Below are 71,601 nucleotides of genomic sequence, written 5' to 3'. Positions count from 1 at the left end.
CTGATGGAAAATTAGGATGGGCCTTGGAATGCAATCTCTGGCTATTTCTGACCTATCTTATTCTACATTTCTTATTTTCAAACAAATCATAATTCAAAAAACTATTTTATATTTTTGTGCCTCTCTCATTCTTTGCAACTATCTTTTTCTCTATATACGTATACTTTGCTCTCATCCTCATTTATTATAGCACTGTTGTCTTATGTGTATTTTCCTCTCATCTATAGCTTCATCACATCATCATTCTACTAAGCATCCTTTTTTTAATTTGCCACTAGTAGAATTCCACAGAACTTCCTCTGCACTCTGGAACATACTGTAATTCCTTCTACTCTGTTCTAAGCAGCTTCCACTTTCTCTTCCATGTTCATTTTCTATTTATTCTATTGGCAGGTTAATTACTTTCTAACACTTTTTCAATATAGTTTGGTTTTTAAAAGCAATGAATGAAAATTAAATTACAAAACAAACATATAGAGGAAGAATGAATAGATTGAGAGGAAGGACAAGATCAAGAAAGTTGTGGTTGGTTGAGGTGGCAGAGATACTGAAAAAGAGAGGGATAAGAACAATAGATATAGCAGAATATGGATAAGATGGAAGCAATGATATCTAGTTAGACTACTAGAGAGATGTGGAGAGATATAGTATACAAAATGGTATATATGTAAATATACTTAGCTGTATTTCTTTTGCTTTTTCTCATGCCTTCAATTTAAGTGCTTATTATTTTTAACTCTTTTATGCTTTTTCATAGTGTATGGTTTATCTCATAAAGAAATAGCTTCCTGCATATCTATGGATGCACACAAATCACTGTAGAACAGTGGTTCTCAACCTTTTTAATGCCGTGACCCCCAACTGGTCGTAAGTCGAGGACTACTCAACTGGTGCAGCACCATTTGCAGAATGGGACTTTTGGCCGGCTCAGCAGGGCAGAGACAGCCTGGACAATTCCTATTGGCTTTTGAAAGCCAATAGAATTAGACTCTATTCAAGAGTAATACATCCATGCTTTGAGAGACTGACAGTTCTGTTTTGAATCTTCATACTTAAATGGATTATCCCAATTCAGTAAATAGAATGTCTTGCAGAGATGCCATTAAAAAATGTGACCATTAGCCAGTTGCATTGTACATTTCAAGTTCTTCTGGACATCACCAGAGATAGGCAGAGGGCAGCTCTTAATTTATTATAGATAATTGAATTATTTGCAGGTTATTTTTCTTTTTCTTAACAATAACAGTAAAACCATACTGAAGAACAAGACATAGCGCAGAGGTGCTTGGAGCTCTTTTCAGTCTTGGAACCTGAAAGAAAATATCTCCTGGTGGAAATTATTAAGATCTTGTAATAAAAAACAAAATATAAAAAAGTACATTCCATAAAGCTGAAGTCTGATTATGAGACTCACCATGCAGCATTTCATAATGATTGCATGAACTGGAGTAAAGAAAATATTGAAACCTCTTAACCAGCCAAATCTTCTGTTTCTTATGAATATCCAGCATATAATATTAGACGCTGGTATCAGTGATTCTAAAACATCTGAAATAATAATAACAACAATAATTATTATTATTTCAGATGCTTTAGACTAATTATTATTATTATTGCCATAAGATGCTTTAGAATTATTATTATTATTATTATTATTATTATTATTATTATTGATCATCGCACAGTCAGCCAGATGTTCAGACTGGATTTGGCATTTTGTCTACCTATCGAGTCCTTACCCAGGACCTGGGATAGGCAGATGTGGATGTTTGATGGTATTACAGATATCGTCGCAGGATGGAAGCAGTTCCTAATAAGGCCGCCTTTTGCAATTGACTAATAGCGAATTTGTCAATGCCAATGGTGTTCAAGTGGTGCTCCAGTTGTTTTGGGATTGCACCCAAGGAGCCTATGACTATTGGTACTACCCTTGCTTGCTTTTGCCACAGTCTTTCTATTTCTATTTGTAGGTCTTTGTATTTTGTTATCTTCTCCAGTTCTTTCTCTTCTATTCTGCTATCTCCAGGCACTGCCACGTCCACTATCCAGACTTTTTTGTCTTTCTTATCGACAATTGTTAAGTCTGGGGTGTTATGTTGCAGGTGCTTGTCTGTTTGAATTCTGAAGTCCCAGAGCAGTTTAATTTTATCATTTTCTATGACTTTCTCTATTTTATGATCCCACCAGTTTTTGCTTACAGGCAAATGATATTTTTTGCAGATCTTCCAATGCACCATTGTTGCTACTTTGTCATGCCGCTGCTTGTAATCAGTCTGTGCAATCTTCTTGCAACAGCTTACCAAGTGGTCCACTGTTTCTTCAGCTTCTTTGCATAGGCGGCACTTACTGTCTTTTGCTGTCTTCTCAATTTTGACTTTGTATGCATTTGTCCTTAAGGCTTGGTCTTGTGCAGCCAGAATTAGTCCCTCGGTCTCTTTCTTAAATTTTCCTGCTCTTAGCCATTGCCAGGTTTTATTATTATCTGCTTTCCCAGCTATTTTTTTCATGTATTGGCCATGTAGTGCTTTGTCTTCCCATGCCTCTATTCTGTTCTTCATTTGGTCTTTCTTGTAGGCCAGTTTGGTCTCTCCAGTAGTTAGTAAGCCTTCCTGATATACTAATTTCAGTGCATCTTCATCATTGTTCTTCAGATATTCTTCCAAAGCCATTTTTTCTTCTTCAATCATCTGATGTACTTGTAGCATTCCACGCCCACCTATTTGCCTTGGTAGATAAAGTCTATCAATGTCACTGCGTGGATGAAGGGCATGATTCATTGTCATTATTTTTCTGGTCTGCCTATCCATTGCTTTTAGTTCTGCTTGAGTCCAGTCCACTATTCCAGCTGTGTACCTAATGACTGGGATTGCCCAGGTGTTGATTGCCTTTATGGTATTTCCTCCATTGAGTTTGGACTTTAAGATCTTTTTCACTCTCTTGATGTATTCACCTCTAATCTTTTTCTTGACTTCAGTGTGCTTGATGTTGTCAGCTTGAAGGATACCCAAGTATTTGTAGTATCTTCCTCATCCAGACTCTTAATGTTATTTTCGTGGGGCATCTTGATTCCTTCAGTTTTCACTATTTTTTCTTGTTTGATAGTAAGTGTGGCACATTTGTCCAAGCCAAACTCCATTACAATATCTTGGCTATATATACGGACAGTGTTGAGCAGCGATTCTATTTCAGATGATGTTTTTCCATACAGCTTCAGATCATCCATGTAAAGGAGGTGGGATAGTCTGGCAGATGTTTTTGATGTTTGATAGCCATGTCCTGAGTTATTCAGTATTGTTGACAGAGGAAACAGTGCAATGACAAATAGTAATGGTGATAATGAATCTCCTTGAAATATTCCTCTCTTGATATTAACCTCTCCCAGCTTCTCACCATTGATCTGCAACTGTGTCTTCCATTGTGCCATCGATCTTTGCACAAATTTTCTGATGTTTCTACTGACTCCTGTTATTTCTAGGCACTTTATTATCCAATCATGTGGCAGAGAGTCAAATGCCTTTTTGTAGTCAATCCATGCCACATTCAGGTTGGTCTTCCTTCTCTTACAGTTTTCCAAGATCATTTTGTCTATTAGGAGTTGATCTTTTGTTCCTCTGCTATTGGGGCGGTTTCCTTTCTGCTCAGGTGGAAAGAGATTGTTTTCAACTAGATGCTGTTGTACTGCATCAGTTACCACACCAGTTAGTAATTTGAAAGTTGTTGGTAAACAGGTAATTGGCCTGTAGTTGCCTGGTGTTGCCCCTTTTGCTGGATTTTTTATTATTAGGTAGGTTGTTAGCCACTTTTCAATTTCTCCTCCTTGTAGTATGTTGTTGAACTGCTTGGAAATGAGTGGGTGTATAGCAGTTAGATGTTTCAACCAAAACCCATGCAGTTCATCGTCACCTGGTGCTGACCAATTTTTGATTTTCCTTGCTCTTTTTTCTATCATTTTTGTTGTTATTACTAGTTCTTTCATTTCAACTTCTGTTTTATTTGCATCCACCTCTTTTAACCAAGCCGCATCCTTGTTGTATTTCTTTGGGTTATTCCATATCTGCTTCCAGAACTGCACTGTTTCTTCCTTGTCAGGTACTGACTGATTCCTTGCAGTTTCTCCATTGATGGATTGGTAGAAACGTTTCTGATTGGATTGAAATTTGAGGTTCTGCCTATAGTTTGCAATTCAAGCTTCGTATCTACTGATTTTCCTGGTTATAGCTGTTATTTGTTGCTTTATTATTTCCAGTGCTTCCTTGTTCTTCCTTGTTTCTAAGTGGTATTTCTTGATTAGGTATTCTTTGGTCTTCTTGTTCTTCAGCTTCTTTTCTTTCATCTGTTCGAGCTTGCTTGCATGTGATCTTAACTTGCTGATCTTATTTTCTAGTCTAACCTTCCATTTTTGTGGTGCACTGTTTGTTTGTTTTTCTTTTTTGTTGATTTTGCATCCCAGGTATTCTGTTATAACTGCAGCTGTGCTGTACATTAGTTGGTTTGTTTCTTGCCGTGAATTGGTGCTTATACTTGATATTGCAGTATTTGCATCTTTTAATGCTTGTGCTAGCTGTTTCTGTGGAACAAGCTTCAATGCAGGTAGCCTTATTCTGTTGTTTTTGTGCTGTTCTAGATGCTCAGTTATTCTTTGTTTCAATTCTTTTATTTCTTTAGTTAGAGGGTTTTGTTCTTCCTGAGGTAGAGGTGCCTGGTTTCCAAATGAGAACAGTTGTATATCTCTGCTAGATTCCTTCACTGCCAACTCTCCCTGGTTTGCCTCTACATTCTGAATTACTTCTGGTAAGGCTTTGATTTCTTTGCCCTGGGTAAATCTTTGCAGTTCGTCCAATTCTGTTTCTGTGAATACTTTATTTCGTGTTATAAATTGGCGTTGATCTGCTAGTCTCTGTTTTGTTATTTCTGATTCTGGATGTTGTTCTTTCCAGAACTGGTGCATTCGTTTTAGATATCCTCTTCTTGTTGGACTTGATCTGTAGTAACAGATCATTATTTCTTTGTTTTCTATCACTGTGTATCTGCGATGGGTAAACACCTTTTCTTCCAGTAGTTCTGCAGCTGCTGGCCCTGGTTGCTCAGCCAACAGTCCTGAGTCCTGTAGCCCATTTTTCACCAGATATCCAGGAACTCCAATATCTAGCGCGGACCTTGTTAACCCGGGCGACGTCCGAGCCGGTATGGCATTCTGCAATTTATGTCTCACCATATTTTTTATGGGAGAGACACTCTTTGTCTGACTCCTCTGATGAGATCTGTCCAGTATGGTTGAACCTCTGGCATAGCTCTCATCTTCCTCAGAGTACACAAGCCCCACAACCACGTCAAGGTAGTGCCTCACTGGGGGATTATTATTATTATTATTATTATTATTATTGCCATAAGAACAACAGTAAAATTTTAATGAACATTTGGGAAATTCCATTGTAAGGCACTAATTCCATTCCAGACTCCTTTGCTTTTGTTGTTCTGTTCTTCCTTTTTGCTCACTCCCCCTCTCCAGTGCAATGATAATTGTAAACCCCCCCCCCACACACTTTGCAGTTCAATCTTTTTAGCTATTTTGGAAGAAGAGGCCTTTGAGAACTGTTGGTGTCTCCATGGCAGCAGGCCAATAATATACCAGATGACAAATTAAGTGGGTGAACAGTTGAAGTGGATTAAGTGCCTGCCTTTGTATAACCCACCGTGATCCTGTTTCATCCCATCAAAATGAAACCAAGCGTGCAGCAGAAAAAAGTACATATATTTTAGACCTCCTGTTACTAAATTATTCAGTTATTTAAACCAAACATTTCTGTGCTTGTAGGACTTTACATTTGGGACCACCAGGTTTCTGTCACATAGAAACTCCTGAGCATACCATTCAAATGCTTTTCAGAAGTTATTTGGCTATAATTCTCAGTTGCCATTCTGTTTGGCTTGTATTCCACTCTGTCTTTCCTTTTATAAATCTCTGTCTATAACCAATTTATTTGGAGACCAGCCCATTTTGCTAAGTGAAGCATAATGATATTTCTAATGCAAAATATACTAGGCTGCAGTTTTTGAGTCCCATCTAACTACTTCACTGGTGTCTCTTAAAACTTGGGCTTGTTGAGTGAATCAAAATTGGAATATCTGCTTGATGATCTGCAATAATCACATCCTAAAATCAAGGTAATGAGTTTGCATTTGTTATATGAGAAAATTATAGCTCATTGGAGATTCTGAAGGAAATGGACATTTATGAGATTATACAGCTGCATCAGTCTAGGACAAGGCCCATAGTTCAGTCCAGAACATCTGGTTTCTATGCAAAGACTCTCATTTTCAATCCCTGACATCTCCAACAAAGATTAAGAAATAATATTATTTGAAAACTTGGAATGAAGAAATACCAAATTTACTTTTGATCTTAAGAAAAGTATCAGCTCACTAAACTTGGAAAGGAGAGCTACTAAAGAGGAAATGGTTGAAAGAGATTTTAAGTTTTGCGATGTTTGCAATGTTCTTGGAGAACAGAAAAAAAGACAAAAAAACACCCTCTTGTCATCTGATTGTTTAGTTTTAGTTAATATAAAACATTTATAAGCTTTAGTTGACAATAAATACAAAATATATTTGGCATTTATATATTATTCCTTGTTATATTTTTTTCCCTTCACTTTGATCTATTAAGCTTATCTTGTATGCTGTCCAGAGTCAAGCAGATTTCAATAAATCTGGATTAAAAACTGTAAAAATAAAATCTTTAATTCTAAGTAAAATCACCCTAGCCTTTTCTTAGCTAGAAGGTGGAATGCCATCAGCATATTCTCCCAGAATTTTTTGTTCCTATTCTAGATCTTTAATTTGTCCAGTGGCTCCTTATTTACATTAGATCAATTGTGCCCAACCTTTCCAGTTTTTTGGACTGGCGGGGGGAGGGAGAAGAAATGTTTCTGTGTGAGTGGCAGGCCCATACACTTGGGTGCTCAGCTCCATTTGCCTGAGCGGCGGGCACATTCGCGCATATGTGAAGCTCCATTTGTGTAAGCAGCGGGTGCACCTGCTACTCACACAAATGAGCGTCAGACGCATGTGAGAGTGTTCTCCACTTGCGCAAATACGGCTGTGTGCCCAAGCATGCGGGCCTGCTGCTTTCACAGCCCAGTTCCAATCAGGCCATCGCCCAGTACCAGGCCCCACCGTGGGGGTTGGGTTAGATTGATCTTTATGAGATCTTAAACCACTTGGGTTGCTTTCTTATGGCTGAGAATATAATCTGAACCAGGAGCAACTGCCAGTTTCAATTAGTATCTAAGAAACCTTAGCATACAACAATTAACCTTGGTTATATTTTCTGGTGATAACAGGAAAAGGTGTTTCAGTGCTAGGCTTAATTCTACAAACATCACTGAGCCTTATTAAGAAATCATATGGAGATAGATTAATGACATACAGATTGCCAGTCTGAGTGTCTTATTTATTTATTTTAACTATTGATAGCCCAGCCACTATTCAGAAGATCTTGCAGAGTATTGCCATTTATGAAGCAATTTTAGCTGCTATGTTAACCCTGGGAAGTGACTGTCAGTTTTGTCAATTTTCTGTATTCTTCTGTTCTTTTTCCACATCAGTTTGCCTTTTGCCTTTGGTTTTTATTTGTTATTAATACCATTTGAGCTGGCCTTCATAACGCTGTTCTTTTAAATTATTTTGTACATCATTTGTGCCATCTGTTAAATTACAGTTGTTAAAACTGACCAAGTTTTCCCCATTTAAACATATACTTGAGAAGCTAAACACAAAAACAGAATGCACAGCACCAGAAAGAAAGCTTAAAATGAAAGCCAATTCATGAACAATTCTCTATTTTAGAGTGATGATGGCTGGCTGCTTGCTTTTACTAAGTGTTACCTTTCTCAGATCTTATGAATGGAAAAGAGACATATATTTCCTCTTTCAGGCTAACAAGCTAATCTCTCCCTGCTAAAATGTAATCTCTCTCAACTTAGAACTATGGGTATACAGGGCTGCGCCTGTAGCTGGAATACAGAACAAAGAGAAATCACAATAATCAATGAGATAAATTTGACCTGACAATTCTAGGCTGTTAAAAGTTTTCTATATCTCTTTACTGTCATCCAGTGGATCTAATAGCTCCACCTCTGGGGAGATTACCTCTTTGGGGATCTGATGCTGGTATAGAATTTTATTTCTGTTAGAAGGCCTAGCAATTTCGTCTCAACATACTCATCTAACAACTGGAAGGCTCACCACACACAGAGAGAATAATAAGTGTATGTACACCATGCAAACAATTTTATTGAGGATATTCAATTTATTAAATTAAAGTTGCTTAGAACTAGATAAAGAGGTATAATGTAAACCAGTGGTGGTGAAGCTTTTAGAGACTGAGTGCCCAAACCGCAACCCCAAAACCCATTTATCGCTGCATGCCGGGTGGGCGTGTGGCTGACTGGGTGGGCGTGACCTCAGTGGGTATGACCACCTTGATGGTGTTTGTGGGGAGGGACGCTTGTGGGGGTTGGGCAGGGTTGGGGGAGATCCAGGGGGTCTCTGGCAGGTGGGGCAGTGGACCAGAGGCTCGTTCTGTGGAGTGAGGTGAGGAGAGGCAGGGCGGGTGTGCCAATTGTCGCGGGGCAAGGCAAGGCAAGGCAAACCAAGGCAGGGGCTGGAGCAGCTACCCACACACTATGGCACGCCTGTGACATGCGTGCCATAGGTTCGCCACCACTGATGTAGACAATAGAAACATTTACATAATATGCAACACCAAGTCTGGCATTTCCCAAAAGTACGCCATTGGTTTACCCAAAGGTAACATGGCAAATGACAGCCAATGATGGCTTCTTGGATACCTACCATATTCTAGCCATATACCAGTAGACACATCCTGGTTATTTCACATTTCTATTAAAAAACCAAATTAAAATAAATGGGATTGGAGGCACTGAAAATAAGCTGAAAAAACCCCAAACTTTTCTTATACCTTTTATGTGTATCTCTTTCACTCTTACAACCCTGAGAACAAAATGGAGCACAAATTGTCCTATTTGGTAGCTACACTGGGCTCTCATCGATTGGGAAATCAGAAGGAGGAATTAATTCATCAGTCTGGATTACATGACATGTAAAACTGTGTTAGGTAAGTAAACTGATGACAAGCCAGGAATAGAAGTTGTGGCTAAGATGATCCTCCATGCTCTGGAGGTCACACTCACACAAGCTGGGTTAGGCTACAGGTCTTATAGTTATCCATTGGCAGATTGGTAATAGATTGAGTAGACACACAAAATTATATATACTATATTCCATGTGTGATTGTACTAGTTTCCCAACATGCAATAACATTCAAGGAGCCCCATAATACACCCAGACACACACACTATCCACACTTCTTAGAAAATGAGCATAAACTACATCTTTCATAATTTTGGGAAAAGTGGGCAATACTTTTGGCCTTGACACTAAACTGAGCATCCAAACAGTGATAGAAGTGATGACATGTGACAATCTAGTTGGGAGATGGCTGTTGCTCCCAAGTAGAGAAACAAATTTAATCTAACAGCCCATCTGTGCTTTGGTGGAAATCAGGAGTACCTAAGATAAAAACCTTTGCCTGAACTCATACTCTTCAGTGGCATGTATGTTCAGCTGTACATATTCTGCCTTTAATCTGGACCTTGCTCTAATAATGTGTATATTTTGAGCTCTACCAGATTCATGCCAATATATTACAATTCTGGAACACTTTGCCTCAATTCTGAATGGACTTTAGCCATATCTTTACTGTATCAGCATCCTGTGTTAATTTCAAAACTTTAGATTTGGCTTCAGATTTTACCTTGCTATCTTTACAGAATCTCTACAGGATACGCATGCAGGCTATTCCTAGAGTTGACAGTTTCGATGAGATATAACATCTGTGTAGAGTAGAAGAAGACAAAATCTTCCTCACTATGGATAACTACAATGTATTTGCAGTAATTATTTCTATATTTATATACAGTGCACATATAAGTGACCCAGAGGTTAAGGCAGGGTGTCAAACTTGCAACGTCACGTGATGTCTCATTACTTTTTTTCCATTGCCGGCAATGGGGTGGGCATGGTTTTGCCATGATGCATCTGGCCCACGGCACCCCTGGGTTAAGGCATCAGGCTGGAAACCAGGAGATTAGGAGCTCTAGTCCTGCCTCTGGCATGAAACCAAATGGGTGATCTTGGGCCAATCACCCCTTTTCAACCCTAGGAAACAGGCAATAACAAACTGAAAATCTTGCCAAGAATAATCCAGGCAGTTGCCAGGAATCAACACTAATTCAAAAGCATTTAAAAAAAACCCCATAAATGCATAATTCTATGTATACTACCAAAATGTGTATTCCCTTATTTCCCCCTTTTTCATAGAAAGCAAGACATCACCTTTTTTGGAAAATTCTGAAAAAAGTATTTGATGGAAGTATTGTCCTTTTCTTGAATTCAGTTCTGGGTGGCTTTTCTCTGCATCAGTATAAATCTGAAGTTGTATTTCCTTTTAGCTTGGTCAAAACACAAACCAACAGTAACTTAGTTGTTAACTCCAGGCAACACACTATATATTGACAGTTATGATGTCTGCCTTCGGCTGGTAGTGAAATATCTTTTCCTCTTGTAATGGATAATACGAAACAACAATCTTCACAGCACTTGTGCGCTGATCTTCTTGCTTGCTCTAAGCTATTTAATAAAAAGCAATGGAGAAAAACACAGACCTTAAAAAATAGATGAGTAGGGGTTTTAAAAGAATGCCTTTTAAAAATAGTGTGTAATTAAACTAATGATTATAAAAATAATCTTACACATATTTCATTCACATGTGCTACTAAAGTTTAAATTTATATGAAATATAGCCACAGCCATAATGCATATAAATATTTTAAGTGCAATATATTAGTATAGTAGTTGTTACTGAAATACTATCTTTCTAGAGAAGTTCAAGATAGATACCTGAGAGTCTCCCTTCATTTTATCTCCCAATAATCCTTTGAGATTGGTTGAACTGAGAGAGAGTACTCAGTCTCCCAATGAGTTTCCATGGCTCAATAAAGAGATGAACCTGGATTCCCTAGTCTTAGTCCAACAATCAGACCGCATGCAAACAAATAGTACTTACAACATATAAAATCATGTATGTGAGATGGGGAGCTAGATAGATAGAATAAATGAATACAGAAATAAATGTTAAAATGTTAAAATATATTTTTTTAAAAAATAGCAACTAGAAGAAACTAAACAACTTAAGTTTAATAGCAAACGTTGAAATGGCTCAGTCAAATAAAAATATATTCAGTGCCAGTTTATACATGAATTGTTACTTCTGTCCACAAGAATGTCATTACAATTCCTAATCAAAATGAAATATCCAACTTCCAAAATAACTCTCAATGAATTGATACATTAGATCCATAACTTCATAGGAGGGAGAGAGAGAGAGAGAGAGAGAGAGAGAGAGAGAGAGAGACTGATTAAATCATTGTAATTTCTGAGTAACATTCTAAGATACCCAGTTATTGGATTAGGTAGCAGGTGATGAGAAAGACCTCTGCACAAAATCCTAGACAGCTGATACCAGGCAGAACTATCAATGCTGAATTAATAAGTACACTAAGTTAGCATAAAACATTTTAATTGTTCAGATATTTACCTTGTTAATAATTTTTTCTGCCAATTCTGATTGGTAGATTTTTCAAAATAAAGGAAGGGTGTAGAACTAGAAACTCAAATGGCATTTTCCAAAAAAAGATTTGCAGCAAAACACTCAGTTGTTCTTCTAATCTCTTCTTAAACATGAGACTCAGAGTCAAGGGCTACTCAGGGCTCATTTTGAAATGGTTTAAGTTATTTTGTATATTTGAGGGGGAACCTGTTTAAGTAAAATAGTTTATCAAAGAACAGATAGAAGTCTTTATCCTCAGGAACGTATTATTTTTGTTGTGATCATTTGTATTATTTCTAATATATTTTTAAGTGCTACATAAATGTTGATTTATTTTATAATAAAATTAGATGCTTTACAGCAGAAAAGAACATAAAGTTAAATTAGTAACTTAATTAATAAGCCTGAACTGGATTTTTCAGTCTGCATTTATTATGACATTTATCTGTCTGGTAGCTAAATAGTGGTGGAGTAATCCTGCTATCAAAGCAATACAAAACTAATTGGACAATTAACTTAGCAAAATAGAGGATGTTTTCTATAAAAAACAAATATACACAAGCACACTGAATATTTTATTTGGACAAGTGTGATTAGCAACAGAAGGAATTTGTCTTCGGTACAGAAGCACAAGTATTTGTGAATAAACTTTTTTAGAAGCGCTAATACATGGGGTTGCAATGGGTTAGACACGACTTCGCAACTAACAACAAAAAACCACATGAACAGTATCTGACATACATTTCAATACTGTAAGTGCTTACATCCTAAAATTTTAGATCATTTTAATGCTGGCCAGGGAATTCTGGGAGTTGAATTCTATATCTGAAAGCTGCTAAGGTTGAGGAACACTGCTTTACAGAATGATCCTTTGCATGACATGCTTATTCAAGAAATAAATCCTACTGAACTCAATGGGGCTTACTATTAAATAAAAGGATGTATGATAGCAGCCAAAGTCATAAACATAAACAATGCCCAAGAATGTATATATTCTATCACACCAGATGTCTCCAAACTTGGCAACTTTAAGACTTGTGGACTTCAACTCCCTGAATTCCTCAGCCAGACATGCTGTCTGGGGCATTCTGGGAGTTGAATTCCACAAGTCTTAAAGTTGTCAAGTTTGGAGAGCCCTGTATTATACTGTCATTGGTCTGATTCACAGGATACGGGGTGATTTTTCGTTTAAGATTAAAGCAAGACGGATGGAAGAAATTCAGCACAGCATTTAATTCATATTCAGCCTAAACCGATGTAGTACCAAAAGAAGCAGTATCTGTTAGACTGTGCAAAACCTTTGAAAGATGTATTTCACATAGAACTTGAGTACAAACTAAGAATATTCCTTTTTGAATTATTGAAGCAGGTGTGTCCTTTGCAAAGCTAACAGGGCTCCCCATGAGCTATCAGACTTCAATGCTGTCTCAATAGTAAATCCTAACCCTCCAGCCACACAGCTTCTTATTCAGTACTTAGCTTGACTCAGTAGAAAATTCTCTGAAACAACAGGGGTAGATCAGAATCTCTACCCAATCGGGTTCAATCCTTTATTTGTTTACACCTAATGGACAGAAGTCCCTTCTTTTGCTTCTTCTATCCCATGCTATTCTACTCCATCACAGAATAACATGAGATAGAAGCATTCAGATAATTTTCTAGCCAGAGGTTTGGCAGCCAGTGTGCCATGAAGAAATGCAGGCCATAGGTTGTTTTCTAACATTAGACCATTAAAGTGATGGACCATTTTTGATACTTCAAGTACCTATCTGGCTGGCTATTGTGACAAAGCTGCAAAAGGTCTTCCTTCAAGGAAGGAGAGGTAGATATTATGGGGCTGGAGGCTAAAACATATGAAGAATGGTTGCAGGAATTGGATTTGTTTAGTCTAGTGAAAAGAAGGACTAGGGAAGACATGATTACAGTGTTCCAATATTTGAGGGGCTGCCACAAAGGGGGGGGGGTGTCAACCTATTTTCCAAAGCACCAAAAGACAAGACAAAAAACAATGGATGGAAACTAATCAAGAAAAAAAAAACTAGAACTAAGGAGAAATTTCCTAAAAGCAGGGCTTTTCAACCTTCTCACCGATTGTATCACTTTTAGAATATGTCACTATCCGAGTACTACCAGTCGCCTAGCAAGGTGTCAAAAACTTGATGACTCCCCCCAAAAAGGAAAAAAGTGATAAAGTACAGGTAGTCCTTGACTCACAACAGTTTGCATAGTGACTATTCAAAGTTACAATGGCACTGAAAAAAGTGACTTATGACCATTTTTCACTTATGACCGTTGCAGCATCCCCGGGGTCATGTGATTTACATTTGGATGCTTGGCAACCAATTCATATTTATGATGGTCACATTGTCCCAGGGTCATGGGATCCCCTTTTGCAACCTTCTGACAAGCAAATCAGTGGGGAAACCAGATTCACTTAACAACCATGTTACTAATTTAACAACTGCAGTGATTCACTTAACAATGGTGGCAAGAAAAGTCATAAAATTGAGCAAAACTCATTTAACAAATTTCTCACCCCTCCTTTTATATCCTCTCTTCTCTCCCTCTTTTATATCCTCTTTTTTCCTTTATATCCTCTTCTCTTCCCTTTATATCCTGTCTTCTTTCTCCCCTTTTATATCCTCTTCTCTCCCCCCTTTATATCCTCTCCCCCTCCTTCTTTTATATCCTCTCTTCTCTCCCCCCTTTATATCCTCTCCCCCTCCTTCTTTTATATCCTCTCTTCTCTCCCCCCTTTATATCCTATCTTCTCTCCCACTCAGCAGGACCCAGGCAATGCCTTGCAGGGCTCCAGCTGAATCTCTACCTGAAGACTGTGAAGCTGCCTGCTATCCCCAATCAGCTGGAGCTTGCGCCTTGATCCTGGGCTGCCAGTAGGACCCAAGCAACACCTCGCACAGTTCCAGCTGACTTTCCCACAAGCCTGTGCAGCTGCTTCACCTCATCCACTTTTACACTTTTTTTTACAGTACTGTTCAACCCATCGTATGTGTACCGCCCGCCAGGTGCCGATGTATCACTAGTGGTATGTGTACCACCAGTTGATAAGCCCTGAATTAGAGGACCTCCAAGGTCCCTCCCAACTGTATTGTTCTGTTCTGTTCTACCAGGCTATTACATGCACTCTGTAGGTGAGTTGGGCTGAGGGAGAGACTACTTTCATGCCTAAGGTGGAACCTGAACTCAGTCTCTTGCTTTCTAGGCTGGTGCTTTAACTGTTTCTGGATGAATATTGTGCTGACTGAATGTCCAACTAGTATGTCAGTATTAAATCAAACCCCATATAAATATTACATATTTAAATAATTATACCATTTTTGGTTGCTCCAAAATAATAAGAATCTCAGAGCAACTCATGTCTGATAATAAAAAAATTCTCTACCTGCAAAACCGAGATGATTCTTCTAAAATTTCTAGGTTCAACTGCTGATGTGATTTGGGAGGAGATTATTCTGAATACAATAAGGCAAACTGTAAGGTGTTGAATATTAATAGCATCGTTCTAATAGTCACTGGTAATTATTTAAGGCCTTCTCTATACGATATCTTATATTCTTTCAGATGCAAAGAAATCCCTTTCTCCCTTTTACAAATTTGAAACTGAGCAGCTGCCAGACATTGAGTTAATTTGGAAGCCTTCATATGTGCTGGACTAAAACTTCCAGTACCCACTGCTAGCTGCACACGTTATGGGCATTGTAGTGCGACACATCCGGGTGCACCAGTTCCCGGAATATTAAACGGCGACATTCTCTTCCGGGAATCCACCTTTTTTGCGTTCTAACTTTCGAGCGGACCCTGCAGAGCAGAAGCAGCGACTCTCACGCGCGCTTTTTCACCCCCTCTCCTGACAGCCCCCCTCCCCCGTCGAGTTAGTAAGCATTCCTGTCCTCCCCTCGAGGTGGTCCCACCTCCTTCTCTCACAAGCCCACCTCTTCCTCTAATCTTCCCTTCACCTCAGAGACACAAACCCCCCAATCAGGGAGGCCAGATGCCATCGCCACGGCAACTTCCCTGGACCAATCTTAAGTGATCCCGCCCGTACCTTTCATTCATCCAATCGAAGGGAGGCTTTTCAGAGTGCTGCCCAATGGGAAGCTGCGATTATGCCCGTCCGGAAAACAGGAAAAAGCATTACCCAATCGCCACAGGACCTTTCGCTTTCCCTTGCCCAATGGAGAGCCACGCTGGTCTAGTTATTATGCCACAGGAGCCGAGTTAGGCCAAACCCGGCGGCTGCCGCCTGCTCTGTGGGTATCGCCCGGGCGGCGGTTGCTGCCTTGGCCTTTGTCCCCCTTAAGCTCTGCCTTCCTCCGCCTCCTTTCCTCTCTTCTGGGGTCTGCACAAGCCGGCGGATCCTTCGGCAGCTTAGAGCTCCTCACCTCGTGCCGCCTCCCCTGGCTTCCGTTCTACCCGGGGTGCCTCCAGCAGCACCATCCCCCCTCCCGGGGGCTTTACTTCTGCCGGGGGAGGAGGGGGACTTAACACCGCCGCGGCCGGACTCGTCTCCTGCCCCCCCTCCCGACACTCCCCCAACACCATAGGCGGCTCAGGCACCAAGATGTCCAACCGAGCGCTCTGCCGGGAGGCCAGCCATGCCGGCAGCTGGTACACTGCCTCAGGTACGAGCTGGGTCACAAGCCTCCATGGGTTGGGGGTGTTTGCGGGGCCCGCTTGAGGAGCCACGTTGAGGGAGCGGCGGGTCTGTCGGGCCGAGTTTTAGTACTCGAAACTCTCTTTCCTCCAACGGAGAAGCGCTCTGATGCTTTATGCTGTCTGCAAATATCGAAAAAGTGGAATATTAAGGCTGACGGTGGACGAAAATGAGGGTCAACGGTGCTCCGAGGCATTTAATCCATACTCATTCCCAAAGGCCAATTACGTACACACCACGGAAAGGCGGATCCTTAACTATTGCGGCGGCGGCGGCAGCTTTTGAGAGTCCGAGTCGTTCGCTAAATTGCAACCGACCGAAAAAGTCGATTGTCATTCCCCGAAGTCCCCCCTGTCCTAATAAGGCTGCAATCTTGGACACGTTTACTGGGAAGGAAATCCCATTGAATCCAGTAGGGCGCTGCCCGAACGGTGCTTAACTTTAGTGTGCAATCATCGTTAGGCAGCTCTGGCCAAGGAAGGGTGAAGACGTGTTGCAAAATCGCCCGACGTTACCCTTCCAGGAAGCCGGGAGGTGCCTGTTGCTTCTGGGGTGGCAGCAATAATCGCGGGAGCCGGCGTGGTTTGTGCGGAAGAGGCTTCCCCCCCCCCCGTGGTCGCTGGGGCCGGGTGGGCCTTTTGACTGAATCAGCACTTTTCGCCGGGAATGCTGGGCTCCTCTTTTACCTCAAACCCCCCCCCCCCAATTAATCTTCCTCTGCCTCCCCCAAACAATGAACTGCTTGGCCTGCCGAGGTTCGATTCCCAGGGAATCGACAGAGCCTGGAGGAAAAGGTGTTCTCTAAGGCTGGCCCCGGAAATCTCCCCTACTTCTCTAAAATATTCTCCTGTAGAGGAAGCGGACAGCGCCTTTCAGCGAAGGTGCCTAGGACAAAGAACCGATGAGGAATCCTCCGGGGTGGTGGTGGTTCATGCAGAGTCAGGGAACCGACCAAGATCCGAAGTATATGTGTGAATGAAAAGGGGTCATTTGGGGTAAAGCGAGGGAGGGGGCGAATTGCATTGTGGGAACGCAGCAGTTGTAACTCGGGACCAGGCTAGTAGGCATTTGTCTATTCGGGGTTCTTCCTTACTGTCCAGGGGGACAATTTTGAAAAATACATTTTTAAATACTGTATTGAAATCCTATGGAATTGAAGATGTAGGGCATGCAGGATTTAACGTTTTGAAAGGTTATTTAAAAATCTTTTGTTTATCCAAATTTGAATGTTTGCACCGTACGTGCAGTGAAATTGTAAAGAAGACAGTGCGTTTAGGGGTGCATTTAGATGTCACTTGATTTCCAGTATCTTGTAAGATAACCAGTTATCAATATTTTTCTTTTCCCCCACCTTTGTTTCTTATACAGTAGTTTCTTGAGAAAACATGCACAAGAGTGCCCTCTGCAGGATGTAAGATTCACATTGTCTACAATATGATTTCTTTCTGTATGTGCTCATCTGATATTTCACTTGGCCTAAAAAAAAAAAAAAAAAACTCTAGGGAAAGACAAAGCAGTGAAAGCAACACATACTCACTTCATCCAGCTTCTGGATGTATATTTTCATCTGAAAAATGTGATAGAGGGAATACATCAAATTTTGCAAGCATATAAATAGCACATCTGGCTAGCTGCTACTTGCTTAGAAATTTAAATTAAGTCTTTCATGTCAGCAATTATAATTTAGTTTTGTAGCATGCTTTGCTTTTTTAGTTTAAAATCTTTGCAAAATAGAATACAGTTTTATTGTTTAGGTATTTGGGAAGATGTGATTAATTGGGCTCTGTATTACTTTTTAGACAAATATTTATTACATCCATCAAAGAAAGAATATGTGATTATGGCTTCAAAAGTGTGGAAGGTAGGCTTAAAATGCTGTCTCATGCCATTTGAAGGCCTGATTATAAACACAATAAAGCTTCCTACTAAGCAGAATTGAGGAGGAGTTGGCTGCCAAAACATACCTTGTTATATTTGGTACTGTATACACATATGATACACTGGTATTCTATCCGGTGATCTGAGGCAGATGATTGTAAAAATTGAGGGTTTCTCCAATTATATAGGGGCAATAATTTTGACTGGTATATTGCTGTCACTTCCCTGCTTTTCTTAAATTAAAAGCTTTTTTAAAAAAAATCAGTAATGAAAGCTCATCCATTTCAGCTGCTTCACATATATTTTAATGTACTTACAGTGATGATTCAGCAGAAGCATCCCATATTTGCAACTACTCTAGTTTTCTATCTCTTCATGGGAGGTCAGAAATAGGACTAATTTCAAGCCAATCATTATATTGGATGATATGATGATCTAAAGATTATACAGAAGCATAAGCTAACCTCCCATCAGGCTGCTAGGTTTTCATATCCATATGATACATTGAGCCAACATTAGTATTTCATGAAAGTTCAGTATATCACTTATTAAAAATAAAGAGATAAGGTTGTTGGAGCAAAAAAGTAGTGAGACTATTGTTTATGGCCTTAAATGGCTAGCTATATCTGCTGCTGTTTATATGGCATCTCCTACTTTTCTCAGCCCTTTGGAACTCTTCTCACAGTTTGCCAATAGCCTCCTCTTTGGCCTTCAATCCTAAAATTAAAAGTAGACTGAAGGTAGAAGGAGGAATCCTTTCACAGGCAGATGTTATTCTCACTCACCAGAGATGAAGCTGTAAGGAAGGAGATTGCCATCTTTTACATCTAGAAAGCAGGCTTTTTTCCTCACTGTCTTTGTCTTCTAGAGGAATTTTCAAAGGAAATATTCCATCAACTCTCTACTTTAGAACCAAGAATGAGAGAGACCAAAACGGAGAGGCCAGAAATTGATAACAAACTCTCTGTCCACTATAGTTTACAAAAATGCTTCCTGGCTATTGTAGGCTGATTGGTATGACAGCAGGAGATTGTAGCCACATAACCAAGCTGACAGATTAATGTAGGAGATGGGGAAATAACTTGATCAGGTCTCCAGGTGGGCACAGCATGGAGATGGCTTTGAGCCTGTGAATAATCCTGCAAGGTTGAAGGCCAGTTCCTGTACTACAGTAAATAAGGCCTTGGGCAGGGCCATAATGTGGGCAAGTCTATGAGCATCCCACCACATATTGCAGTGGGAGCACTGAGAGTCAGAATGCTGAGGCTGATTAAGAGACCAACAAGACGACGAGACAACAGTGGATGGCCCCTTGGACCTCTTCCTCCCCTGACAGCTGAGAAGGCACTGGGGAATACCTGTGAGAAACTAGGGAGGGTCTCTTCTGAGCCTCTTGCCTTGCCCAGTATCCAGCTGTTGGCTATGGTGTCTCTTATCTGATCACTCCCTAGGTAGCACTTTTTGCCCTGTCTCTCAAACTCTTTCCCAGATACATTACAGACTCAGATGTTGCCTGAACTAACCAATAGTTGAAAGTCAAACTTGCAGAAAAGCCCTTCATTGGGAAGAAGCTATTAGAATAACCAATAGTATTGATAAGACTGATTTTGCCTATAGCCCAGTAGAAGGAAGAAAGCAAATACAAGAGATGTCCTGCATCTTCTTTTCACACCAAAGATCAAATTCCCTACTTTGTTCTGGGAAGAACACATTTGAGTGATATACCCTCTTGGATTCCTAGACTCAAAAGCCAAAACATCAATCAGTTGCCAGGTTTAACACACAAGAACCAAGATAAACATTTCTCAACTTGATTCCATTACTTTTAAGTGAGCCTACAACTGCAGAAATACAGACATACCTACAACCTTACCTATCAAAATAGGTAGATTAAGAGTACATATCCCAGAAGAGATCTACAGTGGTTTTTTTTTCCCCCCTATTCTCTTTACATTGCCAAAATACTTTCTTGAACTGAACCCTGGGCCTCAAAATGAATTTTATCAGACAGTGAACTTTTAAAATAGAGTAATAAACTTTCTAATGTTGATGGATTTGTCAGAAACTTATCTAACTTTCCAACCAGGAACCCTCCTCCCCTACCAAAGGTTCCTCAGATTTGTATGCAAGAGCAATCAGCTTCACTTCACATCTCTCTTTTTTAGTCTGGCTTTGTCATTGAGACTAGTCATCAAAATGTAAAAATGGCTCCTCTGGGCCATTCAAGAACCCAGTGGCTCCACATTTATGGTTACCTAGACAAGCTGCTCATCATAATGTCCTCTATGGCAAAAACTCAGCTTGATGTGTTAACGGTTTCTAGGCCTTGTTTGAATTTAGCTAAAAGTGTGTTGGCACCACATACAATAGGTTGATTCTACATCTGCAGTTACAGTTAACAAAGAGGGAAGTAAGGTTTTCTTGACTCAGGGATGCAATGCCAAGGGAAAAAACTTACTATCTGGATGGCTGAATCTTATAAAGCATGATTATCACAGCATGGAACTTCAAGGACAAGCCACTAACTCTACTTCTAGGTAATTCATATGTATTGAACCTCTAGCGACATGCTCTTGCCATCCCATTTCTCTACATGGGTCTTGTCAGTAATATACAAGTTCTTAGTGACACCCCCTGAACTAATTTTCTATGAACTTTTTTTTACCAGGAATCCAGGACTTTGATAGCCCAAGCCTTGGTTTGGGGAGGTAGGAGTGTTCTTGTGGACATGTACAAGGTATTTCTGGCCACATCTTTCCTTCATGGTTTAGATTTTAGAACACTTTTCAGATCTTACTAAGCCCAACATGTGAATATGACTATGGATCTAATTAATAATAATAATAATAATAATAATAATAATAATAATAATAATAATAAAGTTGGAAGGGACTGAGGTCATCGAATCCAACCCCCTGCTCAGGCAGGAAACCCTACACCATTTCGGACAATTGGCTGTCCAGTCTCTTCTTAAAAACATCCAGTGTTGGAGCATTCACCACTTCAGTGAGTGGGAGGGAGAGGGGAAAAAACTTAATGGCTCTAGGAGGTCTTTTCGTAGACTGTACTTGAGAGAGCCAACCTGGTGGCAGCTTCTGGTGGCAGGTTGTTTCATTGGTTAATTGTTCTGTCAGGAAGTTTCTCTTTAGTTCTAGGTTGCTTCTCTCCTTGATTAGTTTCCATCCGTTGCTTCTTGTCCTGCCTTCAGGCGCTTTGGAGAATAGCTTGACTCCCTCTTTTTTGTGGTAGCCCCTGAGATACTGGAACACTGCTATCATGTCCCCCCTCGTCCTTCTCATTGTTAAACTAGACATACCCAATTCCAGCAACCGTTCCTTATATGTTTTAGCCTCCAGTCCCCTAATCATCTTTGTTGCTCTTTTCTGTACTCTTTCTAGAGTATCAGCATCTTTTTTTACTTTGTGGTGACCAAAACTGGATGCAGTATTCCAATTGTGGCCTTACCAAGGCATTGTAAAGTGGTATTAATACTTCACGTGATCTTGATTCTATCCCTCTCTTAATGCAGCCAAGCACTGTGTTGGCTTTTTTGGCAGCTGCAGCACACTGCTGGCTCATATTTAAGTGATTGTCCACTGGGATTCCGAGATCCCTCTCACAGTTACTACTATTGAGCAAGGTACCCCCTATAGTATACCTGTACATTACTGTGCTATTATATATTTTTCTGTTTCCATGTCTCTTACTGATTACACATTTATTATTACAATGAAATACACAGTGAAAGAAGTTGAATCAGCTGAAGTGAATACATTGCTGAAGAAAGGAGCCTTCTTCCATAGGCTAGGAAGAAGCTTGTATTTCTAACTAGAAGAGATGGAGCCAGTCCTTTCTTACTGGATCTGCCTTCTAGTGACCTGAAAGGTACTTGTGTATTTCATTGTAATAGCAAATGTGTAACCAGTAAGACACATGGAAACAGAAGAAAACTATAAATCAGGCTATTCTCCTAATATTAGTGGACACAGTTAGATCACACTATTTGTCTGAAGACTAAATTTATAGTGAAAAAAGCTATCTTCCTGAACATTATACCTTTTGCTGTAAATGGGAGGCCTTAGATTATATACCACAGATTGCCAATGTGATGGGCTTTGCAGGGGCTCAGAATTCCTTGGGCTTTTAATCTGAGCCTTTTTTGTGGGTAATAATTGTTTGCTGTGATGGAAGAGTCGGTATAAGAGTCCAGTCTTAACTTTAGAAGCTAGAGGGGAAAAATTTGAACTGCTGCTGTCTCTAATTTTTTTTTGTTACTCACTCATTTCATGATGTCTTTTCTCAGCTTTGTTTTAGCTCTATATTTTTAGGTTCACCTCTATCGACAAGATAAAGTGAGCTGCAGCTCACAAAAGCTTATGTCTTTTAATAAAATTTGTTGGAAAAGGTGCTCCTAGACCATTTCTATTTGTTACCAGACCCCTTCTATTTGTTTTTCCCAGTTAGATACTTCTGCATTTCCTAATTGTTTATAAATGTATAGAACAGAAATAACTAAATCAGAAATAGATCTAGCATCTCTTTATGAAGTCAATTTGGAAATTTTTGAGCTGTAATTGGAGTTGGAAGGCTTAATGTAGAGGCAGAAAACCATATTACATGATTTGAAATAAAGGAAGATTTTTGTTCCTGTTAATAAATTCTCAGTGTATATTACAGATCTTGAAGGAGGATAGGGGAAATAGAAAGACAGAATGGCTGTTTTGGCAAAGCAATAAATATAATTGTTCAGCAGTCTGAATTTGAAAGGGAAAAGTGATTTAGAAGAGGACATAGAAACACGCACATTGCATTTGTTAGGAAAGGATGCAGCTTCCTTAAGGATTTGCTAACAGATGTAATGTTTGTGCTCTACATATTTTGAATCGTGTTCCATTTTGAGTCCATATTTTTGCAGTCCTAGAAATAAATGTGAGTCTTCAGCTGAAGAGCAGAAGATAAGTGTATAAATTTGGAGAGACACTCAAATGTATGAATACCTCAGATTTACTTCCTCTCTTCCATACCAGGTTTTGAATACATATGTGGAAATTAAAAAAAAAAAGTCTAGGTGAATGATGTTTTCATTCCCTTTCCACAAAATTAAATCAGACTCCTGAGATTCTTTGAGACAAATTATAAGTTTAAATAAATGAAGTAATAGATTTTAAATAATATGGAGATACTCCTATTGTGTCCAAACTTGTATGTGCTGCAGAATAAACACATTCCATACTCTAGGGAGCTGGCAGCAAGACAGAAAACTGAACTGGCTGGCTAGACAGGTTTGCTGTGGTCTCTTGCTTATTCTACAAACAAAACCTGACATGAGTTCAGAAATTACAAAAGAACTTGTATACGCCAGCCCATTTTGCTGAAGCAAATGCTGATTAAGCATCAAAGTATAAAATGATCTGCAAGCAAATGTTCTTTTAAGAAGAGTGTGGTGACACCTTTGGGACCATCAGCTTCAGGCACACAGAGGTTTATCCACAATTGACAGATTTTTATCTGTCCATAGAAATATAAATATATATAGTTACAACTGAAAATATTGTAAACAAATTGAATTTGGGTTGCTCAGTGGTGACTGACCCAAATTCAATTTCAAAACATTGTTCTGGGACATGTATATTTGCCTTCATTCGTGAGACAAAAGATCTCTAAAAGTTCAACATTAGACAATTTAATGTAAAATTTAAAAATCCCCTCTGGATATTTTTATACTTTCTTGGATAGATTGATTAACAAGTGTTAAAATATTGTTTATAGAGTTGTATTTTGAAAATCTTAAAAATAATTATTTTCTTGCATTTGACCATTTTATATTATAAATGTTCCTTTTTATTTCTCTAAAATAATGCTGTGAGATGAAGGCCTATGACAGTGATGGCGAACCTTTTAGAGACTGAGTGCCCAAACTGCAACCCAAAACCCACTTATTTATGATGCAAAGTGCCAGGGCAGCATCAGCATTATGGTGTCCTGGGGGGGGGCACTGGGTGGGCGTGGCTGAAGTCATAGCAGACTGGGTGAGCATAGCCAGGGCCAGTCCCTTGCCAACTCCGGGGCATCCCCGGGGGGGCCAACGCTGCATGCTCGCTCACTTCCTGCCCTGTCACTTTCAAACACCATGTGCTCGCTACTCTGTCGAACTCTGCTGGGGCAATGGCGCATGTGCCCACAGAGAAGGCTCTGAGTGCCGCCTCTGGCACGCATGCCATAGGTTCGCCACCACTGGCCTATGAAAAGAGAACTTAATTACAAATAGTGTCACATCAAATAGTAATCTGTTGTATTCCTGTTGTCTTCTGATTGTCTGAGTTGTATGCTTTCCTCAACTGAGAAAAGTTCACTTATTCTAGAATCATTTAGCTTATGCTATTGCTGCCTGAATTTTTTTTTATTTGCATTTATCATCTAATACGATATACTATTAAGCATTGTGTGTATGTGAACCATTATGCTATGCAAAAAGGATTTTATATCTATATCTATCTATCTATCTATCTATCTATCTATCTATCTATCTATCTATCTATCTATCTATCTATCTATCTATCTATCTATCTACATAGATAGATACTTAGATAGATACATACATAGATAGATACATACGTAGATAGATACATAGATACATAGATACATAGTCATAATGACAGTGTTTTCACTTGTTTCATTTGCTAAGTTTATATTGACCTAAACTGTAATGGGTTTGTTTCACTTTAGCTTAGCACATTAAATAAACATTATATCCTGTAAAGCATGGTATGTGCTTGGGCAATTTTAGGCAATTTTAATTGATTAAGTAAATTGTGATTGAACAAAGAGTGGTTCGGCATGAAGTGCAAAAGAAGTCTAAATAAAAAACAGACATGCCACATTTTGTTTTACTGCTTGTTTAAACCAGACTACACTTTAGTCTGAGCAGAGTCTAGTTTTTATTTTATTTGTATTCCACTTTTCAATTCTGATGAACAACAGAATTGAACACAGCTGTCAAAATTAAAGTACAAATCAATATAAGCAATTAAAAACATAAGTTAAAATTAATACAGTTACTTTTAACAATATAAAACTTTTGACAATGAAAAGTTTGGTGGTATAACTTCTTTTTACAAATGCCAAGCAGTGGGGCAGAATACAACTTCTGACTGAGTGCATTCCAAGCTTGGGAGTAACACAAGTAAAGGCTCACTTCTATTGTCAGAAAAACCTCAGATTTTAACAGCCAGATAACTGTAGACAGTCAAATTATAAACCATTTAAGTCTATCAAGGTTAATAATTAAGATATAGTTTGTTTATTCATCTTTCTCTTCACACCATTTATATTGGATATCTTGAGAGAGTATTTGCTTTCATAACAATTATTTTGAGTTAAAATATGTAATAGTTTAGTATACTTAAAATTAAAAAAATCACTCATACCTAGGATTACTAAATATGGATTTCTGCCCTTCTTTACTTTAGGACTACTATGTTCCTTAAAATGGATTTTAATGTGGTTCTAGTGGGCAACGTGGTGCCCTTTAGATCTTCTGGACCACATTTCCCATAATTACTGCTGCTGGCTCTGTTGACCAATGCAGTTAGGCAAACCTTTGAGGGAAAATTGTTGCATTAAGTCAATATTTCAAAGAATGAAATGTTGATGGCATAGTAAATACTAACACAATTATCATTATTTTAATCATTAAAGGCAAATTGTCTCAAAAAGTTTTGCTTTAGTTTTCAGTCATACCTTAAGCCAGACTTAAAACACTGCTCATTGCTTTTTAAATATTATCTATATGGTACAGTTTACTTTAATACATTTACCAGTCCTCTTTCAAAATTGAAATTTTAGCAACTGTAATTATGGGTAAAATACATTGAAAGGAGAAGGTGCATAGAGATTACAGTGAATATACTGTAGAACGGGGTGTCAAACTCACAACATCACGTGTCGCAACATATCGCGACTTTTTTTGCCATTGCCGGCAATGGGGTGGGTGCGGTTTCACTATGATCCATCTGGCCCGTGGGCTGGCAGTTTGACACCCTTGCTGTAGAATATACTGTAGTCACAATAAATGTTAAAAAGCATCTTGTTTAAAAAAATGCTCTTCTGAGGAGATGGAAACCCTATGCTCCTGGGTTTAGTATTGGTGGAAAAACTAATCTTGGAAGGCAAATTCAAACTGCTCTTAATCTAGCATAAAAATAACTGTTTCTCATTGATAGATGTCGCCTAGCCATCATATTAAGGAAACTGGTTTTCTATTCTACCAATGAACAATGTTAGTTTAGTTGTGAACTCCAAACAACAGTTCATAAACCACATTTGAGAGAGGCTATGGCAGATGTAAAGTTAATTACATTCAGCAGTGTGCTAACTCAACAAGTATTGTTGATCTTCTTAATAAGTTTGGATATTATTATCTGTACACCAGAGATTTATTTCATCAACTGGGTATATGTTTCTGGCCAAGCAAAGTTTGCAGAAATAATGACAAGTGAGGTAAATGAGAAACTGTGGTTTTAAAACTGCAATATGCTTGAGATTTTTGCCTCATGCTCTCTTGTTACCTGTGCAAGAAATCTGACTCTTTTTTCTTTTCTGAATCTTCTTTTTCCCCAGGGTTTATTTTGTACCTGAATAAGTCATTTGCATCAGTAGATAAAAAAATATTCTATTCTATTCTATTCTATTCTATTCTATTCTATTCTATTCTATTCTATTCTATTCTATTCTATTCTATTCTATTCTATTCTATTCTATTTTTCCATCTCATCGAATTAGTATTAGGAAAACTAATGCATCAGTAGATCAACTTTGGCTGAAATGCAAAGCAGGAAACATTGACAGCTACTTATTAGTAGCTCCATAATCTCTTAATGAGTTTTTCAGATAAAAACATTGTTAAATACAATCAGGTTTGATTGAAAGTCAAGCTTGTACTGTTTTAAATTATTGCTGGTACAGCTGTAAGGGAGAATTAAATATGTGGGAACTGTAACAAGGGATAATTCTTTGATAACATTGTTTTAAAAATCTATTTTTTCTGTAGGACCTCAGCTGAGTGCACAATTAGAAGGTTGGCTCTCTCAAGTACAGTCTACGAAAAGACCTGCTAGAGCCATTATTGCACCGTAAGTTTTTTCCCCTCTCCCTCCCACTTACTGAAGTGGTGAATGCTCCAACGCTGGAAGTTTTTAAGAAGAGACTGGACAGCCATTTGTCTGAAATGGTATAGGGTTTCCTGCCTGAGCAGGGGGTTGGACTAGATGACCTCCAAGGTCCCTTCCAACTTTTTTTAATAATAATAATAATAATAAAAGGGCTATCCCAAGAATTCATACAAAGACGTTAGAAAAAGATACTACTCCCCTCAGATAACGAGAGAGCAAAATCATCTTTATCTCAATTTGTATTGATTGGATAATAAGCTAGTCATATCCCCTGACTTCTTGGCAGTTTCTTACCATTTATTGAGGGTTGACTGTTGAGTTACAAGAACAGGTACACTTTAATTGCTTTGGTTTCATTGTGACAATTGGCTCTGGCTTACTCTGAATTCAGTCTGATAAGATATCAGTAGCAATTTGTTTATGGCTATGTGTGAGGGCAAGCTAGTTTGAATGGAAGACATAAGAATCAGTCTACCTCTGTCTTATTTTTAATTTCTTTTAGAATAGCTAACCATTTCATGAAACTAGGCATTGGGAAAGGGCAAATTAAATCTTTAATCTAAATTAAAGTATCTCCTACAGATGTCCAGCTTCAGTTTCTATCATATATTCAATGACAGACACTTTGGTAGTTCTTATTATTAAGAATCCTTTTCTTACGTTCATCCATATTCTTTTCTCAAAATGTTGTTTTTTGAGCCCAAATCACAGGAAATTAGACCATGAAAACCATCTACTGCTACTCAACTGAGAAGTGTTTAGAATACTTAAAATGTTAAGTCTTCTGAGCAATTTCTTGCCTACAATTTGAGAAAGCAGAATATTAATATCTTCAAATCACTTTAACCTTTAATTAAAATATACAGATATAACTTTCTTTTTCTGTGCTCAGAATTAACAGTCTTGATATGGTATACACATCAGGGTTGAGGATTTTTTCATTCAACGAGTTTGTATTTTTTTCCAGCTAACTTTTCAGAATCTGTATATCTTTGGCATGACCAGACAGGCATTCCTTGTTTTTCCTGTCAGGAGGAACAAGGACAAACTCCTGGAACTCTTTTCAATATGTTTCAGTCAGCTTAAAACAGTAGCTCCCAAGTAGGCCTGATTTTACTTGCTAGTCCCTTTTTATATAAAAGAATTACTTTTGAATGAATAATCATCACACTGGGTTGGGTCAGGAGGTCTTGGGAGGCCAGATCTGATCATTACGTCATAGTTTTCTAACTGCTAGTACCCACTTTATTTTCTGCCACATAAGTAAGCTTTTCTCCTTAATTGTTAGTACTTAGTTTGGAGCACTCATCTGATACCTGTAGATTGGATATATCTGCTTATCAAACTCAGTTATATTTCTTTCATTGAGATTTTTCTACAAAGATTCAAAGAAAGTGTCTTTTGTTTTTGGCAGACATGCAGGATACACTTACTGTGGGTCTTGTGCAGCTCATGCATACAAACAAGTGGATCCTTCAATTACGTAAGTAAGATTCTTGTCCTAAGTACAACCAGATGCAGTTTGTATAGATGCTGGCTTAAGACAACAAAAAATTATTTAGGGTGGATTTGTCAGGAGAGGAAATCTGTTTATCAGAGTTACAAGCATAACCAACTAGATCCTGAGGTCATGTAAACCATGTAGGGAACCTGTAGCATTTTTTTACTTTTCTAAAACCTGATTTTTGTGGATGGGAAATCATCTTGAATTAAATGGAAGGCAGAACTGTAGGTTGCAATGAAAAAAAGAATCTGAAAGATTTATTTTGTGTTCAGAAGAAGCCTTTGTATTTTCAAAGACCAAATCTAAATCTGTCCCAATGCAGATTACTTTTTGCCTGGGATTGTGCTTGCCAAATTCTGTTATAAAACTCTTCATGTGATCCAGATGTTATGTGATTCAATTTCCCACAATCAACCATATTGCAAGTATAATGTGGAAGTTAAACAAGAGAATCTATCAAAGATCAAATGATGTGATCATTTCTCTTTAGTCATGAAATGTGGTACTCATATATTTTTTCTTATTCATCTTCAGACGGCGAATCTTCATCCTTGGGCCTTCCCATCATGTGCCCCTCTCCAGATGTGCACTTTCCAGTGTGGATATATATAGAACTCCCCTATATGATTTGCGAATTGATCAGAAGGGTAACTGTACACAATTCATGCAGTACACAAACAAAATAAGTTCTTAGCAAATTTAGTGTGTTATTTTTTTGAGACTGTCTATTCTGCATAGTTTATCTCTTAACTATTTGTATAAAAAGGCAGCTGTATTGATGTTGGATGTTTTGCAAAAAGTTTTAGTAATACATTGTTTCTTTTATGTATTGGCTCAGTTTGCATAGAATTTTAACAAACAAAGACTGAATTCATACAGGGTGCTGAGGAAAAAAACAAACCATGTTAAAACTTAACTCAGTACATGAACTACAGTATATGCTAAACTTATTGGTGACTGTCTTAGATAAATTTAAATATAAGTATAATTTAATATTAACCATAGTGCACGCCATATACAATACAATTTACTACAACCTGCAGTTGTTTATTGATTGTATACCCTTGCAGCTTTCTCTATATCTTTGGTAACTTACAGCTGTCAGTTGCAAGATTTTATATTTTAAACAAAAATGCAGGAGCATATTGGTGATTTAGTCAGTCATAGACCATCGATGTTTGGAATAAGCAAAGTCTTATCCTTCCATCAGTTCATTTAAAATAAGAACCCTGCAAGGAATGATTAAATAAACCAGAGCAATGGAGATAATGTCAATGGAAGTGATTCTGCTTTGTTGCTACTTTTGTTTTTTGTCTCAGTTACTACATTGATTGATGATACTTAATTACACCAAATTAATGTGAAGTGGAAAAAGTAAAAAATATTATTCATAGCCACATGAAAACTATGTGCTGGGTTCAGTCGATTCACTAAGCTAATCAACAAAATGACAAGTAAATATGCTTCTTTCAAAAGTATATTTCTCTAAACGTTAACCACATTTTTCAGTTAGGAGACCTGCAATAAGCTGTTAGTTTAAATGACAATGTGAAAAACTCATCCATTTGGGAACAGGGCATTCTTTTTTTTTCTTTTTTTTTTTTTTTGTAACACATTTTATTGGTTTTTTAATTCTTAAGGGAAAGTACTCAGGACACACCGTGGTGTTTGGGTAATCAAACATTCAAAAATAAAAGCAAATATAAATATCTCAACTCAATATATTCAATGTCCCCTCTCTATTTCCCTCAAATAGCATAATACGTTTAAAATGTTCCATTTCTAATTTAAATTTCTATAACTGCTAAACCTGTTTTAAAACTTCATAAGTTTACAATTACCATAATCAAATTTAACTTTAAATCAACAAGTTATCAATTTAGGTATCCCTTCCAGATATATTCTAATCCTTAATCTCTCGCATCCCTTATTTTATCACAAGTATCATTTATTTCTTCTTCCACTACACAATATCCTAATTAAAATAAAATGTTAATCTACCATATACATATATAATCCATCAATCAGTCTATTTAAGATAACAAAATAATGTTAAGTCTTAAATCATTTCAATTCATTAAACAAAATTCAAATTTCATCCAATTGATTATCATGCCTTATCACATCTATGTTATCATACATAAACATCATCTTACTAAATTAAAACACTCAATTATTAAAAGAATCCAAATCTAAAAAGCCAGTGTTTTTTCCATTCCAGTACATAATAATTTTCATCAAAATAAGCCTATTATTCCAGAAGGTACATTCTTAATTTAAGATATCTATTCTAATAATCACTCTCCTATTTTTTTTCTTACTTCTAATTCTGAATCTTAATCCTTAAAACAGTCCATAAATCAAACATTGCCATTACACAATTTACAATTTTTCTTTTCAGTCTTATTCTGGCCTTTCTTCTGTGCCAAGCAGGTTTCCATAACCAAGCTTCCCTTTCAGCCAATGGATCTCTCTTTATTGCTTGCAGTGCTCTTTGAAACGATAGGAATCCCATCCTCTGCATTAGGCATCTATTTCTCTCATCCTCAAAGCTTCGTTGCTTTAAAGTTTCAAGTCTTAATCTTTGATTCTTCTGATCCTCAAAGCTATAGATGGAAAGTTTATAAGATAAAATAAAATGCTCTTTTATCTCAGTTGTTTCACTCTTCTGGTATGTTTTGATTTGTAGAATGATCAGATGTGGTCTGGAGATCAGTTTGAAGATTTGAAGTGAGACTTCTGGATCTTAATTCTGTAGTAAACTCTTTCATATTTCTGCAGTAGCTTCATAAATCTTTTCCAATATAAGCTTGCAGTTTAATTGTGAGTGAGGTTTCTCCATTTTGATAGTAATTAAAGAGATTCTCTTTTTTCTTTTTTTGTGGAGGTTGTGCTTAATGAAAGTTAAGCAGTATCCACCCCCACAATTCCCACAGCTGCATCAGCTTATCTTTTCTCTCAAAAGTAATTTGAAGGTCAAGTCTATTCCATCTCCAAAGAATAATCAGGAGTTGCAATATTAGGTTTTCGCCACTAGATGTCCTCGGTAAATTAAAAAAAATCTTTTCCAGACACCATTTTCTATCTTTTAAAATATAATGTGAAAAAAAGAAACAAATCTTCCAACATAAAATGATAGGACAGTTCTTAAAAAAAATTTCTGTACTCCAAAGCATACGAAAATAAAGAATAGTCTTTAAAATTTTGTTCTATCCTTTTGTTACGCCTTTCTTCCCAAACATGTAGAAGCTGCTTTTTCAAGCCAGGGAAATAATTCCAACAAGGCTCTTACAGGCAAAAAAAAAAAAAAAATAACTGGATAGAATAAAGAGAGTAGCAAAAAAAAAAGTCTCACCCGGGTTCACCACGGTGGTTCTTAAAGCTTAGATGTTCTTTGACTTGCGGTTTGGAGTGGCTTGGTGATCGGCCATTTTACTGGCCGAACTTCTTCTCCATCGGCCCTCAGAGATGGCTCGGACAGCTGGAGGAGCCGCCGCTCCTCTGCAGCCAAGTGAAGCCTTTTCAACAGAATTCGCACCCTCCAGGGCGACTTTCGACCGTATAAGGGTCTATCGATGGAGGGAAACTAGTCGACGAGGAGACAAGTCTCTTTGTGTGGCTAGAGGTGCCGCGATCTGGAATCGGAAGTCGGTTCTAAAGCAGGGCTTTTCAACCTTTTCATCCATTGTACCACTTTTAGGATATGGCAACATCCGAGTACCACCAGTCGCTGAGCAAGGTGTCAAAAACTTGATGACCCCCCAAAAAAAGAAAAAAAGTGATAAAGTACAGATAGTCCTCGACTTACAATAGCTCGCTTAGTAACTGTTCGAAGTTACAGTGGCACTGAAAAAGTGCCCCCCAAGCCACAGCCAAGCAAGATACCTGCCTGCCCGCCCGGTGGCCCTCTTCCTCCTGTCCGAGGTTTTCATTGTTGTGAGCATTTCTGTTGGGGATTGGCAACGGAGGTGGGGTGGGGGGTGTTTGGTTTTTATTCCCCCCCCCATCTGCTGGGTTTTGGTCACTTCACATCACCCTGGGACACTGTGACCATCATAAATATGAATCAGTTGCCAAGCATCTGAATGTAAATCACAAGACCCTGGAGATGCTGCAACATTCCACCTGATTGGTGCTTCTTCAGGGCTCAGCAGAAGCACCAGGATCAGCCCCGAGCTCCAGCTGGAGCCTGGTGCTGATCCTGGTGCTTCTGCTGAGCCCTGGCAGCCCCAAAGAAGCGCCGATCAGCTGGAAAGCGGCACTGATCCTGGCGCTTCCGCTGAGCCCTGACAGCCCTGCAGCTCCAGCCATCTCTCGCTCAGGCTTGTGCAGTGCTGCCACTGGTTCAGCTCCTTTCCCTCTCCCGCTACCACTTTTCTAGGATGGTCGCATACCACCTGTCAGGTGCCAATGTACCACAGGTGGTACCCATACCACTGGTTGAAAAGCCCTGTTCTAAAGCATTGCAAAACATCCTGTTCCCACTCCAGATCATACCAAATATCCTCCTTGACCATGTCATTCCAGGGGTGGTTGGTAGTTTCCAGGATATTATAAAGACTCTGGCCTAGAATCTGATTGAAGTGATCCAGATGAAATGCTTATTTGGAATGCTATGTCTGGGATAACTAGAACTACTTCTGGTTCGTAAAATTTACTTCTAGAAATTGTTGAACCACCCCTTAAATGACATTTCCCAAATTGATTAATTTCATGCATACCTAGCTCTGGCTAATGTTCTCGGTCTCACAACTACAAAGGAACTAGAGAGAATTGATGAATAAAGTTTTCAGAATCTAAAAAAAAATTACCAGCTATGTATGAAAAATGTCCCTTACTATAATTTATTTTATAAATGTTAAAAGCTGTTAAATGTGCCATTACTCCACAGTTGTATTTTTATTTTATACAGTTAAAATCTTACATTAGTGTTCTCAAACTTATATATGAGCAAATGCAAATCAAAGTAGGATATCTCCATATGTATTTCCCGGCTTTTTATGTGTAAACTTTCCCCTCGACAAAATACCAATTTTAATATGTATTTGTTTGGAGTGCCTTATTTCATTTATAGGCTAAGTGTATTCCTGTTGTGAGTCAGAGGTGGGGAACATTTACCAGAACCATTGTGAATAGCATTCTTACTACAAGCTGTGATTCCTGTGATAATTAGGAACCATAAGTCTAACACATGAAGCAGAAAAGAGAAGTTTTTTTTATGCAGTCGTTTATCCATTTTTTCCTTAATATATTAATATATTGAAAACTTTTCAGTTTATGCAGATTTGTGGAAGACTGGAATGTTTGAGCGTATGTCTTTGCAAACAGATGAAGATGAACACAGTATTGAAATGCACTTGCCTTACACTGCTAAAGCCATGGAAAGGTATTTGGATTATTTAAAACTGCAGATATTAAATTAGATGTATTTTGGAATAATAATAAACCCATTTTCTCAGTTATTTCACTAACGTTGAATACGTCTGTGGCTTCAAAATCCTTAGGGCTTTGATGTGCCAAACCAATTAAAATCAGGACTGTGAATTAAAACTTTTAGACACGTGGAGAGTCTATGTTAAAAGGGTAGAAAAGCATAGGATTGAGCAAAATAGAATTTCCAGGAAGAGAAGGCATGGGAACTTCTATCCTTTTAATAATGAAAATATAATGTGCATTTTTAATTAAAGTGAGATCAAAAGGTTTGAAATCTGTAAATATTCTGCTCCTGACCTCTACTTAGCCCATTTATGTATTCTTTGAAATAATTTGGAATGATTGGCAAGAGTAAAGGTCATAAACTATCCAAGTTGCATAGTTCAGCCCTGGAGTCTCTTTATCTTTTTAGACTAACAGGCAGATACGAAATGTTGAGAATCATGGCTACTTTCACAAAATGACTGTCATGAAACAGTGGCTAGCCATAGACTATTCATTTTATTTTTAATTTATCATGGATCATCAAGTTATTGTCAGCATAGATAATATTCTCCAGAATGATCTGTGTCCAACATTTGAAACTGGCCTATTATTTTTGTTTTGTTTTATTTATGTAAAACGCTTATATAGTCAACCGTTTTATAATCCTCTGGGTGGCTCCCAATCAGAGATTAAAACAGCATATAAGATCTTATTAAAACTATACAACTAAACAGACTAAAACATTAAAAACAATAAGGACCTGGCACAATGTGCAATTATCAAGTCTTATCCCAGTGCTTGGGGCGGGGCGGGGTCTTCCAATCTTTATGGAATACTAGGAGGGTAGAGGCCTGCCAAACATCAGGGGCAGAGTGTTCCATAGGGTAGGGACTGCTACAGAACAGGCCCACTCCCTAGTTCAGAGATGGCAATATTTAGGAGAAGGGGCTAGGAGCATGCCCACCTCATCTGACCTGCTGTCCTTAGGGAAACCAAGTCTTGCACATAACCTGGCCCTGTGCCATATAGGTCTTTAAAGATGATGACCAACACCTTGAATTGCACCCATAAAGAAAATGGAAGCCAGTGTGGTTTGCACAACAAAAATGTTACATGGACAAGCCTAGGATCCCCCATTACTATATGTGCTGTTGCATTCTGAACTAGTTGAAGTTTCTGGATGATAATTTGGTATCAGTAGCATTCTGATGATATTAAACTCCATACCAACTGATGACCTCCCCTGGCAGTTTCATGCAGATGTGAGAAAGGAATAGCAATAGGCTTGAGCCCTGGGGCATCCCACATAAATGGGCATCCCACATCTAGGGCTCGACTTCTACTAAACACCTGGACTGAAAATTTATGGAAGGTAAATTGGTAGTGCTACTCATTGCTGCATACTATGTCCCTAAGATGTTTTCTGATTTCTCCTGCAGCTTGCCTTTTTTTGGTTGGGAATTCTTTCTAGGAAATTTATTAATTTGCAACTACCAATCCCATTTTATTTCCTAATAATATATCCTGGATCTTTGTGTGGTTGAGGTTGAGGTTGGTGCTTTGTTTTGCACGGATTAACTTACATTTTTCCAAATTAAAAGAATTAGTGACCTAAAACCAGGTGTCCCATGAAGAGAAATATTGCCAGGCACCTTGACATCTGTGACTATCATATATGGGATCCCAGCAGAAATTAAAAATCTAAATGTTCTTTGTCATATGTGCCAAATTCTATTCATCATCAGGAATGGTCAGACTTTTGCAATGACCTCACCAGGCCCTACAGAATTCTTTGAGGGCTGGACAAATGAATGAAGCTTATAGGTGAGAATTATACATATCATAATTATATGTCCCCTGTGCCTAATATGATCACATATGTTCATGTAAAGTGCTATGTTATAATGAAGTTTCCTATGTCTTTGTTAAGATAAAATTTCATACACAATTGGTAATATGAGTACATAATAAATATGCAGAAAAGAATCTGGTTTGCTCATAGATAACCTTTGCTTTTGTATATTTCAAACTTAAATCATATTTTGAATTGCCTGTGAGGTACATAAATTTTTAAAAATTGGATTAAACATAGGATTAAAATATGTTCTTTTTAAAAGCAATATTGATTTTAAAAGGATTTGTGAGTCAGGCTACTCTTTCCCCTGTATTTATGCAAGAAGCCAGGTTAACGTAGGAAATGGCACGTAGAATGAGGAAAAACGTAGAATGGCACAGATCAAGTTCTGAATCTTTGTAAATCCTTTTTTTTCTTTTTAGCCATAAGGATGAGTTTACTATTGTTCCTGTATTGGTTGGAGCACTGAGTGAGACAAAAGAACAGGAATTTGGAAAACTCTTCAGCAAATATTTAGCAGATCCTTGTAATCTTTTTGTGGTTTCCTCTGACTTTTGTCACTGGGGTAAGTTAAATTATGTATCTGCACATGTTCCCAAATAACTCCTTTAAAATTAAGGTAGTTTAAATAACAAACCTTCTTCAGCAAAATAAAGCAAAAGATGGTTGCCCATTAACTTTCCCTAATTTGTTGCCTTTCTGTTGTGATGAATTATTCATAATCTACAGTATATTACAACTTGGATTATAACTGTAGAATTTTAATGCAATTGAAGAACATCAGAATGGATAATTCATCTTGTGTTCTTGAATACAAGTAGTATTCATTGACTGCATTGCTTAGTGATGGCAATCCTGGTGGTCCCAGTTGCTGTCATAACCCCAGGTCTATGCAGGTTGTTAATCGGGAAGAAGCAGGAGTCCCAAGCAAGCAGGCTGGTGGGTGAGTGTACAGGCGCTACAGAAAGGGGGCTACAGAGTGCAGAGAGAGAAAAAGCAGCAGGAGTAACTTCCTGCCAGCTTCTTCATTGATTTTGTAGGAACTTCAAAAATCATGATCACATGTAATCTGGGGGTCCTCCTGGACTTACTGCTCCTTCTCAAAAGATAGGTGGCATTCACGTTTGGGAGGGATTTTGCACATCTTTAGGTTGTTAACCCTCTGCCTGTTCCTGGACCAGGAGACCCTGCTCACTGTCACTTATGCCCTTGTGATCTCTTGTCTGCATTACTGCAATTCCCTCTACATGGGGCTGTCCTTTAAGAGCATTCAGAAGCATCAACTGGTGCAGAATGTGTCAGCATAAGTAGTAAATAGTGCTGGTTACTTGCCTTATGTAACACCAATACTCCGAAAGCCAGTGTGCTTTCAGGAGCAGCTCAAGGTGTTGATTCTCATCTTTAACGGCCTTCTTTGCTTAGGTCTAGGTTACTTAAGGGACTGTCTTTCCTCAGTTGTTTCGGTCCATCCGATCCAATCAACCAGGATCGGCATTATTTTGGTCCCATCAGTCAAACAATGCCAGTTGGTGGGGACTAGAAGACATGCTTTTTCTTCTTTTTGATATAAGCCACCTTATGGAACATTCTCCTTCTGGAGATCAGGATGAATCCAACCCTGCTGGTCTTTTATAAAGCCCTAAAGACCTGTCTCTGGGGCCTTGAGTGTATGCAGGGACCTACTTCTTTATTGTATTGTATTGCCTGCATTTAAATTTTTATAATGGTTTTTATTTTATTTTAATTCTATTTGTCACCCAGCGACGCTCACTGAGATGGATGGCCATATAAATTGGATGAGTGGATGGATGGATAGATAATTACCTTAATCTTTCTTAACCAGAGGCCATATTTCTAAACAATGCTCTACATTGCATTCTTCTCTCCTTCCCTTATCATTTTTATTTTCAAAAAATAGTTCTCAGATTTATGCAGTCCTCGAAAACATCTTAAAAATTTAGGCTATGCTTCAGGCTGCCACTTTTCTGTGCAGTATGACTGTACAAACCATCTGAGGGCTACTTCTTAAAGTGATTCTCCAGACCTATTGTTCATAACATTGAGATACCCATGTCATTTGAAGGCTTGTTTTACTTGTTTTAAGCAAATTTCACTCCCCCATTCGCTGATGATGTCAGTTACCTAGGGCAGTGTTTCCCAAACTTGACAATTTTAAGGCATGTGGACTTCAACTCCCAGAATTCCACAGCCAGCGTTGCTGGCTGTGGAATTCTAGGAGTTGAAGTCCTCATGCCTTAAAATTGTCAAGTCTGGGAAACACTGACCTAGGGTAGTAATGAAACGTCTGCAGAAAAACAACCAAGTTCAGAGAACACCAGGAGACTAATCTTTACCATCTTAGCATGCGTGTACACATAGAGAAGGTACTTCCACCAAGTTTCCACCAAATAAAAGCAAAGAATAACTTCAACACTTCGAGCAGTTGAATTTAAGCAGTAGGAAAGTGCTTTATTAAGTTTCCCCTGAATGGTTTGTGCAGAGTAGCTTCCCATTTGTTTTAATTAAAAGAAGCATTAGCAATTAAAATCAGTGAGCAGGAAGCCTGGTGAACAAGAAAAGAAATGTCTGAAGTGAGAATAGCGCCTGGATGCATATTTAACATTTAGGATTGTTTTGTCCTTAGAGGTGAGATTCTTGTACAAAAGAAATGCATGTTTTCCATGTGTTAAAGTATTTTCAGTTGTACATAGAACAATTCCATCATTGTAGGATTCATAAAACCTTTTCAAAATGTGCACTTTTTGCTTGTTTGTTTCTTCCTCCTAGGTTAATATTTCAGATCTTTCAATGCAGCATGTACTTGTGAATGTGGTTTGGGGTGTCTTTCTTCAGTTTTTACCAGAGGCTCTTTTTTGGAAAAAAAGGAATTTCTTACAACTGCCAGTATTCCAGAATAACACAAATTTTCATATGTATGTGTGTATGTATGTATAAAATTTGTGTTATTGTGCCAGTGCACTATGCATAAAATACACACATACACACACTCATATACTCTGTATGTGTGTGTGTGTGTGTGTATTCTCTCTCTTATACACACACACACACACACACACACAGTATTTGTGTGTTCAATCTATGAATCAGATTTCCTGAAATTATTAAATGTGTGACCATATTATTCCACTTTAAAGATTGTTTTAAGGTAACTGTTTATCTGTGTCAAGTGTTTTGAATGATATCTCTTGGAAAGTTAGTTCGTATGGATTTTTTGATACCTGCTAAAATGTAATTCTGTTTGACTTGCCATAAACATGTATATAGCTACTTATTTGGTCTTTAATTTCATATGGCTTTTTCTCTTAAGGTCAGAGGTTCAGATACAGTTACTATGATGAGACTCAAGGAGAGATTTATAGATCAATTGAACACTTAGATAAAATGGTAAGTGTAAATATCTCCTGCGCATTTTCTGTCTTGAATCTAATCAAAGCATTATTACCCATTATATGTTTATGCTCTGCATGAACAAATTCATATTATAGTTTTTGTTTGTTTGGGGCTTATTGCGTTGTGTGCACATAACCACTGAGGTTTGTCAATCATAGTTATTTGTTCTATGAACCCAGAGAGTCTCATTTATTAGAAGTGTTTTTATACTGTTTTAAGCAAACAAGTCTAAGCAAAGTACAAAAGCTAACTAGTGGTAATATTAAAAAAAAAGAAAAAGCAAATATACATTTTGTATACAAATTCAGTCTCAATAGTAACTTTAGAACAATAAGGAGTATCCACATACGTCCCAGGAAATACTTCACTGATTCCTCTGTTCCTTGATGCCCACTTAAACAGTCAGGTTTTAATGAGCTTTCTCAGTGTTAACAACAAGAATGCTGTCTTCTGGATGCCAGTTTGGCAACCCATAAAGCCAGAAAACAAATAGAGCAGTTTGTTGCTTAACTAATCCTTTGTGTATGCAATTTAGTCAGCCAGCCAGGAATAGGCAAGTAATACTCATTTATTGACAGTATAAGATTTGTTGAAACTGGGAATAACATGACAGAAATGTAGCTTTAGGAAAGATTAACATGACCACACAGTGAAGGTCTAATTGGACATGAATTACAAAAGTAGTTGGGGACTGAAGGTGGATACTAGGGAATATAAATACACATTAGAGTGCAGATGATTTTAGCAAAGAATTATTTGAATTAAAATAAATAGCACTAATGTTTAGTGTGTGTGTGTGTGTGTGTGTGTGTCTATATAACCTGTGACCCCCTTGGATGATCATTTCAGAGGTATTTCCTTACCAGATTCCTCAATGTCTTCAACAATGACAGAGCTTCTAGCGTTCTGCCTTAAAAATTCAGGGAGATATTCAGAGATTTATCTGCTTTGAAAATAGCCCATGTTGAACTGGGCTATTTGAACATAGTTGAACATAATAAAATATCAGCAGTTGACCATAGGAAATATTTTATACTATTTTGTATTATTAAATTAATGGATTTATTATTACTTTTATGTCATAAAATGTGTTATAAAGTTTGCCAAATTTCAATTCCATGAGAGTCATGGTTCCTAGATTTCGGATCATTTTGTAAGTTAAGCCACTTAAGGTATCTCAGTGCAAAAAGTTTTGCCCTATGATACACTCTTTTGCCCAATAGCCTTTGTTACAAATATAAGAATTTTAGTAATATATAGATATATATAATATGTATCTCTCTCACTCTCACCATAGACAATAAGAGAGAGAGAGAGAGAGAGAGAGACTCATAGATTAAATGTTTTCTTCTGACTATTTTTGAACAATTATGGTTGCACCTGGTGTAGGGGTTACCAAGAGAATTCTTTTGAGAAATTGGAAAAGCAGTATTATTGCAGATATTAAGGATTGGATTTTGAAAATGTATTTTTGAAAAGCATTTCTCCTCTAAGAAAATGAAGCAATATGTTTGTCTCTGGCATAGTACCATGTTATTCTATTCTATTTAATAATAATAGAGCACTATAAGGTACTTTTCATAAACACCATTCTTCAGCCAGGCCTTGGACCTTAGTGTTCCAAAGGGCAGGCACAGCTACAGAAAGGCATGCTTCCTGGGCCCCATTAAATAACAATCTTTAATTGACCAGAGTTGAAGCCTGCTCCTTCTGCCTGATCTAATGGGACAAGTAGAAACAATATAAATCAGGCATTAGGCCCTATGCCATGTTGGCCTTTATAGTTAATAACTGGCACCAGAATTGCTCCCAGAGGCAAATTTGGAGTCAGTGAAATTCATGGATCCAAGGTGTAAAATAGATAAGACATACCCATAATTGCTCATGCCACTGCATTCTGGACCCACTGAAGTTTCTGAATGTTTTTCAAAGGCAGCATCATGTAGAGCCCATGATGCTGCCTTTGAGATAACTAAACTGATGACCATACACGGTATCTCCTGATCCAAGAAGGAGGACAAATTGGTGCACAATATGAAGCTGTGCAAAAAACCCCTGCATCACAACTACCAATTGTTCTTTGAAAAGATGCTGTGAGTCCAGAAGAACCCCCAAATTAACATTACTTCTGTCTGGGATAGTACAGTCCCAATCAGAACTAAGGATGAGAAATAGCCAGCTCCAGAAGCCCCAAATACCAAAAGCCACTCCATTTTGCTAGGGTTGAACTAAAGTTGCTTCATCCCCATCCAGACTCCTCATACCTCCAGGTATTAAAATGGAAACTCCCCAGCTTCCCTTGGCTGACTGGGATGGAGTTATGTAAATGAGTATTACTGCATATTGATGATATCTCATCCCATGCCATTAAATAACCTCACTAAAGGTTTCATGTAGATCAGGGGTTCTCAACCTTGGCAACTTTAAGCTTTGCTGGCTGAGCTTTGCTGGCTGAGGAATTCTGGGAGTTGAAGTCCACAAGTCTTAAAGTTGCCAAGGTTGAGAACCCCTGATGTAGATGTTAAACAATGATGGGGAAAGAATTGAGCCATGAACCACCCCACACAATAGAGCTTCCCTCATCAATAAGAATGAAAGGAAAGAGGAACCAGCTTAACACTGTGCCCCTAATTACTGGGCCCTGGAACCGCTTCAGAAGAATTCCATGGTTGATGGCATTGAAGGTTGCTGAGAAATCAAGGAGAGGAAGGATGGATGCTCTACTTCCACCCCAGTCCTTCTGTAGGTTATCTACAAGTGTGACCAATGTCATTTCAGTCCTATCCCCGATCTGACCCTTGGCACTAAGGTTGCCAAAAGAAGTGTGCTCTTGCCTTTCTATTCTCCTCCCAGGCACTGCTAAAGTGGCTGGATCTTCAGTGTAATTCAGCAGAACCTAAAGATTTTAGCCCATATCCTTTCCTACAAAGGATATTTTTATAATTTATAATTTTATAATTTGCATTATTTGACGTTGAGACACTTGGATGAAATCAGTTACCGGAAATTGTCATAAAGCTGTTCTTGTCCTAGGTCTTGTCACTTTATCGTTGGGTGCTGACTCTGAGGTTGAAAATAAAATATAGAAGAAAAAAATTAATAGAACCTGTAAGAAAAGAAGCTTATGACTCACAAACACTCAAACACCCGATGTCACTCTTACTATTAGTTTTTAAAAGTATAGTCAATATAATCTATAAATGCTTTTTCCACAGATATAAACCATTGGGGTCCTTGGTGCTCTCTGAGCTTGGTTGCTTTCTTGCAGACATTTCATTGCCAGTCTAGATAACATCATCAACATCATCAATGCTAGTAGGGTGTAGGGCTTGTTCTCATTTTACCTACTAGTGGCTTACCCTGTCAGTATTGGTGGGAATGGTTAAATAGCCCAGTGAAGGAACCATCAAGACCTATAAGAAAACAACCAAGCTCGGAGAGCTTTAAGGACCCCACTGTTCAACCCTGAGCTACAGATATTCTCTTCTACCAATGTATGTTATTATATTCATAATATGCCATGATTTAGTTTTATCTGTCAACCATAGTGCTAGTTTTTCTTTTTATTAAATAATATATTTTTATATTTGAGGCATTTAAAAATTAATGTTAACTTTATAATTCTTCCTAGGGTATGAACATTATAGAACAGCTTGACCCTGTGTCCTTTAGCAATTACTTGAAGAAATACCACAATACAATATGTGGAAGACATCCTATTGGTGTTTTACTAAATGTGAGTACTGTTGTTAAATGAAATATGGAGTAGACGTTTTCAAGTTATAAATATATAAAAGCTCTTCCTGCCATCAAGACTATTGCTTTCTGATTGCTTTTGCCTAATTGATAAGATCTGGCAGGGTTGGCATACTCCAGATCCATCAAGAAAGCCCTGCTACTGTGCAGGACACTAGATACTCACCTTCCATGTGGCTGTCCCTGGTCTTTGGAATAGTAGTAAGTCCATCTGGCCCTGATTGGGCTTTTTCAACAGGGACGGGGCAGGAGGGAGAATCTGCAAGATAGAACTGACAGAGATTCTGACTTTTTAAAATACCCCTTTCATTAATAAAAGTCCCACCAACTAATTTTTTCAGTTGTAATTTCATCTAGCTGTGGGATAGGAGAGCATATCCCTTGGGGTACTTGCAAGAAAAAGTTGATAGAACCAATAGAATTGCACCTTCCCTACTTGGCAGTGCATGGAGGAGTTGGTGCCATAACTTTACCATGACCAGTTGGTTATCTATCCAAAACTGCCCCATCTCCCTGTGAAAAAGGGATGAAACTTTTCCTTTCCTGTCTCTAAATATATTCTTGGATTGTGTGTGGGTGATACGTACGCATGCTGAATTTTCTGCATAGAGCAAACAAACGTACAGGCACTGTGTTAAGTTCCTCAGAACTCAGGAAGATTCACAATTAGTAGAAATATAGGGCTATGTGCCTTCCTATATGAGTCAGGAGTAAACAAAATGATACATTCCCAAACACGTCCTTTTAAAATATTGTTTTAATAAAAACAAATACAGTGGAAGATGTCATGCTGCAAAGTGAACATAATCTTTATTAGCAGGATTGCCTGTGGGCCCCATTATGGTCCAGTTGAGATTAAAAAGCACTCTGAGAGTTAATTTGCCTTCTGACAATCAGTAGTGTTTTTAACATGTTTTGAAGTAAATTTGTGCATCCATCTGCCTCAGTTTTCCATATGGAAGGTTATTTCACCAACTATGAGAAAAGTTGTTCAAAGTTCTTGATTTGGAAAACAAAAGTATTATGAATGTGTACGAAGTGTCATAAATGATCTGAGTAGTCATTTTATAAAACTTTCTTTTTATTCCATCTAGGCTATCACAGAGCTCCAGAAGAATGGAATGAACATGAGCTTTTCATTTTTGAATTATGCTCAGTCAAGCCAGTGTCGAAACTGGCAAGATAGCTCAGTGAGTTATGCAGCAGGAGCATTAATGGTCCACTGAACCTCTGACTACTCAGGGATGACACCTGCACACTCAATGGGGTCCCAGCCTTGCCCTTGAAAAGATGCAGTTCCTGATCTTTGGGTATACTGAAACCTCAAACTAATAGAACTCTTCTTTTTTTCTAGTAGGTGTAGTCCTTCCTTAGTTACAACTCATTTTAAAAATGCTTTCTTGTTTAGGACAAGGGAGGAAGGCTGGTGTCAAAATGGCTATAAAGGTATGGTGACAGACGGTCCTTGCAAAATACAACATGTAAAGCATTTACCACATCCCAGATTTGCACTCTGCAGACCTGTGCACATACTCTGCTTTCAGAATAGTTTTGCAAGTTTAAACAGAAAAGGACGGAAGCTTTTTAATAAAAAAAAATGCATTTATAAAAGATCCTGTATTAGAATATAATAAAACTCCAGTATAGTCAATTACTACCTGTGTTGTACAACAAATATCTTCTATTTTAGTTGCTAATAAAGGGCTGCACAACCAAAACAGCTACATGTGATTTTTTTTTTTTTTTGCATTAAGTTAAACAAAATTGACTATGTCACCGATCTCCAACCCCCGTTCCGTGGACCAGTACCGGGCCACAGCATGCCAGCAACCGGCAGCACACAAAACCACGCACCCTCTGGTCTGCGGAAAAACCTCTCTCCACGGAACCGGTCCCTGGTGCCCAAAAGATTGGGGACCTCTGGACTATGTCTTCATCAAGAGCAACTTGGTGGTCTCCTGATATTTTGGCTTTCACTGGCCTTTGCAATTCTCATTAGAGAGCATGGATCAGGCATAGACTCAATCAGCATGGATTGACAATATTTCCCTCCCACAAGTTGATTCATAGGATTGCACCGTTTTGAGTTTGCTGTGGCTTTAAAGATTTTAAAGCATAACTAAGCTCTCTTGTCTTCATTTTAGAGAACCCACTCTCCACTTCTTCCAAAGTTCCTAACATACAGGTTGTTTCTAGCAACAGGATAAAAAAACTGTATCAAAGGGAGAATCTGCCTTTAGAAGAGCAGAGTAAATCACATGCACATAAGTTGCACAAACTGGGTGGAGTGCTTATGGAGTGATCGTTAATGCTCATTGGGGAGAATTCTAGCCTGATCTGTTACAGCTGATAGACTTGCTTTGCCAGCATATAAGCACATTATATTATAAGCAATTCTCAAAAAGGTTAATCTGATGTTTCATTAGACATAACTGGCCAGACCTGTTTTTGCAGGTATGTTGGACTACAACCCCCCCAATTCCCAATCAGCAAGGTTGATGATTTGAGGAGTTCTAACCCAGGGCATCCAGAGGATTTTGCAGAGAGGGAGGCTGCTCAAGAATCCTGGATAAGGTCTATTAACATGCCTTTCTCTTAAGATCATTTTGTTTGAAACTGACAATTAGCTCCTAACAGTATTTGGGATGGTAGCATGTTTTTACCAATTGTGTACAATAGAGGGAGCTGTTACCTTTGTGCTCGAAAAGAATGAGCAAGCAAATAACAGCTGACAATTTTTCAAAGAACAAGTACGGTATTCTTCCCCCTCCCCTTTTGAACATATTGCTTGTATTGTGGGTTTGTGTGGGAGAGAGGACATGAACTGTGTACTCCCTTCCATTCCAAAGGCAATTAATGGGGAGGAGAACATTCATTATGCTTCCTGCTCCTTACTAATAATCTACTGCTACAAATGTGTATCTTCAGCATTGACTTTAGGTAGTGTCAACTGACAGCTTTGCTTATTCATTGTTCTTCTAAAAGATATGGTATTCAGACAACCATCTGATCACACGTTAGGATTTTTATCTACTTCCCTACGATGAAGCCACAAAAGTATCCACAAAAAACAAGGGACTGAATAAAATAGAAATGCCCCTTCTTCCATACTGAAGTTCCACTATTCATACATTGTCCTCTTCCCCCAAAAGTATCCCCCCTCTCAGTGAAGACAATGTATTCTCTTCCTGTTTCAGGAAAGAAATAAGTAGCAGTCTGTTATGGAAATTATTTCTTTCCACTTTTAAAGAGAAACAATAGGCTGCTACTTATTTTGGTCTCTCCCCCTAGCATCTACTTCCAGTTTGGCTCAGTGTTTGGCCAAATCATGAATAAAAAGATATTAAAAATTTCCCAGAGGCGTGGTTCAAGCATCCTCTCTGCCTTTTTATTTGCATGGTTGATTTAAAGAAATAATGCCAGATTTGGGCTTGTCCTCTTGAAATTCTGCAGATTATTTGCTTAGGTATGCTTGGAAAGTCCGCTGACTATTGTTAGTAAGCAAATATCCACATTCTCAGAGGACATTTTACCCCTCCAGCTCTGCAAAAGAAAAACTGTTCTTTTTCTCTGTTCCTTTCCCGCCTAAACTGGAATTCCTGTTGCCCTTTTCTCAGATGATCTCTTTCTTACAGAAGAAAGATTTAACGTTGCAGCTTTTTGTTTGTTTGTTTCCTAATCTATAAATGAACTTTATGTATGTTCCCAACTTTTCTTTGAACTCAGTTTTTGGTCTTTCTCTCATTAAACTGATTGTATTACATGTTTCATACTATAGATCAATTACTGCTTATTTGATTGGTTTTTTTTAATGCAAGATTAAAATATTCTTCATGCTAAAATTCTCCATACATTGTCAACTGCTTATCTAATGGCCTTTAAATCTATATCATTAATCTCAAACATTATTTAAGATATTGTATTGATTGGTCATTACGTATAGATGCATTTGGATTTCTAGAATGCATAAGCTTGCTTAATAAGCTATATTTATTGTTCGTGTTAAAGTTCCAAACTAATTGATAATTAGCTGGAAAGCTCCATTTTCTAATAAGACCAATTATTACAATATGACTTCTTGCTAATCAATTTTGATTATTATACAGCTAGGTCTGTATTAGGTTTTAAACAAGGGTTAATAACCCTGAATATGAAAGTCTTGTTGAAATGACTTGGATAGGATTAAAAGAAGTAAAAAAAAAACTTTATCTCTGTAGGATTTAATTACAGACCACTTTTCCAAGAAAAGGGCAATAACTTTTTTATAATATTTTATTAATTTTCCAATTTTACATTTAAGTATTTAAAAAACAACGTGGTGGCTGGTTTAATCAATAGTTCGATAACAAAAGCTTTAGTACAAATCTCAAGTTACAACATCAAATATTTCCTCTCTTTTTCCCTTAACATTTACTGTCTTGTATTTAAGCTAATACAGTTATTATTATATCAACTCAGTAAAAACATCATTATTACATTTATCAATAAATTTCAGCTTATAAGTATCTTAATTATTTTTTACATTCAATCTTCATAAATAATCCATATCCTGTTTTTCCCAATTTTTAGTTTCCCATCAATATTCCAATTTAACCTTTAATATTTATAATTTTCAGGCTGTAAGTAACCAAAATTTCCCTTATCTCAATTCATAACAGAATCTAATATCCAAATTTGTTCTGATTTAAATAGAAAGTCTTTTCCATTTTCAGTGTTATCACTCCCTTTTCTGGATTTTCCATTAACTGTATTTGTTGGTCAATTGAGTCCTCTTTCTTAATTGAATATTTGATTGTTCCACTTCTTCTGTTATCTTCTGTGTTGTTTGGTTGTAGTCAAAGTTTGGGTTTGTGTATCTAAGCTGGCATCTTGACCTTTTATGTTAGGTCTTATTTTATCACAAGATAAAAGAATGGTTTCATGTATTGCTTTCAACATGGAAAGAATCTTTTCCTGGTCTTCATCTCTTTCACGTGTTTATAAATAGTCTTTATAGCAGAAATCGTTTGTCAAGCAAGATTTTATAGTCCAAGATATTTCATCATCTCATATAGTAACCAATATTCCTCAAATAAACAGATAGGAATGCAATTCCCCATATAAAACTCTGAAAGTCAGTAAAGGTTTACATTCACAGTTCAAGTAGGCTAGTTATGCCGCCCAGCTGTTCTCTTACAGCTGAGTTTCTCACAGGTGGTGCCAAGGTCAGAAGAATCTTATCTAAAATCTGGACTTCGAGCCAAGTCTCTTTTAGGAAATAAGTTGTAATACCAAACTTCACCACAAGATGTCACCAATGTTGTTTAAGGTTTTTTAAGTCCAAAATTTTTATAATCCTATAAAACAAAAGTCTCCAATAAAAATAGGAAAATTTTTGGTCCCCAAGTTTCAGGAACATATAAATCCAATTAGATTAAAGTTGTTCTTTTAGTGCTTTAATCCCGCTGGGTAGTCAGTCACCGTTATTCTTAGAGGATGGGATAGAAATTCTCTTCCCTCTCTCTGTCCCCGGCAATTTAAAAACTATAGGGCTATCAGTACATGTAGCATAGATGTGTGTGTGGACAAGAATACCAACCTTGCTATCAAGCAAAATGAAGCCTCTAATAGCGAGTGCCACATAAAGTGCACTAACCAAATAGGTGGTAAGACAATAGGGGAACTCAGGCACCACACAGGTTATGTAGAAAGGAAACACAGGGCCACCCACAAAGGACTCAAATGTTTATACACCAATGCACAGAGTATGAACAGCAAACAGGGTGAACTAGAAATTCAGGTTAATGAGGGCAGATACGATATTGTTGCCATTACGGAAACATGGTGGGATGAAACCCACACATGGAACACACAGCTAGAGGGATTTAAATTATTTAAAAGAAACAGACCAAATAAAAGAGGAGGTGGAGTTGCTCTCTATATAAGAAATAACTACATCTTCACAGAAATAGAGTACAACAATGATAAAAACTGTCTTGAATGCATTTGGGTCAATATAAAAGGGGGGGGATGACATTGCCATAGGTGTATACTACAGACCACCCAACCAAACAGAGGAAATAGATGAACTTTTTGCTAGTCAGCTAACTAAGGTATGTAGGAAGCACATCACAATAGTAATGGGAGACTTTAACTACCCTGACATCAACTGGGAGACAAACTCCGCACCAAGTGGAAGATCAAACAGGTTCCTGGCAAACCTAGCAGACAACTTTGTCTCCCAAAAAGTAGAGAAGGGAACTAGGGGATTAGCCATTTTGGATCTAATTCTCACTAACAGAGATGAAATGATAGACGGTGTTGAGCCATAGGAACCCTGGGAGGAAGTGATCATGCAATATTAGAATTCAACATTATAGAAGCACAACCAATAGAACACAGTCAAACTAGAGTCTTGGACTTCAAGAGAGCTAATTTCAATAAACTTAGAGAGGGCTTGGGAAGGATTCCATGGATGAGAATCCTCAAGGGGAAAACAACTCAAGAAGCTTGGGAAATTTTGAAAAATGAGATAATAAAAGCACAGTCTAGCACAATACCAACAAAGAGGAAAAACAACAGCTCTCAAAAGAAACCAGCATGGCTGCATAAAGAACTCTCTGACAAATTGAAAGATAAAAAGGACAAGTATAGAAAGTGGAAAGAGGGGAACATAACTAAGTCAGAATATCAGCAAATAGCCCGAGCCTGCAAAGATGAAGTGAAGAAAGCCAAGGCTCAAAATGAACTAAGGCTTGCGACCAAAGTCAAAAATAAAAAAAAAGCTTCTTTCAACATGTAAAAAACAAGAAAAAAGTGAAGGAAATGATTGGTCCATTAGTGGGTGGAAGTGGCAAGAAGGTGACAAGCAACAGGGAGAAAGCAGAACTATTTAACTCATTTTTTGCATCTGTCTTTACACAAAGGGAAAAAACAGACCAACCTATCAAAAATAGTGCCATAAAAAACAGAATAGAAACACAAGTTAAGATAGGCAAGAAAATAATATCTGAGCACCTGTCCAGCCTAGATGAGTTCAAATTGCCAGGACCAGATGGATTATACCCCAAGATTCTCAAGGAACTGGCAGATGATATCGGAGCCACTGAACTATATTTTTCAAAGATCCTGGAACACAGGGGAACTACCAGAGGACTGGAAAAGAGCTGATGTAGTTCCCATCCTCAAAAAAGGAAAAAAAATGGATTCAGGAAATTACAGACCTATCAGCCTGACCTCAATACCTGGGAAGATCCTGGAAAAGATAATCAAACAACGAATCAACGAACACCTAGAGGCAAACAAAGTCATTACTAAAAGCCAACATGGGTTTGTCAAAAATAGATCATGCCAGACAAATCTTATTGCATTCTTTGACCAAGTGACAAAATTAGTGGATCAGAGGAATGCTGTGGACATAATTTACTTGGACTTCAGTAAGGCATTTGATAAAGTAGATCACAACCTACTACTTGACAAGATAGAAAAATGTGGGGTAGACAGAACCACCACCAGATGGATCCGTAGCTGGCTGACCGGCCGTACTCAGCGAGTGGTCCTCAATGGAACTGCATCTATATGGAGGGAAGTGTGTAGTGGGGTACCCCAGGGCTCTGTTCTGGGCCAGTACTCTTCAACATCTTCATCAACGATTTGGATAAAGGGATAGATGGGGAACTCATCAAATTTGCAGACGACACCAAGCTGGCAGGAATAGCCAACACTCCAGAAGACAGGCTTAAGATACAGAAGGATCTGGACAGACTTGAACACTGGGCACTAACTAACAAAATGAAATTCAATGGTGAAAAAAGCAAGGTTCTACATTTAGGCAAGAAAAACCAAATGCACAAGTACAGCATAGGTGGCACCATGCTCAATAGTAGTAACTGTGAGAGGGACCTCGGAGTCCTAGTAGACAATCACCTAAATATGAGCCAGCAGTGTGCTGCAGCTGCCAAAAAGGCCAACACAGTGCTAGGCTGCATTAACAGAGGGATAGAATCAAGATCACGTGAAGTATTAATACCACTCTTCAATGCCTTGGTAAGGCCACACTTGGAATACTGCATCCAGTTTTGGTCACCACGATGTAAAAAAGATGTTGAGACTCTAGAAAGAGTACAGAGAAGAGCAACAAAGATGATTAGGGGACTGGAGGCTAAAACATATAAGGAACGGTTGCTAGAATTGGGTATGTCTAGTTTAACGAAGAGAAGGACAAGGGGGGACATGATAGCAGTATTCCAATATCTCAGGGGCTGCCATAAAGAAGAGGGAACTAAGCTATTTTCCAAAGCACCTGAAGGCAGGACAAGAAGCAACGGGTGGAAACTAATCAAGGAGAGAAGCAACCTAGAACTAAGGAGAAACTTCCTGACAGTGAGAACAATTAATCAGTGGAACAGCTTGCCTCCAGAAGCAGTAAATGCTCCAACACTGGAAGTTTTTAAGAAGAGACTGGACAGCCATTTGTCCGAAATGGTGTAGGGTTTCCTGCCCGAGCAGGGGGTTGGACTAGATGACCTCCAAGGTCCCTTCCAACTTTACTACTATTATTATTATTATCTCAGGGGGAAAGATATTTCAAGCTGCTTTTACAGGAAAAGAAAGTACTTAGGGTAAAGAGAAGATCGGATCTCATCCAGTTTCATCTGCGTTGCTTTCGAAGTGCTTGGTAGTACATTCGTCTGTCTGCAGCCTAGTGATGGGCCATATTACTATGGCTGGTTTTTCCTTCGCCAGTTTGGAGGGCTGCCCCAGATCTAGCAGAAGGGCTGCCACCCTCCCACGATCAAGTGGGGGTCCCCTCCTTGCTCATTGCCCCTACAATGTGTGGTGACTAGGTTAATCAATAGCTCAATAACAAAATCTTAGTGCAAATCTCAGGCTACAACATCAAATATTTCTTCTCTTTTTCCCTTAACAATTACTGTCTCATATTCAGGTTAGTACATTTCTAATTATATCAACTCAATAAGAACATCATTATTACATTTATCAATAAATTTTAGCTTATACATATCTTAATTACATTCAATCTTCATAAGCAATCCATATCCTGTTACTGATTTTTACTCAATTTTTAATTACTCAATTTTTTAATTTCATAACAGAATCTAATATCCAAAATACACATTTTATCTATTTGAATATAATCATGTTCTATTTCCTAAAAGTTATCTATTTTCCATCATATTAAATCATCTACTTAATAACACATTATCTCCTTTAATAAATCAAAACCATTATATATATTGCCTGGGTTAATCGATAAATCAAACATTCATAATATTTAATTTTCTTTTCCCTTTTAAGTTTAATTTTTAAATATTAAACCAATAAAATCCTTATTTTCAACTGGTTTCCAAATATTTTAAATCTAATAACCAAAATTCCCCTTGTCTCAGCATCGCCCTTTAACCCATTAATTGGCAATATAAAATCTCCTCTAATGAGTCAAAAGCCCAGTTTTTTCAACCTTATTCTAGCTTTCTTCCTTTACCAACTAGGCTTCCATATCAGCGTGTTTAAATCATCAAACAGATCTCCCTTTATTCTTATATATGTTATTTGAATTAAAGGAGACCATTTGATTGCCAGTTTTCTGGAAGGACTAGCCCATTTGTATTTGTTAAATTGTCTCCCTGTTATTCCAGTTCCCCATGTTTGGTTTAATATATTTGTCTTCAATTCAATCTGTTCTACTTCTTTCTTAAATTTCTTCTGATTTATATAGAAAGTCATTTCCATTTTCAATGTTGTCACTTCCTTTTCTGGATTTTCCATCAGCTGAATTTGTTGCTCAATTGAGTCTCCTGTCTTAATATTTGAATATTTGATTGTTCCACTTCTTCTGTTATCTTCTGCAATTGTTGCTTCTTTAGTTGTAGTCAAAATTTGGCTTTGTGCATCTAAGCTGGTATCTTGATCTTTTATTTTAGGTCTTATTTTATCACAAGCTAAAGGATTAGTTTCATGTATTGCTTTCAACATAGAATCTTTTCCTGGTCTTCATCCATCTCTTTCACTTATTTGTAAATAGTCTTTCTAGTAAAAGTTATTTGTTAAGCAAAAGTCAGTAAAGATTTACATTCACAATTCAAGTAGGCCAATTTTGCTGCCCAGCTATTTTCTTGCAGCTAAGTCTTTCACAGATGTTACCAAGGTCAAGAAGGTCTTATCTAGGGTCTGGGGTTTGAGCCAAGTCTCTTTTTAGGAAATAACAAATTGCAATACCAAGCTTCACCACAAGATGTCACCGATGCCATTTAGAGTTTTTTAAGTCCTGAATTTTTCTAATCCTTTTTCCAATTTTATTTCTTTTTTGTAGATAAAAACAAAGTCTCCAATAGAAATAGGAAAAATTTTGGTCCCCAAGTTTCAGGAACATATAAATCCAATTAGATTAAAGTTGTTCTTTTTAATGCTTTGATTCCCCTGGATAGTCAGATGCCGCTTTCTTAGAGGGTGGGATAGAAATTCCCTTCCCCCTCTCCTCACAGGGGAAGATACTTCAAACAGCCTTTACAGGAAAAGAAGGTACTTGGGGTAAAGTGAAGATCAGATCTCACTCAGCTTCATCCACATTGCTTTCAGAGTGCTTGATAGTATATTTGACTTCAGCTGTCTGCACTCTAATGATGAGCCATATTGCTATGGCTGGTCTTTCCACCAGTTTGGAGGGCTGCCTGTAGTTTCCGAAGTCTAGATAAATAGAGGCAGGGCTTTTTTTTCTCATAGAACACCCAGAACGAAGTTCCGGCACCTTATAGGGTAGACAAGGCGGGTTGTGTGATATGTGTGAGTTCCCACACCTTTTCTTTTTTTTTTTTTTAGAAAAAAAGCAATGACTAGAGGAGGAAAAGCTGACATAATTAGTTACATATTTTGAATTTCAGGAAGGCAAATTTTAATCAATTTTGACTGAAACTGATACATTTTGATCAATTTCAAAGCAAGGTAAACAGCACACCTTGATTTGCAATCCTAAAAAATAAACGTGATGGGAGACTCTATAAAATGAGTTACAGAGAGCAAAGAAACAAATAATATTTAGAAGGAAAAATAGGAAAATATTTTAAGATGACTGTAGGGAATCACTGACAAGCTAAAAAGCAACAAGGAGCTGTGTATGAAATAGAAATGGACTGATCACTAAGAAGCTATATAGACTGATAGTTTGTGTAAGCAGAGACAGAGTCAGGAAACTTAAAGCTTGGAATGAGTTGAGAAATAACGAATGCAAAATATAGTACCAAAGCATTGGGAAATGTATATATCCATTCAAAAAGAATCAAGCAGATTGTTGGTCTGTTACACAGGGAAAATGGGGAAGTAGTAAAGGTAAATAGGGAGGAGAAAGAACTGATTTACGTCTTTATATTTGTCTTCTGTCATAAGAGGGAGAAAGTGAGTGAATATGAATGAGAAAAAGGTAAAGAATGCAATACAGTTCCAATAAAGCAGAGGTCCTCAACCTATGGATCGCAACCCCATTTGGGGTCGCTCGACCATTTCACGGGGGTTGCCAAGCATGGCTGTCCGCCATTTTTTCCCCTTTTCCGATGGGTGCCTTACCTCCCTTGGGCTGGGCCGGTGGTCGCCCTGCTCCGTCTCTGCTGCTTGCCAGCTACGCCTCGGCCGGTGCAGGGGGCGGCATCACGCCTGTGTGGCGCTCCCGGGCAGGGAAAGTCCTTGACTTATGACCGGTTGGGTAGTCCTCTACTTATGACCGGTTTAGTCTTTGACTTACGACCAGTTTAGTCCTCGACTTACGACTGGTTGGGGGTTGCGGCATTAAAAAGGTTGAGAACCACTGCAATAAAGGGATGGTATTTTAATTCACCCTGCTATGTTAAATATACTCAAGACAAATTACATCTCAAAAAGAATTGAATTGATAACTGCTGACTAATTTTTGAAAAATTTAGGAAACTGGAAAAGTGTCAGAAGACTGAGACATTTAGTCTAAGTATTCAGAAAGGATAAGAGAGAAAACCAAGTCAGTTTTATGTCCATACTGGACAAATATTAGAAGAGATTGTCAAGTACTATGTCTGAAACCACTTAATAAAGAATGCTAGCCTTACCAGGAGCCAGCATGGATTTATCAAGAATAAATCATATCAAAATAATTTCTCTTTTGACATTTTGATACATCAAGGGAAGGGGGGGGGGAATGAAATATACCTTGATTTCAGGAGAAAGTTAAATAATGATATTGATATCCTTGCAGACAAGATGGATAAATGTACGCCAGAAAATAATACAGTCTGTGGGATCTACAATTGGTTGGACAATTGCACCTAATAGATGCTCATAAATTATTTCGTGTGCTCCTGGAAAGAAGAATCAAATCTATTCCCAGGGCTCCATCCTCATCATTTAAGTAGATATGGAATAGACTCTCCGAATGGTTAAATGACATAGAGGATAGAATAAAAGGGATCTGATTACATGTTCAGATGAAACCGAACTAGGGGCAATGGCAACTTGCAACTGGGTAGAAAAATCAAATGCATATGTACAGTCTTAGTTTGGCTGCAGGATGTGACAGAAAGATCTAGGACAGGGCTTTTCAACCAGTGGTACGGGTACCACCTGTGGTACATTGGCACCTGGCAGGTGGTACGCGACCATCCTAGAAAAATGGTAGCGGGGGAGGGGAATGAGCCGAACCGGTGGCAGCACCACACAAGCCTGAGCAAGAGATGGCTGGAGCTGCAGGGCTCAGTGGAAGCGCCAGGATCAGTGGCAGGCTCCAGCTGGAGCTCGGCACTGAGCCTGGTGCTTCTGCTGAGCCCTGAATAAGTACCAGTCAGCTGGAAAGCAGCAGTGATCCTGGCACTTCTGCTGAGCCCAGAAGAAGCGCCGATCACCTGGAATGTTGCAGCATCTCCAGGGTCTTGTGATTTACATTCAGATGCTTGGCAACTGATTCATATTTATGACGGTCATAGTGTCCCAGGGTCGTGTGAAGTGACCAAAACCTGCTGTAACCACCCAGCAGATGGGGGGGGGAATAAAAACCAAACATCCCACCCCCACCCCCACTGCCAATACTCAACAGAAATGCTCACAACAATGAAAACCTCGGACAGGAGGAAGAGCGTGGCTGGGCAGGCAGGCAGGTATCTTGCTTGGCTGTGGTTTGGAGGGCACTTTTTTCAGTGCCGTTGTAACTTCGAATAGTCACTAAGCGAACTGTTGTAAGTCGAGGGCCACCTGTACTTTATCACTTCCCCCCCTTTTTTTGGTCATCAAGTTTTTGACACCTGGCTAGGCGACTTGTGGTACTTGGATGTTGCCATATCCTAAAAGTGGTACAATGGGTGAAAAAGTTGAAAAGCCCTGATCTAGGAGACGTAAGAGATGACCAACTGAACTTGAGCAAGTAATCTGATGAGCACCTTAAAAAGATAGAACTGGAGAGACTTCTTGGATGAGAAATGAAGTATTTTCAAGGAAAAAAACAAGAAAGTCCACCTTAGCTTAAAAAGTTAGTGCACTCTTGAGCTTTATGAAGCATTTAACCCAAATCACACAAATGCAACAATTGCATTCTGCACTGCTCTGTTAAATTGCATTTGGAATGCTACATCCAGTTAGAACATTGCAGTTTAAAACGGACATAGAGAAGCTGGAGTAGGTTCAGAAGATAGGATGCTAAAGTTTCTGCAACTGTAATCCAAACTCTAAGGCAGTGGTTCTCAACCTTCCTAATGCTGCGACCCCAACCATGTGGTCGTAAGTCAAGGACTACCTGTATTTCCCTGCGGGCGGGGCAGGAGGAGGAGCGGGGTTTGCTTGCTCTCATTCTCTCTCTCACTCACTCTCTTTTTCTCTATCTGGCGCGCACGCTCCGCCTTCTCTCCTGCGGCTGGAGTGCAGGCCGAGGGCGTACGCAGGCCGTTGCCCAGCAACCACCTCAGCCTAGGAGTGACGCGCATGCGTGGTGCCACCCCCGCTGCTGGCCAAGGTGTAGCTGGCAAGGTGGCGCCGCCTGCGATTTCATCATGCGGAGGTCTTGGCTCTGACCGGCCACCCACGCAGCTGAGCTGGCCCGGGGCAGCATCGGGGACACATTTCAAGCGTCCAGACGTTGGTGGGGAACCGGTGGGGCCGCTACACACTGCCCGGCTCCCAACAGCCAGCTGAGTTCAGCCCCACGCGCGCCAGCTACCCTCCCAGTGCCCACCGCTGCCCCGCTAGCCTTACCTTGGCCACCGTCCGTTCAGTGCAGCGGCAGGCAGGCCCAGGCACTCCTGGGTGGCCTTGGCAAGTGGCAGCGACGGCACAGGCTGACCACCAGCTGGGCCACCAGCTGGCCCAGCCCAAGGGAGGTAAGTCACCCGCTGGGCCCCACGCGCGCCAGCTACCCTCCCAGCGCCCGCCACTGCCCCGCTAGCCTCACCATGGCCACCGCCTGTTCGGTGCGGTGGCAGGCAGGCCCAGGCGTTCCTGGGCGGCCCTCCCATCCCTGTCCCTCTTTTACTTACATTTAGTTGCTCAGTAGGGAGGGGTGGAAACTTCCAGAAATCTCGCCTTAGCTGCAGACAACTTGCAGCAACATTTGCTGACTGGGACTTTTGGTGGGCTCAGCAGGGCAGAGACAGCCTGGACAATTCCTATTGGCTTTTGAAAGCCAATAGAATTAGACTCCATTCAAGAGAGTCTATTTTATTGGTGTTTGAAAGCCAATAGAATAAGAGGGAGTAGCACAGCTCATGAAAAAGGGAAAAGAACCAAAAAAAATATGCCGGACTGTGTTTCATAAGGATTCTATGAGAAAAAACTCCAGGACTTTGGCGACCCCCGTGAAATGTTCATTTGACCCCAAATGGGGTCGCGACCCACAGGTGGAGAACCGCTGCTCTAAGGGGATATATGGTAAACATTTACAGTATCTTGAAAACTGACACTTATGCTTAGTTGAAACTTGTAACAGGCAAGGACAAAGGGATTAAAATTAAAGAATATTCAAAAAGTATTAGGAGGGGACACTGGAAATGCCACAGAACTCTAAGATCTATCTACTAGACACTCATAGTTGGTGTCCCAATCAAATGTCCAATTATTTTTCTGACATTTTTAAATTCAAGATCGGGCAACTCTGCAAGACGTACTTTAATGGCCATGGGATTTCACTACAAATTTTGGTAATTGCATTATAGTGCTATTATCAAAATATGAGGGCATCATTTCCCAGGTGGGGACAAACAAGAACACAGTAGCACAGTCTTAATCTGAAAATAAGCTTACTGTAGTTAACAACCACCAAAATCCTGAAAAATCTCTATTCTACCAATAAGGCCTGTCAGGCTTGTTCCCTTAGTTGGCTTAAACTTGGCTAAAACTTGTCACACCTATTACTGAACAGTTAGTGAGGAATCATTAAAACTGAACTCACCTCAAGTAATTGATTGCCCTGTGTTAGCTGAAGTTATAGCCCCCTGTTTTCTCTTAACTTTAAACTCAATACCATTTTCTTTTGTCATTCTCGAGATTTAATTCAAACCTTGTCTCATATTTTTTACATTTAGCACTATATAACATTCACTGACATTTTCAGTACTCCTGCCCCAGAAAACTAAAACTTCAATGTGTCCCCCATATGTATGATGTTAATCCACCCAATTTGCATTCCATCTACACTCAGTATGTACCCCTCAAATATTTAAATGTGGCTTCTAAACAACAAAAGATTGCTCATCCTCACCCTAATAGAGTGTGAATGAAATGAAAAAAAAAACCCACTGGGTCTTCTACATAAGACACATATATTGTATGTCCTATTTTTACTAATATCTGAATGGTTTAATAAGATGTCAGCAGATTTAATAAACTAATTCTAAGGGCATTAGATTTAACCCCCAATAGCATTTTTTCTATTTAGTTCTCCAAGGAAAAGAGCTGAAAAGACAGAATAACTGAAAAAAACAATCCTCTTAATTTCAGAACTCACCTCCAGGGCTTGACAACATATCATACACCTATTAAACACTGACTGACTGCAATGGCAAAGACAAATGGAGTGTCCACCTACAGAGTACAAGCCAGTGATGGCCACGAATCCATGCCAATACTCTGGTGGTAAAAGGCCTGGGCAACACCAGTCATTTCATAGAGAAAATGAAAGGGGAAAGTGTATATGCAAAGTAATGACTTTTTATTTCCAGTTAATGTGACTGTGTGCTGCTGGAATCATTGGCAAGAAGTTTTGTCTGAATTAGTGATTGAGTGGATTGAGTGAGTTGCATAAAGAAGGACCAGAAACTAATAAGACCTGTAATATTTCTTATATGTTGATCACTTTCCATTAAAGAATCTGGCAAATAATATGGACTAAACTCACGTCTTCTGCAGCTTGCATGCTTGTCTGAAAGCATTCCAGTATGTTCAGTTGGATCATAGTGTTGTATTAACCCACCAGTGTGTGTTTTCCTGGATTTCAAGGGATTTAGCATTTGAGATATTTTTCATATTCAATACATTTTATTTGCACAGCAGTCAAGCTAACAACTTGTTCTGCCCAAAAAATATAGGAAGTTCTCCAAATTTAGTAAATGTTAACGAGCTGAGAACGTCTGGAGATTGATAGCCCACCCAAATGTCTGACTAGGCTTTCAATAATGAGGAGGAAGTCCAGTGTTTGAAAGATTTTATCTTATTTCTTCAGTTGTCTGCATGTCTCTTGTTTTATAGCACATTTGAAAAGGAAACTCATTTTAAAATATCGCAAACCAATCAGCATCTCAGTATTTAAATAAAAAACACACTGAAGCATAAGAGAGACAAACATAGCAATTATAAATCATAGTGTCGACAGCGGAAGATAGGGGAAACAATGAAATCATAGCTTATTTCTTTGAAATAAGAACAACAGCAGCAGTTCTGTTTTATATGAGTTGTTTTTGGACGTGTTCTTACGTTCCTGTTCAGCATTTCTGAGCTTTTCCATGATCGGTTGTCCTTCAGTCTTTCAAGCAAATGATGATGCCTACGACGAAGTTGCTTTTATGTCCATCTTCTTCATGATCCAAATAACATTCCTGATAATATTTCATTCTGAGAAATTGAAGATCAAGCAGGGAGAAAATACTGCATGTGAAAATATATCCAGTGCTTCCCTCCCTGGATTCCTTAGTGCAGGGCTTTTCAACCAGTGGTACAGGTACCACCTGTGGTACATTGGCACCTTGCAGGTGGTATGCGACCATCCTAGAAAAGTGGTAGCAGGGGAGGGGAATGAGCTGAACCGGTGGCAGTACCACACAAGCCTGAGTGAGAGATGGCTGGAGCTGCAGGGCTGTCAGGGCTCAGCGGAAGTACTAGGATCAGTGCCGCTTTCCAGCTGATCGGTGCTTCTTCAGGACTGTCAGGGTTCAATGGAAGCACCAGGATCAATGCCAGGCTCCAGCTGTAGCTCGGCACTGATCCTGGTGCTTCTGCTGAGCCCTAAAGAAGCACCAATCAGCTGGAAAGCAACACTGATCCTGGTACTTCTGCTGAGCCCAGAAGAAGTGCCGATCACCTGGAATGTTGCAGCATCTCCAGGGTCTTGTGATTTACATTCAGATGCTTGGCAACTGATTCATATTTATGACGGTCACAGTGTCCCAGGGTCATGTGAAGTGACCAAAACCTACTGCAACCACCCAGCAGACGGGGGGGGGGGGAAATAAAAACCAACCCGCCCACTCCCGCTGCCAATATTCAACAGAAATGCTCACAACAATGAAAACCTCGGACAGGAGGAAAAGCGCCTCTGGGTAGGCAGGCAGTTGTCTTGCTCGGCTGTGGCTTGGGGGGCACTTTTTTCAGTGCCATTGTAACTTTGAACAGTCACTAAGCGAACTGTTGTAAGTCGAGGACTACCTGTACTTCATCACTTTTTTCCTTTTTTTTTGTCATCAAGTTTTTGACACCTTGCTAGGCGACTGGTGGTACTCAGATACTGCCATATCCTAAAAGTAGTACAATGGGTGAAAAGGTTCAAAAGCCCTGGTAGTGCAAAGCCAGCTGCTGTTCGTCTGTGAAGATTCCCCAGAGTGGAAGAGGACACTCTGGAGATGCCCATTGGTTCATATTAATTCCTGCACATGATTCAGCAGCAACAAAGACACAATTATGGCATATACATGAGTATAACACCCAGTAATCATGGATATTAAGTCATGGGATACTCAGATGCTAGGTTACAATGGTTATATTGTTTAAACCCAGATGCTGAAAAAAGGGAAGATGAGGACAACACATGTTAGGTGGTCACTGAATGTTTGGTGAGGAATAGAAGAGGAGTCCAAAGAAAAGGTATAGGTGGAACATTCAATTAGGGAATTGTACATTGCAAAGTTTAGTTGGAGATACCATTTTAATTTCTTTGGAATCTACTGGTTTTTACGTATATGTAAAAAGGTATATACTTACGAATGAAAGCAAATATATGTGTCCCAGGAAATGATACGAAATCGAATTTGGGTCAGTCACTAGGACCAGAGATTTACTCTTCTGAGCTTTTGGATTCATGCTGGAGCCCATTTTCAGGGAATTTCTCTACTGGAATACATGCTTTAGACTGTTCTGTGAGTTGTATTTATGCGGTGCCTTCCTATTGGCTGATTGGTGTGTTGATAGCTGGTGATTGGCTGTCATTTTCTTAGGCTACCAAGCCCTTGGCTCCTAAGTATTTGATAGGCTGGTGGTAAATCAGCAGAGAAATTATTGAAGCCTGGGAAACAGGCCCCTTATCAGTTAACAGGAGTGCTGATTTACCTGTGGCAAGAAAGGTCGCAAAATGGAGCAAAATTCACTTAACAAATATCTTGCTTAGCAACATAAATGTTGGGCTCAGTTTCGTAAGTCAAGGATTACCTGTATTACATCAAACAATCTAATACCCAATATAAAACATTACTGTTCTAAGCCAACAACATGGAGTCATCTGCATACAATAGTATATATGCATTCATATCTCTAACCAGTGCATCTCTAACATTACCACAGGCATTCCTTATACTGTATATGCATCCTTAAATACATTAATCAAGGGTATATTGTACAGCTTGTCTTATACCTTGCTGAGGGTTGAATCTTTTACTATGTATTCGTTTAGTCTCACACAATCTTTCCTTCCATCCATACTTAATACTTTCAGCAACCAAACTTCATTTTTACACAAGTTGTGCCTATTCAGTTTAGCATACTATTTCTCTAAATCAAGAAACGCACAATCAGCTTTCTTTCATAGGTTTCCTTAAAACCTCTGAGTATGTTCTAAAAAGGCTTTAGGAAGCAGTCTGGAACATCTCTCTTTTTTTCTAGAGGAGTTAAAAGAAATATAGTATCCATCAAACAAAGAGTGTTTGTGTGTGGTATTTTTTGTGGTGTGGTGACTTTATCCAGTATTGGTGTTTGGCAGGACACACAGATCTTTTTTACATTGAGGGAAGGAGGGTGTTATCTTTAGGGTCATCATTCAAAATGAATGTATCCAGAAATATATTTTCTCATAACTGTTTCAACTTGTCCATACTAAATCCCACTTAATAAAATGCAAACCCATACGAGGAGAAAGAAGCTTGCCAAGGGTAGAAAGGAAGAGATCATAAGCAAGAGATCAGTTGCACAGTTTTTACTCAGGTGCACTTTTCAACCAATATACTAACCTAAGGCTGCAACTTCTTGAATCCCATATAGCCACCTTCCACAAATTTATGGACTGGTCTTTATTCCTTTGTTTGTTTGCTTAGCAAATTTATTAGGCGGGCTGTCTTAATCAAATAACCCTGGCCAGCTAGCAAAACATATAACACAAACATACTGTAGTTATAAAAAGAGTAAAACAACAAAAATAAAACATGCTTGGTAAAGACATCTGTTCTTCACCAAAACTAACAAACAATGCAGAACAAAACACTGGCTCTACTAAATACCCTAGCTCAAACATGTCAAACACAAGGCCCAGGGGCCGGATGCAGCCCGCGAAGTGGTTTCATGTGGCCCGCGAAGCCATCCTGGAAACAGTGAGGGAACGGCCCCCGCTGCCTTGGCCCTGGCCCAGGCCAGCCAGGAGCCAGTGTACAGTTTTGTGGTGGCCATCTTGGCACTTGCCCCGGTGGACCATGCCTTGGCACTTGCCCTGGTCCCACCCCCTTCTGCCAGAGACCCTCAGATCTGTCCCACTCCTGCCCAGGCCCCCACAGGCATCCTTGACGCGAATGATGTAGAACTGGCCACACCCACCCAGTAGGCCACAGCCACTCCATCCACACCCACCCAGTAGGCTGCACCCACTCTGGCCACACCCACCTGGCCCCCTGAGGGCAACCACAATGCTGGTGCGGCCCTCAGTGACGTTGAGTTTGACACCCCTGCCCTAGCTAGTCTGAGGGAAAATATATCCTGGCCACAATAAATAGCAGTTATGTTGTCTATATTATAGTTCAATAATTGGATTTGGCAGGATTGCTGTATAACATCAAGTTCTTCTTGCATTGTAGGCACACAAAGGACAGCTATCAATGTTCCTTGAAATAATGTGCCCACAGAGCTTGATTTTTTACATTCTGGTGCAACTTTTATGAACATATACAAAACCCTAAGAGTGAGAGCTTTCCATTCTCCAGTAACAACTCCAGTCACCACATTAGAAAATGTGATTCCTTCTAGATTTTTTTTTCAGCCCTCAAAGCCCTTGAAGCCATAGAAAGATCTCCTGGGACTTTCCTTGTCTTCATTTTGTAGGCTGGCTCTACTGCCCTGCTTGAGGGATGCCTCAATGGCTTATACCATATGCCTCGAAAGGTGACATCCCGTTCACATGCCCATGAGTATTATGCATTCCTGTGAATTTATTTATTTATTTATTTGTAAGTTTGCGGTGATGCTCCCAATAGTGTGTTCAAAACTCTACCCTTTTCTATATTCATGTGACATCAACATACACACAAAAGGGTGGAGTTCACATACTTGCATACTTTCTCCTATTTCCATATACTGTATACTCCTGCAGACATCACTGAGTAATTCTCAGTATGAAGGCAACAAATGAGTTTGAGCAATTTGGGTTTACTTTTGGAAACCCAGGATCCACCTCTACCATGAATATAGAACCTTCCACAAAATCTTTTCATTTCAATAGCAGGATGTTTAGTGAAATGGGTGATAGTGACTGGCTATATCTATCAAGGTTACCATTATGTGAAAGGACCCTCCCCAGAGCAGCCATTTTGTCATGTTTCCAATAAATTGGCTCAACATTCTAATTGTGACCACCAGATTAAAATGATTTTAAACCTCTGCCACATGTGATGTTTGATGCTTACTCAGGATTTGGGTGATGGATTGACTTTACTGAGTCTTGAGGGCATAAGGTTGGCAATTAATATCATTCTGGTATGAGAGAGAAGTTACCTGCGGATGGGCTCCAACATAATTCAGAAAGGTCAGAAGACTAAACCTGTGGTCCCAGTGACTGACATAGATTGGATCCGGCAGTTAATAGCTTCCTGTTGGTTATGCTCCCAATGTTTATGTATGGCAATATCTTGAAGAAGAAAAACTCTTTCTTTTCTTTTCTTTTTGTAGAAGCCCAACCCTTTTTGTTTCTAGTTAATTGTATGTATATACAGAGTGTCCGTCTGTCTGTCTGTCTGTCTATCTATCTATACACACACACACACACACACACACACACATGTAAATGTATATGTACAGTGTATATGTATATGTATATGTAGTATACACACGTGGCACAGTAGCCTAGATGTGAAGATGCTTGCCTCACACTTGGGAGGTTGAGAGTTCAATCATGGGCAGTGACAGATGTTTCTCTATTAGGGCGCAAAGAGAAAATATTTGCTGTGAACTCCATGTAGGCATCAGGAAGGGCATCTGTCCAGTAAATGCTCGGCTCCATTCAGTTACCCTAACTTCACCCCAATCCCTGAAGGAGCGGTTGTGAGGCCCCTGCTCAAGAAGCCTACCCTGGACCCGGCTGATTTAAATAACTTCCATCCAGTCTCCAATCTCCCCTTTGTGGGTAAGGTTGTAGAGAGAGTGGTGGCGCTCCAGCTCCGACGGTCTCTGGATGAAGCGGATTATCTAGACCCTTTTCAATCTGGCTTCAGGCCCGGCTTCAGCACAGAAACCGCTTTGGTCGTGCTGATGGATGATCTCTGGCGGGCCCGAGGCAGAGGTTATTCCTCTGTCTTGGTGCTACTTGACCTCTCAGTGGCTTTCGATACCATCGATCATGGTATCCTTTTGCGACGACTCGAAGGGGTGGGAGTGGGAGGCACCGTTTTACGATGGTTCTCCTCCTACCTCTCTGGCCGGTCACAATCGGTATTGGTGGGAGGGCAGAGGTCAACCCCGAGGCCCCTTGAATGCGGCATGCCACAGGGGTCGGTTCTCTCTCCCCTCCTATTTAACATTTATATGAAGCCGCTGGGTGAGATCATGAGACAGCACGGGGTGAGGTTTCATCAGTATGCTGATGATACCCAGTTATATATCTCCTCCCCGAGCTCTCTCAGTGAAGCGGCTGATGTGATGGGCCGTTGCCTCGAAGCCGTGAGGGTCTGGATGGGGGTTAACAGATTCAGGCTCAATCCTGACAAGACCGAGTGGCTTTGGATGTTGCCTCCCAAGGATCATGTTGATTGTCCAGTGTTGACTCTTGCGGGGGAAAATATACCCCCTTCGGAGCGGGTTCACAACTTGGGTGTCCTCCTTGATCCACAGCTGAATTTGGAACATCAATTGACCGCTGTGGCTGGGAGGACCTTTGCACAAGTTCGCCTGTTGCACCAGTTGCGACCCTACCTGGACCGGGAGGCTCTCCTTACAGTCATTCACGCCCTTGTCACCTCACGTTTGGACTACTGCAACGCACTCTACATGGGGCTACCCTTGAAAAGTATTCGGAGACTACAGTTGGTCCAGAATGCAGCCGCACGAGTGATAGTGGGTGCTCCTCGATACACCCACGTTACACCTATCCTCCGTGAGCTGCACTGGTTGCCTATTGGTCTCCGGGTCCAATTCAAGGTATTGGTCATTACCTTTAAAGCCCTATATGGCTCAGGGCCAGGCTATTTGCGAGAGCGCCTACTACCTCATAGTTCCCTATGTCCGGTTAGATCCCACAGGCTGGGCCTCCTTCAGGCCCCGTCGGCCAAGCAGTGCCATTTGGCAGGGCCGCGGAGGAAGGCCTTCTCTGTGATGGCACCCACGCTTTGGAATCAGCTCCCCCCGGAGATTAGGACCGCTCCCACCCTGTTGGTCTTCCGTAAGCTACTTAAGACCTGGCTTTTCCGGCAGGCCTGGGGTTTATAAAACCTTACCCCTGGATGATTGTTTTTGTATTGTTGTTTTATTATGTTTTATGTGTTTTTTTATTGTTAGCTGCCCAGAATCCTTCGGGAGTGGGGCGGCTTATAAATTTTAAAAATAAAATAAATAAATAAATAAAAGGGATTATAGGGTCATAAAAAGAAAAAATGTACTACACACACACATACACACACACAGTATACACAAACTGTGTGCATACATCTAAAGAAATATTTGCTATGCTAACAGTTCACAGTGGCAACTTATTAAGATAGTATGGTACAACTTTATTAAAATATCTGGCTTAATTAAAGAAAAATAAAAGGATTTATGAATTTTGTCTGAAATCAAAAATATAAAGCAAGACCAACCAAGGTACAGTTTACATAGTAGAAACTGTATCCACAATGTCTGCTTATTAATTAGAGAGCCAAAAACTAATTGCTTTAATGAGGTTAACTGGTGTTCCTTCAGAAAAGAAAAATCTAGTGAAAATGATCCAGCCAAATCTGCATGCTATTTCACAGTGTGCCAAGCACAGCAGTTTTAGCTGGTGATCAACAAGCTGTACAACAATTTTGCAGCTGCTAGAAGGAAGAATAATCTCTAGGGATTACTGACCAATGGAGAGCATCAAACACCAATTAAACTCAACCTTCTAAGAGGTGAGAATGTTCTTCAGGAAATTTTGATTAAAATAATTAAATAAACCATTAGCGGTAGCTTTTGTGAGTTAATACATATGGAAAGCCATCACCCCAAACCACCTCAAGAGTTTATTTATCAAAGACTATAACGAACAAACATACATACATGTTTATCTCTATACAGAAAACAGAATAACAGAGTTGGAAGGAATTTTGGAGGTCTTCTAGTCCAACCCCTTGCTCAGAAAGGAGACCCTGGCCTACACCCTTAGACAAATGGCTGACCAATCTCTTCTTAAAAACCTCCAGTGATGCAGCACCCACAACGCCTGGAGGCAAGTCATTCCACTGATTAATTGTTGTTATTTGTTATAGTTCTATTTTCTTGTTCCCTTATTTGGTTATACAGAATCTAAAATGCTTTCTTGGTAATCGTAGATATTTCTCATCTGAACCATAGAGTGTGATCAATATCTCTACCCCAGAGCAAAGAGATAAATATATTTTTTATTAAATATAATTCATTACTTCATTTAAAAATAGTTTTTCCCCATGTTTGGGAAAAGTGAAGTTAACCAAGTCAGAAAGTATGTTCTTATAAGTTTACAGTTTAATGAAGAGCCTGATATCATCTTTGATTATTGGGGAAATCTTTTTTTTTAAATTTTTGGATTATTTTTTTAATCTCACTTTGAATATTTCTATAAATTACTTCAAGACAGCAAACATACCCACTACAGATAGTCCTCGACTTACAACTACAACTGAGCCCAAAATTTCTCTTGTTAAGCGAGAGATTTGTTAAGTGAATTTTCTCCCATTTTATGACCTTCCTTGCCTCAGTTGTTAAAGTGGACCACTGTAGTTGTTAAGTTAGCAACACAGTTGTTAAGTGAATCTTATTTTCCCATTGACTTTGTTGGCAAGAAGGTTGCAAAAGGTGATCACATGACCCTAGAACACTGCAACCATCCTAAACACGAACCAGTTGCCAAGCCAGTGAATTTTGACTACAGGGAATGCTCCAGCAATCATTAAGTGTGAAAAACAGTTGTCAGTGCTGTTGTAACTTTGAACTGTCACTAAATGAACTGTTGTGAGTCAAGGGCTACCTATTCTCCTTCCTTCTCCTATTTTTCCTACTACAACAACTCAGTGAGGTGAGGTGGGCTGAAAGAGAATGTCTGGTCCAAAATAGAAGTAAGGTCCTAAGCACAATCACAATTTCATTTGATGGCTGCTTTGCTTAATAGTTGAATTCTGATCTCAGCTGTAGTCACTAAAAAAAGAGTACCTGTACTTGTGAGTCAGTTTTTTGTCTGCCTCCAAGAAAACGAATTGAAACATGCTACTTTATGTTTTAGCATTATAGGTGTACCCAGTTACAGCTTACAGCAAAAGTGATAAAAATGCATATAATAAACTGAAGATTTAATACTACAAAAATATAATTAACTCATAAAAAATGAGAACAGAAAGCAATTATATAGTACCTATCCAGGCTGATTTACACTTTCAGCTATATTCCATTTCGTTCGCAGCTTGAGAAAGAGAAGGGAGAAGATGGGGGAATTTGCATCTGAGCATCGCCATTTCCCATGAGACAGAGCTCCAGCCCAAGGACACATCCAGCAGGTGTTCTAGCGTGGCTCACTGGTTCCCATGACAAAATGAACAGATGTGATTGGTGGACGTAATGGACTGTGGGTGGCCCATAGGGAAAGGGAGAAAATAACTATGCTAGCTTTTGCACGGGAAACCCAGAATTGGTTTCACTTCTTCTGTGCCATATGATTTATTCAGTAAAGTTCATACTCTTGGTAAAATAATGTCCTAGGAGTTTCTTTTTTTGGATCCACCAACTGGACAGTTGACATTACCCAATTGTTATTTCCCAGCTGAGTCTGAATTTGCTGTATTAAATTTATAATTATTAAATATTGATAGGTGATTATCAATAAAAGGTATTCTGAGACATCAAAGCAGAAGATGTGCAGGGCATTTAAAAAGAAAACAAATGCAACTCTCCTTTTTCAAATATCTGTCACTATAGCTATAGCTGTGAAAAAAATGCAGGCACCCTGAAACAAAAGTGCCTTATGAATGATATTGTATTTTGCCTGGACAGAGTCCTAGGGATGTGCATGGCTTCCAACAAGCCTGTTCTTTAGACAGTTTCAAAACGGAAGAAGACACATGCTGTTCTCCATATAAAAAACAGGAAGTGCATCCCATGGTTAATGGGGAGAGTATAAAAGACAGAACAGTATAACTCCTTTATTAATAAAACTGCCAACAAACAGTGGGATATATTAAGAGGCACTCAAGAATTATATTTTATGACTTAAGTCTTTGTGATAATACACTTTTATTAACTCCTTCATATGCAGACCCAACTGGCTGCAAAACCAATTATATTGCTCTATCATAGGACTAGGTAGAAAACAGCAGTAACATGAAGTCATCTCTTTCAAGTAGTACATTATATAATCCAGTCCAATAATTTCCAGCTATCGAAATCATCTCAATTCAACAGTTTTATTGAAATGCAGTATCCTTACAGGGTATTTTTCTAGAATCTATATACTACTGAAACTATTGTGTCTGTCTGATACTTTGTAACATTCAGATGGGCAGAATGTCGCCTCATAGGGCAAAACTTTATCAACAATACCTCAAAAAAGATTAAGCTAACTAATGCCAGCACACATTACTCCCCAGGGAACAGAATTTGGGAAAGCTCTGGCTCCTTTAATGCTGGCAGGCTGTCGCTATTTCAGCACCACCACATGCTTCTGCAGTTAGCTGCAGTCACGTGATCCTCATTCTCCACGTTCTCTGACAACTTCCCAGAAGTCCATGGGGAACTCAGAAGGAACTGTTATGTTTGCCAAAGCTCCTTGCTACCTTCCCACCAGCAAAGTCTTACTTGTGGGAAGTTTACATGAAGAAAGTCAACAGGGAAATGTTGCATCCTCTGTCAATCCTTCTGTGCTGGCACCATGCCGGCCACTCATGCATCCCTTGCTCCAGTGGTGGGATTCAAATATGTGAACAACCGGTTCTCTGTGTGGATGCTGCTTCCAGAAATCCATTCTGGGCCTGGGCAACAAAAAATTAGCTATCGGTTGTGTCTAAGTGGTGCAAACTGACTGAACCCCACCAGTGCCTTGCTCCCTCCCCCATCTGGCAGCATTCATTTATTTGCATGCTGGGACGGGAAGGGAAGGGAAGGAAGGATTTCACACACATTCACTGCCAGCTTCCCACAAGCAAACCCAATGGGGAAGCCAACGGGAAGTGAGAAATCTCTACCACTTCCACTGATTCTTTTTGCTTGCCTTTGGTCATTCTGTTTCTCTGTTTAAGTAAGGAAACTTAAGTTTCTTTACTTAAATGACCCAATGGCTCACATGTTTTCTAATACCATTTAAAGTGCGGGTTCCATGGAGTTTTCTGAGCTTGGTTGTTTGCTTGCAGACATTTCAATACCCAAGTAGGTAACAACATCAGTGCTAGTGTGTGTGTGTGGAGAGGGGAGGGTTATTTAATTATTTTGTTTGAAGATGTGGCTTGGTGGTCTGTTTCATTTTTCTGGTTTTCTGGGTTGCTGCAGTGCATTCGTATTGCATAGTGTTCTTTCACAGCTCCTCTTGTGGGAGGTTGGATGGTTACTTTGGCAATGAAACACCTGATTAGTGTGGCTTATTCTTCAATAGACTTGTCTTTCTGATTTGCTGCCTGTTCATCTGCTGATGAGAATATCCAGCAGAGATGCTGTTGTCTTCTTCTCTCATAAATGTTATATCGTTTGTGTATAAATTCTAGTTACTGAGCAGTCAGAGTACAGAGATCCTCACATTTACAACCATCACAATATCCCCATGGGGATGTGAACAAAATCTGGGTGCTTGGTAACCAGCATTTAATAATAATAATAATAATAATAATAATAATAATAATAATAATAATAATAATATAAAATATCATTTGCCTGTAAGCAAAAACTGATGGGATCATAAAATAGAGAAAGTCATAGAAAATGATAAAATTAAACTGCTCTGGGACTTCAGAATTCAAACAGACAAGCACCTGCAACATAACACCCAGACTTAACAATGGTCGATAAGAAAGACAAAAAAGTCTGGATAGTGGACGTGGCAGTGCCTGGAGACAGCAGAATAGAAGAGAAAGAACTGGAGAAGATAACAAAATACAAAGACCTACAAATAGAAATAGAAAGACTGTGGCAAAAGCAAGCACGGGTAGTACCAAT

The 71,601-nt window shown here is 39.1% G+C and overlaps 1 protein-coding gene across 3 annotated transcripts; it reads left to right on the top strand.

Moving 5' to 3' along the window:
• The first annotated feature begins 15,876 nt into the window (after nt 1-15,876).
• MEMO1 (mediator of cell motility 1) lies at nt 15,877-45,077 on the top strand. 3 transcript variants are annotated; one of them, XR_005554713.1, is made up of 10 exons: nt 16,275-16,335; nt 27,295-27,376; nt 28,830-28,898; nt 29,454-29,566; nt 34,194-34,305; nt 36,615-36,757; nt 39,521-39,597; nt 43,235-43,339; nt 44,454-44,669; nt 44,768-45,077. XR_005554713.1 is itself a non-coding variant. In XM_039327009.1 (9 exons), exons 1-9 carry the CDS (start codon nt 16,275-16,277, stop codon nt 44,583-44,585), a joined length of 894 nt encoding a protein of 297 aa, XP_039182943.1. In that variant the 5' UTR covers nt 15,877-16,274; the 3' UTR covers nt 44,586-45,077. The 3 variants fall into 3 exon arrangements, 2 of the variants coding, with proteins under 2 accessions (XP_039182943.1, XP_039182944.1); XM_039327009.1 differs by having other exon boundaries at nt 15,877-16,335; nt 44,454-45,077; XM_039327010.1 differs by lacking the exons at nt 16,275-16,335; nt 27,295-27,376; nt 36,615-36,757 and having other exon boundaries at nt 44,454-45,077.
• The last annotated feature ends 26,524 nt before the right edge of the window (nt 45,078-71,601 follow it).

This window comes from Crotalus tigris, unplaced genomic scaffold (genome assembly GCF_016545835.1).
Source record: "Crotalus tigris isolate CLP2741 ecotype Arizona unplaced genomic scaffold, ASM1654583v1 scf7180000024349.2157984, whole genome shotgun sequence".
NCBI classification, from domain to species: domain Eukaryota; kingdom Metazoa; phylum Chordata; class Lepidosauria; order Squamata; family Viperidae; genus Crotalus; species Crotalus tigris.
The sequence above is the reverse complement of the archived record's forward strand: the minus strand, read 5'-3'. Positions and strand labels throughout refer to the sequence as shown.

Bases quoted from the DNA above. Each gene is read 5' to 3' on its own strand.
- MEMO1 (XM_039327009.1), top strand. From the start codon at position 16,275: ATGTCCAACCGAGCGCTCTGCCGGGAGGCCAGCCATGCCGGCAGCTGG. The intron at 36,758-39,520 runs GTAAGTTAAATT...TTTTCTCTTAAG, and splicing joins CTCTGACTTTTGTCACTGGG to GTCAGAGGTTCAGATACAGT. The intron at 39,598-43,234 runs GTAAGTGTAAAT...AATTCTTCCTAG, and splicing joins TTGAACACTTAGATAAAATG to GGTATGAACATTATAGAACA.